General features: G+C 33.8%; 5 protein-coding genes across 8 annotated transcripts; 3 read left to right on the top strand and 2 right to left on the bottom strand.

Annotated features, from left to right (window-relative positions):
- The first annotated feature begins 17,326 nt into the window (after window positions 1-17,326).
- Window positions 17,327-21,434, top strand: LOC140967793 (uncharacterized). 3 transcript variants are annotated; one of them, XM_073428556.1, is made up of 5 exons: window positions 17,327-17,920; window positions 18,264-18,459; window positions 19,477-19,608; window positions 20,650-20,789; window positions 21,197-21,434. In XM_073428556.1, the coding sequence occupies exons 1-4, from the start codon at window positions 17,613-17,615 to the stop codon at window positions 20,770-20,772; spliced, it is 759 nt and encodes a 252-aa protein (XP_073284657.1). In that variant the 5' UTR covers window positions 17,327-17,612; the 3' UTR covers window positions 20,773-20,789; window positions 21,197-21,434. The 3 variants fall into 3 exon arrangements, with proteins under 3 accessions (XP_073284657.1, XP_073284648.1, XP_073284640.1); XM_073428547.1 differs by having other exon boundaries at window positions 21,194-21,433; XM_073428539.1 differs by lacking the exon at window positions 21,197-21,434 and having other exon boundaries at window positions 17,328-17,920; window positions 20,650-21,132.
- Window positions 21,435-38,183: 16,749 nt separating this feature from the next.
- Window positions 38,184-38,750, top strand: LOC140957109 (uncharacterized). The gene has a single exon (XM_073414244.1). The coding sequence runs from the start codon at window positions 38,184-38,186 to the stop codon at window positions 38,748-38,750; it is 567 nt and encodes a 188-aa protein (XP_073270345.1).
- An 8,766-nt stretch (window positions 38,751-47,516) lies between these two features.
- Window positions 47,517-50,465, top strand: LOC140957104 (photosystem I chlorophyll a/b-binding protein 5, chloroplastic-like). Its single transcript, XM_073414235.1, has 5 exons — window positions 47,517-47,579; window positions 48,772-48,884; window positions 48,978-49,082; window positions 50,127-50,215; window positions 50,317-50,465. The coding sequence occupies exons 1-5, from the start codon at window positions 47,517-47,519 to the stop codon at window positions 50,463-50,465; spliced, it is 519 nt and encodes a 172-aa protein (XP_073270336.1).
- Window positions 50,466-58,723: 8,258 nt separating this feature from the next.
- Window positions 58,724-62,197, bottom strand: LOC140967782 (protein WEAK CHLOROPLAST MOVEMENT UNDER BLUE LIGHT 1-like). 2 transcript variants are annotated; one of them, XM_073428518.1, is made up of 3 exons: window positions 61,838-62,197; window positions 60,748-61,221; window positions 58,724-60,640 (listed from the first exon to the last, which is right to left on the bottom strand). In XM_073428518.1, the coding sequence occupies exons 2-3, from the start codon at window positions 61,207-61,209 to the stop codon at window positions 58,775-58,777; spliced, it is 2,328 nt and encodes a 775-aa protein (XP_073284619.1). In that variant the 5' UTR covers window positions 61,210-61,221; window positions 61,838-62,197; the 3' UTR covers window positions 58,724-58,774. The 2 variants fall into 2 exon arrangements, with proteins under 2 accessions (XP_073284619.1, XP_073284628.1); XM_073428527.1 differs by having other exon boundaries at window positions 62,074-62,197.
- Window positions 62,198-69,114: 6,917 nt separating this feature from the next.
- On the bottom strand, window positions 69,115-69,756 carry LOC140957099 (uncharacterized). Its single transcript, XM_073414220.1, has one exon. The coding sequence runs from the start codon at window positions 69,754-69,756 to the stop codon at window positions 69,115-69,117; it is 642 nt and encodes a 213-aa protein (XP_073270321.1).
- Window positions 69,757-72,089: the final 2,333 nt, after the last annotated feature.

Genomic DNA, 72,089 nt, shown 5'->3' with positions numbered 1-72,089 from the left:
TGGCCACGCCGGACACCCTCTGGCGCCCATTCACGAGTTCTTTTCATTGTTTGCAGGTGCTATTGAAGCCATTATCTTCACTCAAATTCCCTAAAAACTATAAATTACTTATTTGACCCGTTGGAGCTCCTTACCCGACTCATCCATTTCAACGAAGTCACATCAACAATCGACCACTCATTTTCTTGAGAAAGAAAATTAGGCCACCACCTTGTCGTCGTGTCACCGCCGTTGTGCCGCCGATGCCATTTACTAAGGTGAATGTCAATGAACACAATTGATAAATTGTGGTTGATAAATTCTTCAAAAAAGAAGAATATATCATCTCAATTGAAGTGAAATATTAATTATAAAATTGACACAAAATATGGGATATACGTCTTAATAAAGTATTGTACTAAATGTACATCGGTATCTCGTTTCACTATCTATGTGATATCATACCTGAAGTACATAAATAGATTTTATTTATATCGATCAAGCACGATATAAAGTTTGTGGAAGCTGTTGATGTTTACTCAAATTATATTTTCATTATATGTTAATATGAATATATTAAAGATCTAAAAGATCATTTAATTGACGATGAAAAAAAGATGATGTGCATGATATAATAAAACAATGATAAACATTGACATATATGGATTTTTGAATCCAATGCCATTATTGATCTAGTATAAATATAATATTACAAATCAATATTTAGAAGATCTAAAATGCTTCAAAAGTATCAATGATATAAATACTTCCAAAGTATGACATAATCGACTTTTTTTTAACCAAAGATCCATAAATTCTTATTTATGGCTTATCAAATTTGATGTCACTATCACTAGCTCAAATTGACAACAATTTCTTATATTATTTGGAATGAATAAATAAAGATAAACTCATGAATCGCAATTTAATGTTTAGAAAAATACTTATTGAACTTTTTTTGAGAATATATAACCAAGACAAGCTTTATTAAAATAAAGGATATGAATTTCAATTTAATGATTATAAATATGTTGGTTTAGTTGATTTATGTTCCTCCAATCAACTATTAAGATCATTGATTTTGAGAATAAATGTGTCATATTTTGGGGATATCTGAAACATATATCGTAAATATTATGCCAATTGATTATGTGTTAAAATTTATTGGTTGTGTGAGAAGTGTGCTTCAATGAATCTCTTGAATGGATTGTAAATATGTTGAAAATACTTTGGACTTTATTATCAAGCATTTAGAATTAACAACAATGAGATATTTATGACGCAATTTCTCATTTATTATTCTTGTAAAAAATATTTCCAATATTGAGGGGAGAAAAATAGAAGCTTAAAAAATATTTTTGAGATCGATCCCCATATATTATAAAATGAACATGAAGTTTAAAGTGTAATTCTCAAAATATATTATTTGATCATGTGTATAAGATTGCTTATACCATTTAGCTTCATTAATGTTCTAATTGAACAGTTTATACAATTCGTCTGAAGCGACGAAAAAACTCTTTAAAAAAAATAAATTAATATCTCAATGTCAATAATAATGGATGCTAATTGTTCTGAAACAAAGAAACATTCTGCATGACCATATCTTATTCTACTTGCAAGTAAATGGAAAAAAAAAGATGCTTCAATTAATTTAATTTGGATGATGTTATTCATTAAAAATAAAAAGCATACTAAAAGATGAGATTTCGCAAATTATTTGAGATCAAAATTATATAAGTATAGATATTATTTTGCTCTCAATTTGTTTTTGCTATTATGCAAAATAATCAGTATTCAGAACTTTAATATGTAGAAATTTCCAATAAAAAGATTGACAAATGACAAGTGGTAATATGAGCCAACTTTAATACATGCGATATATTTGACTTATTACTCATGAAGAGTTTGCCAAAAAGTTTTTTTTATTTGAAATATAAATTTGTGACGAAAGATTTGGAAAAGACAAAATTATCTCTAGAATTATGAATTAAATATTTTCAAGAAGGAATATTTGTTCATAAGTTATAGTACTCCGAAAAAACACTAAAATACTTATATATATAAGTTATATCTATTGCTGGTTGTTTGACAATTTGATGCTCAAATTAATTTTTTTTCCAACTTAAATTGTAACGTCCGAAAAACCAACCTACGTAAACCACATGCATGCAAAATTATTTTAAATTGCTTAATTATTTCATTTAATTGTTTTTAAATGCTTGCATGATATTTATTATATGATTAAATGATAATACGACATGATTTCATGAAATTAAGGATTTTACCCGAATATTCGATAATAGGCATGGAAAAGGAGACCGATGACGACCAAGACAAGAATATTTATTTTTCTTTAAATAATGACAAGGCTTCCTAATATGATTAAAAATGATTTAATTTTCCCAAAAATGTTGGACTTCGAATTATTTTACGAGTCGAGCTTGATTTTTCCCGGGAAACCGGTTTTGAGCAAACAAGAAATTTTAAAAGATAAAAAATATTATTTTTGGGAAACTAAATTTATAAAATTTTATGTTTTAATTAATTTAGTGTTATTGGGCTCAATTTAATTTATTTGAGTAGGCCCAATTACCTTTAAGTTGTAAGCCCAAAACCAAAGCCCATTTAACTTACAAATTAAATTATAAATAGGAATTCTAGGCTTTCATAACCTCACCATTCACTTCAATCAGCCGAAAATTCACTCCCACACACATACAATTTTCAAAATTAAGGGAAAGAGAAAAGGCTAGGAGTTTTCGTCGTCCGGTCATCCAACGTCGCACCCTCGCCGAAGATCGTATATTCGAGCGTTTTAAACGCAAATGCACATTTTCTAAACCCTTTTAAACATAATGCAAATCATATTATGTGTGTTTTTATTTGATTATGCATGAAAAATATATGGGTTCGATTATTTTACGGTACGTTATGTATTTTTAAAGTTTTAATGATTTTACGCTTGTTTTGAAATCGTTTTTGAAACCAAAGGACACGCTGCCAAAACATGATCAAATATGAATGAATTAGGGACAAACATGATAAAATAAAAGAAAAACTAAGCTGGAACCGTGGGCAAAGAAAAACAAAAAGGGCTGGAGTTTTGTTTGGTTCTTCAAGTTGCAAGGGCTCGATTCTTATTCATGGGGGCAGGTGGCTCGACCAGGTCTGGAGGTTGGGTCCTAGAGGTCACGGTTAGGTCCTAGGTAGAGTCCTAGGAGGGCTAGGGCTCGCACTAAGTGGGCTGGAAGAGTCCTTGCGTGAAGGGACTCTTCACGCGCAGGTTTCAAGTTGGCCGAGAAGTTCCAGGGGCCATGGCTCGGTTTGGGGCTGGGCTAGGTGGTCCATCAGGGTCCCAGGGTGATGGGCATGGGTCAAGATATGGGTTGGTGAGGCTGGGTTGCTGGTGGCTCGAAGAGAAAAGATGGAATCGTGAGGGAGGCCATACGTGTGCAGGCTGCTGTGTACTTGCAGTGCCTCGCTGCATGGCTCAGGGGCTCGGGCTGGGGGTGGATCGGGTCTGGGCTGGTCTAGGGTTAGTAAGGGTCATGGGCGGTCTGTTGTTAGAGGGCTGGAGGTGTCCTAGTTGTCTAGGAGTTTTTGTGAAGGGTGGGAGTCTCACGCACAGCACATACAGATTTTGGGTTCAGTTCCAGTAGGATTTGAGCGAGCTAGGGCTAGGTTATTTGAGCTGGGCTTGGTCAACAGGGTGCCTAGGTGGGTTGGCTCGGGTTTGGCTCAAGGTGGCTTGGGCGCGGCTCGAGTAAATTGGGAGATGACTCGGGTGGTTTGATAATGTGTTGATTTCAAAAATTAAAAGGAAAAAATTGAATCCATGGGTCCCCGGGGGTGGCTCATGACTTGGAAGGGTAGAATAAATAATAAAACTGCTATGTTTAAAATTTGGGATCAAAATAACAAGTTTTGGATTTATCCAGGATTTAATCGTGGCACGAAACGCTAATTAAAGAATTAATTGAAAAGCCTAGTTTTAAGCTTTATAAAGTTATGAAAAATTATATTTAAGCTTAAGTAATTAATTAGAATAATCCCATGTTTCCAAAAGTGAGAAAAAGATAAATTTGAGATTTTTTGCGTAAAACGGCAAAACGGTCTTTTTACACTTAGGAAAATACGAAAACGCTTGGCAGTGTCCCGAAGGATCATAACGCATGTTAAATGATATTATATGATTTAAAATGATGATTTTGATGATAATATGTATTTTTATGATTTATGGTAAAGTTGTGCAATTTATACTGTTTAAAATGCTATTTTTGGAAATTTATGTTATTTTATGATTTAAAAAAAAAAGAAAAATGTTTTGAGGGATGTGAATTGACTGTGACAAACAATATGATATATGATATATGATTTTGTGGGGATGTTGTGAGGGGAAAAGGCCCAGAAGGAGCCCATTTACTGGAGAAGGCCCTAGAGGTAGCCCATTTATGGGAAAAGGCCCTAGAGGGAGCCCGTCTATGGGAGAAGGCCCCCGAGGGAGCCCCTACGTTCGTATTTTCCACGGTGGAGCCTAGTACACACCCCCATGGACCATGTGGAGCTAAGACTGCAGTCGACCAAAGGATAAAAGCTAGTCACTTTCAAAGATCAAACTCACCCAAAATGACATATGATTGAAAGCTTATGATAAAAATGATTTTATGATATATGATTTACGATGAGGATTAAAGCTATTTTTAAAAATGATTTTATGATATATGATTTACGATGAGGATTAAAGCTATTTTTAAAATGATTTAATTATGCTTAAAGCTAAAATTAAATGAGTTTTAAAGGATTTATTTATGATTAAAGTTATTTTAAAATAATTTTACGATTTATGATTTAATTATGTTAAAATGATTTTAAATGGTTTATTTATTTTCAAAAGCTATTTTAAATAAAAATATGATTTTAATGCATGTGATTGTATATGTATTATTTGCTATCCATCTTTAGAATGTGCTGAGTCTTTAGACTCACTAGGTTTGTATGATGCAGGATTTGATAATTTATGGGAGACGGTGACAATTGAGGGGATCGAGTACAGCAGTACACACCCGAGGACATTTATGTTTCCGCACTAGTTTGATAGATTTATGATTTAAAGATTTATGTTAATGATTTTTATTAGAGATATTTTTATACTTTATTTTTATTGTTAGTTGATTTTTTTAAAGATCAATTTAGGAATTTTGGTTAGTCGATGCTTTAGGATTCATTTTATGCACTCGAGAGTCCATATGTTAAGTTTATTCATTTGGTATTTTTGGAGTTATGATTTATGCTTTAGTATATAAAAAAAAACCGAGGTCGTTTCATAAATATGAAGAAAAATATTTGATCTTGAAGTATCATATCTAAGGATAATTTATGTATCATTATATATCACAAATTGCACTAGTGATGTATACCTTTTCTCCACTCGAGAAGACAATCATAAATAGTAAAGGACATGCCCAATTTCTTTGCAATCTCAAACAAACTATGGATTTACGTGAAGATATTAGCATCAACTAAAGATAATATGACAAGTCTTTTTGCAAATTCATCACCTGCATCAACTTTTGGCAAATCAGTATTCAAGATCGTAGTACAAAGAGTTAATAATTTCAAGTGATGCTTACAATAGGGGGAACAATCAAAGTTCAGTGTTTCATGAATATTTCTAATGAGACAATCAACAAGTAACGAGTCATACTCTTTTTCTTTCAAAAAGATTTTTTCTCATTAGGTTTTTCATAATAAGGTTTTAATGAGCGAATCTATTGTCACAAGGACATTCAAGGAAGTATTTATTGTTGTTCTTGAAACGTCTGTTTATTCGTTTTCTTAAAAAGTACTAGAATTTTTTAAAAAAAAACTCCCAAATTTCGGTCATTGCCTATACTCGTACATGAAAATACCTTTGCCCCATTTTAAAACAAAACATCCAACTAGTACTTTAAAAATCCCAATGGAGTAGTCAAACATGAAATCGTAAAATGTTTTACCAAACCTAAAAAGCAATAAATATTGAAAAAGTGTAGCTCATACTAAACCTCTCCAAATCTCTCAAAAAGCATAAAATGTCGTAAAAATCTTTAACGTAAAATCATAAACTTAAATGCGGAAAATATAAGCTCTGGTCATCGGGTTATGTGCACTGACAGTCCAGCAAAGTCACCCATCAAGTCCTCCAACATCATAATTATTAATATCACCTGCATCATACACATTTTGTGATTCTAAAGACTCAACACGTCATATCCTTGATAACAAGTAATACGTAATACAGTTCACATACAACAGTGAAAAATACTTGTACTTAAAATATCATTTTCATAATAATTCATAAACTTTAATCATAAACATTTTCTTAAAAATTTTCATATCAACATATTCATATCAACATTTTAACATATTCATATTCATATTCGTATTCGTGTTTGTTGAATTCAGATCGTGATTGTGACTCGTATTCTTAATCGTATTGGGCGATGGATCCATCTACATGTAACCACAGTACTGGGCGGCGGGGACACCAGCGACTCTCTCACGGGTCAACTGTGCCTTGGCCAACTTATTAACATATTCGTATTCGTATTCGTATTCATATCCGTATACAAGGAAACAAGATCGTCGGGCTCCCACTGGGACCACAACCCTCACGATATCTCCAACATGTAATAGTCACAATCCCTTCACGTCCTTCAACATATTATCATTACTTAATAAAAATCATGCATATACGTATCGTTTTCATTTTTTGAAATCAAGCATGCAACATATCTTTTAAATGTCCCATTTATACTTTAAAATTCGTGAACATTTAAAAATCATAACTTAACATATAAAAATTCATAAACATCCATAATCATTGAAAACAATCTTATTAGCTTATAAAATAGCATTTAGGACACTGTCATGACGTTTACTAATTTTCAGCTGTAAAAAAACCGTTTTACCCCTGGACGTATAATTTTACGTTTTTGACGTTTTCTTAATATCTTTGACTCTAACATGTCACAAATAATTATTTAAGCCTAAATTAAAATTCTCATAATTTTATTTAGCTTAATAACTAGGCTTTTTAATTAATTCATAATTAGACGTTTTGAAGGCGTTTTAATCCCGAAAAATCCCAAACTTTAATATAAAATTCTAAATTCTAAACTTAGTCTTTTTATATTATTTTAGCCCTCGTGAACCATGACTCGACCCCCCGTGAGCCCTTTTTCACTTATTTAAGCTTAGAAAACCCTAACTTGACCCTAATTGGTTAGCACCGAGCCATATTTAAATTTTCTCAAGCCGCCCTCAAACCATAGTGAACCAGACCCTGACCAACACCCTTAGACACCTTACTGGACCTTAGGAACCCACGGAAACCTTCCCTAGCCCCATAACCGAACCATATCTTTGTGTAAATGAAGTGGCCGAGAATCCATTATGGACAAGGACTCTTGTTCTAGCTTCCAGAACCCTACCAGTGAGCCCAACCCCTGAACCAACTTGTTTTGCACCTTAAGACCCTAAGGACTCACTCAAACCCAGCCTCCGAACCCCAGGCCAAGCCCCACATCCCCTGTGCCAACGCTGAACCCTGCGCGCACCACTATCAGTTCTCGGGTAGGAGTCCTTGTCAACAAGGACTCCTCCCAGCCCACCTAGCTAGAGTCTTAGCCTGACTAGGACTCTTCCCTTGACTCCTCCACGGCCCTGGCTAGCCCCGGAACCAATCCATAACCAAGCCTAGCTGTGAAGAGCAAAACCGAAGCCCTTGATCTCCTATGACAGCAACTCGTGTTCAGCTTATTCCCATGTTCGTGTGTGGTGTTTAGGTGATGTTATAGGCTTTAAATTCATGTAAAACAATGCTTGATCAAGCCCTAATCATAGTTGCCCCTTTAACACATATAAAACATGATTTTGGAAATAAAAAACACAAGTTTAGAACACATAGGCATATAGTTACGAAAATTTCACTTGTGTGCTATGTTTTTCCTTAAAAATTATGCATAAACAATTACTATGGTGTGATGATGTTTCAAGGAAAGAAATATGCGTGCCTTTGCATATTTAACGCACGAATTATTCGTTGACGATTGGCGAAGAACGGAGCAAGACCTTGGCTTGCATTCTCCTTAAGATTTCTCGATTTTTATTCTTCAAATTGATGAAGGTGTGTGCCGTGTGATGGGGTGAATTTTTTAGAAAAGAGGTGTGTGATTTGTCTTGGTTTAGGGTGGGTTTTGTATAATATATACCAATTAAATCACTAACAAGGTTTTAGGCCTATTAAGCCAACAATTTAGGCCCATTAGTCATAATTAGGATTTAATTAAAATATTAAAATAGTTTTAGTAAAAATAAGTTTGTGAATTTAATAGCCGGGTTGCCAAAAAGTTTGTATTTTTGTTGAAAAACCAACACTGATAAAATTTACGTCCCGGCGTATAAAATCACCTCAAATCCCCTTATTTTCAAAAATAAGAAAAACCATCAACCATATTTTAAACAATTAAAAATAATTATTTAATAAAAATATTTTACGTTTTTTAGCCCTCGGTCTCCGTTCTTCTATCGCAACTTGAATAATCCTTAAAAATAACGTTTTATGCATCATGACAATTAATCCTATTTAACATATAATCATGCATGTCACATAATCAATTAAGCAATTAAATCATCTAATTATTTATTTTTCATATTTCTTAGATTTGCATGCCGTTGGTTTACGTCGTCTTAATTTTGGACCTTACAATTCCTCCCCCCTTGAATAAAATTTCGTCATCGAAATTAGAACTTGCCGAATAGTTCTAGATAGCAATTCTTCAAGTCTCTCTCGGTTTCCCAAGTGGTTTCTTCTTCCGAGTGATTCAGCCACTTAACCTTGACCATTGGAATGACTTTGTTTCGGAGTCTCCTTTCTTGCCTTGCCAGGATTTGGACAGTTCTTTCTTCATATGTCATATTTGGAGTCAATTGTAGAGGTTCATAATTTAGCACATGTGACGGGTTCGACATGTACTTCCGCAGCATCGAAATATGGAACACATTTTGAACGCTTGATAGCATTGGTGGCAACGCCACTGTATAAGCTAGTGTCCCAATCTTCTCTAAAATCTCGAATGGACCAATAAATCTTGGACTAAGCTTACCTTTCTTGCCAAAACGCATAACACCTTTCATAGGTACTATTTTCACAAATACATGGTCTCCCACTGCAAACTCTAAGTCCCGTCGTCTTTTATCAGCATAACTCTTTTGTCGGCTTTGCACCGTCTTCATTCGATCACGAATTTTGGCCACAAGCTCGGTAGTCTCTTCAATCACATCTGGACCAGTCTCTCTTCTTTCACCAACCTTGTCCCAATGAATAGGAGATCTACATTTTCTTCCATAAAATGCCTCAAAAGAAGCCATCCCAATAGATGATTGGAAGCTATTATTGTAGGTAAACTCCACTAGAGGTAATTTCGATTTCCAACTGCCTTGGAAGTCAATATCACAGGCTCGTAGTAGATCTTCTAGAATTTGTATGACTCTCTCAGACTGACCATCGGTTTGAGGAAGAAATGCTGTACTGAATAATAACTTGGTCCCCATCGCTGCATGCAAACTCTTCCTGAAAGATGACGTGAATCTCGGATCTCTGTCAGAAACAATAGATATAGGAATCCCATGCAGACGAACTATCTCTCGAATATATAAGTTAGCGTACTGAACCATGGTAAAAGTTGTCTTAATAGGTAGAAAATGCGCTGATTTCGTTAGACGATCAACTATCACCCATATAGCATTGAATCCTTTAATAGTCTTTGGTAATCTCACAAAAAAGTCCATAGTGATGTTTTCCCATTCCCACTTGGGGATGGGAAGTGGCTTAAGTTTTCCCGCTGGTCTTTGATGCTTTGCTTTAACTTGTTGACATGTCAAACACTAGGATATAAACTTCAGAATGTCTCTCTTCATGCCTGGCCACTAATATAACAACTGCAAATCTTTGTACATTTTCGTGCTACCCGGGTGAATGGAATAAGGTGTGTCATGAGCTTCCTTCATAATAAGATATCTCAAAGAATCGTTACTAGGAACCCATAACCGATCTCGATAATGAACTATACCATCCACCTCTGAATATAATTTCCGACCCTTAGCTTCATCTCTGGCTCTCCAATTTTGCAATTGCTCATCGGTAGACTGTCCATCACGAATTATGTCTCTCAAAGTCGGCTGTACTGATAATGTGGCAAGATTAAGGGCCTCCCCTAGCATAGACTGTAAGCCCAAACCACTGTATCTCGGACTGCAACGGTCTTTGAAGTGATAATTGAGTGATAACTGCTTTTTTTCTACTCTGTGCGTCTGCCACAACATTAGCTTTCCCCGGATGATAGCTAATCTCACAGTCATAGTCCTTTACTAACTCAAGCCATCTGCATTGTCTCATATTCAGTTCCTTTTGGGTGAAGAAGTATTTCAAACTTTTATGATCGGTGAATATTTTGCACTTCTCCCCATAAAGGTAGTGTCTCCAAATCTTCAATGCAAAAACTACTGGTGCAAGCTCAAGATCATGGGTAGAGTAGTTTTTCTCGTGAATTTTCAACTGTCTCGACGTATAAGCTATAACTCTGTCATTTTGCATCAAAACTGCGCCCAAACCAAGTTTAGAAGCGTCGGTATATAGAACGTACTCCTCTTGCCCTGATGGCATTGATAACACTGGCGCTGAAATCAAGGCTTGTTTCAACTTGTCAAAACTGTCTTGACACTCAGATCCCCAAATAAAATTTGCATTCTTCTTAGTCAAGGATGTCAATGGTACTGCAATAGATGAGAATCCTTTGATGAATTTGCGATAATAGCCAGCTAGTCACAAGAAACTGCGAATCTCGGTAACGTTCTTCAGTACTGGCCACTCTTTCACTGCCTCAACTTTGCTTGGATCAACTTCAACGCTATCGCTAGAAATGATATGGCCTAAGAATGTCACTCTATCAAGCCAAAACTCGTACTTGCTGAATTTTGCATACAGTTTCTTGTCTTGTAGTACTTGCAGTGCTGTCCTCAAATGACGACTATGCTCCTCTTCATTCCTCGAATAGATCAATATATCATCAATAAAGACTATAATAAACTAATCCAGATACGGATGAAATACGCGATTCATGAGATCCATGAAGATCGCTGGCGCATTAGTCAGACCAAATGGCATGACCATAAACTCGTAGTGCCCATATCTAGTACGAAATTTCGTCTTGTGAACATCCGACTATTTCACTTTCAACTGATGGTACCCAGATCGAAGATCAATCTTAGAAATATCGATGCCCCTCGCAACTGATCAAATAAATCTTAAATTATTGGCAGTGGATACTTTTTTTTGATAGTGACCCTGTTGAGCTCTCGATAATCGATGCATAGACGCATACTACCATATTTCTTCTTCAAAAATAATACCGGTGCGCCCCATGGAGAATAACTAGGGCAAATGAAACCTTTGTCTAGCAATTCCTGGATTTGATCTTTTAATTCTTTCATTTCAGCAGGTGCTAGACGATAAGGTGCTTTATAGGAACAGTGCCCGATATCAGATCAATAGAGAATTCCACTTCACGATCGGGTGGAATGCCAAAAACGTCTTCGGGAAAGAAGCTAGGAAAATCTCTGACAATATCAACATCTTCTGATTTCTGACTGGTTGGAGCATGTGCGGCAGTGACACACGCTAGAAAAGCTTGGCATCCGTATTTAATAAGATTCCTCGCATGTAAACAAGAGATAACATGCGGCATTTGCTTGTTTCTCGCCGCCTCAAAGACAAAAGATTTACCACTATGCGGCCGAATAAACAGTGATCTTTGATGAAAATCAATCGAAGGTCCATTCGTTTATAACCAATCCATCATAAGTATAATATCAAATTCAGGCATAGGGAGCACAATAAGATCTGCCCGAACCAAATCTTTGAATAAACGAAGCTCCAGATTCTTGACAATTTTAGACGTGAGCATTAGATCACCGGAAGGAATAGAAACTTTGAAACCCAATCCCATATCTTGAGAAGTAATATTCAGTCTTTTGATGAATGTTTCAGATATGAATGAATGTGTAGCTCCCGAATCTAGTAGTGCACAGGTAGCTAGCTACCCTTTGAATAATAATAATTCCTGCGGCGAAAATGTCTTTTAAATTTTTTCATGTTGAAGCTTAAGGATTTACTATCATTAATTTCTCAAAGTTATATGAAGATTGAGTGTTGAACTTAAGCATTTCTTGAAAAGTTGCATTTTATCCCTTCAATTTTTTGAAATTTGCATTCTAGTCCCCAAATTTTTGGATAATTGCAATTTGGCCCTTATATTTTTGAAAATTTTCAATTTAGTCCTTTAAAATTTCGAAAGTTATATTTTGCACCCTTAAAAATTTCGAAATTGTTCCAAACCCCTTAATTATGATTTTTCTTTAACTTTGGCCCTAAAACTTTTTGTTTGGAATTATCTCACCATTCACAAAAATTAAGGCACAAAATACATACCATTTTCTTTGGTTTCTAAAATCATATCTTAAATTCCAACTAAGGTAGAACATGCAACCTAATTTCTACTAGGTTAAATGTTGTTCCCAATTCTATTCTAATAACCAATTTAACATTTCATGCAATAAAGGCAATATAAAAATGTTAAATGCCTAGGTTACCAGTGATAAAAGTAGTGTCTGGTTCCCCTTCGGCTTCTTCTGCATTCATAGCATAAGCTCACTCAACGGTGAGTGCATTCTTCTTCGGACAATCGAAAGCTTTGTGCCCTTCTTCTTTGCATATGAAGCACTTAGTAGTACCCCACACACATGGTCCATAGTGTAGTCGATTGCACTTCTTGCATGGTTGTCCTTCTGCCGTCTTTGGTGCTGCAGGTGGTGGCTTTGACGGTGCTTGCTTCTTGACTTGACCTTGGGGCTTTTGAGGCCCTTGAGGTTTAGGAGAACCCGTATATGGCTTCTTATTAGGTTGATTGTTGTTCTGATGTTGCTGTCTCTTGCGCTGTAACTCAAACTCGATGTCCTTCAGGATTGCTCAGACTGGAATGCATAAGTAACTGCAGTAGCATAATCCGAAGGACGCATCATCATAACATTATTCCGTATGGTAGGTCGTAGACCATGCATGAAGTGTCTAAGCTTTTCTTCGGCATCCCTGGCAATAAAGGGTACAAAGTGACAACCCATATCGAATTTCTTCACAAATTCAGTAACAGTAGCGTCTCCTTGACGGAGAGTCATAAATTCCCTCTTTAATCGGCTTCTAACATCAGCAGTAAAATATTTCTCGTAGAATATAGTTTTGAATTGAGCCCAAGTAAGTGTGGCAAGGTTAACACCCTGCTCGGCTCTTTCCCACAACAAAGAAGCGTCATTCGTAAACAGATAAGTAGTACACCTCACACGGTCAGCATCTCCCATATCCAGATAGCGAAAGTGTACCTCGAGTGAACGAATCCAACCCTTAGCAGAAAAAGGATTGGTAGTTCCAGAAAATTTCTTCGGTCCTAGCCTCCGGAACTGATCGTATATATCATGTTGTGGCCTCTGTGCCTGCTCCATCTGCTGTAACTGCTGCTTCAACTGCTGTTGCTGTAACTGTTGTTGTTGTAACTGTTGCTCAAATAGACGAGACATCCCCTCTAAAGCACGAGTAGCAGCATCCCCTGGAGGAGGTGGTGGTGGTGGTGCATTCCCTTGATGAGTGACGCTGTTCTCGGCTTGATTCTCATTAATAGGGGCACGTCTAGGAGGTATTTTATCTGAATGTTTTCCAAATTCTAACGTAACCAACATGCACTTAAATCTAAGTTTTCTAACCATATGACATATCCTTAATCATTTTAGCAATTTAAGCGAGCAAAGCATAAGTACTCAAAAAGCTAGTAAACATGTAACGTAAACATATTATTCATGTCATTATGCAGGTAACATCATATAAAATCATATAAAATATGTAAAACTTAAAAATTGAGGCTTGATGACTGATCTTTCCGGCGCTGATGGTGGCACAACCCTTTACAGGACCTTTGCTCTGATACCAACTGAAACGTCTGCTTATTCGTTTTTCTTAAAAAGTACTAGAATTTTTTTTTAAAACTCCCAAATTTTAGTCATTGCCTATACTCGTACATGAAAATACCTTTGCCCCATTTTAAAACAAAACATCCAACTAGTACTTTAAAAATCCCAATGGAGTAGTCAAACATGAAATCGTAAAATGTTTTACCAAACCTAAAAAGCAATAACTGTTGAAAAGGAGTAGCTCATACTAAACCTCTCCAAATCTCTCAAAAAGCATAAAATGTCGTAAAAATCTTTAACGTAAAATCATAAACTTAAATGCGGAAAATAGAAGCGCTGGTCATCGGGTTATGTGCACCGACAGTCCAGCAAAGTCACCCATCAAGTACTCCAATATCATAATTATTAATATCACCAGCATCATACACACCTAGTGAGTCTAAAGACTCAACACGTCATATCCTTGATAACAAGTAATACGTAATACAGTTCACATACAACAGTGAAAAATACTTGTACTTAAAATATCATTTTCATAATAATTCATAAACTTTAATCATAAACATTTTCTTAAACATTTTCATATCAACATATTCATATCAACATTTTAACATATTCATATTCATATTCGTATTCGTATTTGTTGAATTCAGATCGTGATTGTGACTCGTATTCTTAATCGTATTGGGCGATGGATCCATCTACATGTAACCACAGTACTGGGTGGCGGGGACACCAGCGACACTCTCACCGGTCAACTGAGTCTTGGCCAACGTATTAACATATTCGTATTCGTATCCGTATCCAAAGAAACACGATCGTCGGGCTCTCACTGGGACCACAACCCTCACGATATCTCCAACATGTAATAGTCACAATCCCTTCACGTCCTTCAACATATTATCATTACTTAATAAAAATCATGCATATACGTATCGTTTTTATTTTTTGAAATCAAGCATGCAACATATCTTTTAAATGTCCCATTTATAACGTAAAAATTCATGAACATTTAAAAATCATAATTTAACATATAAAAATTCATAAACATCCATGATCATTGAAAATAATCATATTAGCATATAAAATAGCATATAGGACACTGCCATGACGTTTACTAATTTTCAGCTGTAAAAAGACCGTTTTACCCCTGGACGTATAATTTTACGTTTTTGACGTTTTTTTAATATATTTGACTCTAAAATGTCTCAAATAATTATTTAAGCCTAAATTAAAATTTTCATAATTTTATTTAGCTTAAAACTAGGCTTTTTAATTAATTCTTAATTAGACGTTTTGAAGGCGTTTAAATCCCAAAAAATCCCAAACTTTAATATAAAATTCCTAAATTCTAAACTTAGTCTTTTTATATTATTTTAGCCCTCGTGAACCATGACTCGACCCTCCGTGAGCCCTTTTTCACTTATTTAAGTTTAGAAAACCTTAACTTGACCCTAATTGGTTAGCACCGAGCCATCTTTCAATTTTCTCGAGCCGCCCTCGAACCATAGTGAACCAGACCCTGACCAACACCCTTATACACCCTACTGGACCTTAGAAACCCACGGAAACCTTCCCTAGCCCCATAACCGGACCATATCTTTGTGTACATGAAGTGGTCGAGAATCCATTATGGACAAGGACTCTTGTTCTAGCTTCCAGGACCCTACCAGTGAGCCCACCCCCTGAACCAACCTGTTGTGCACTCGCTTAAGACCCTAAGGACTCACTCAAACCCAGCCTCTGAACCCCAGGCCGAGCCCCACATCCCCTGCTTTAACGCTGAACCCTGCGCGTACCTCTATCAGTTCTCGGGTAGGAGTCCTTGTCAACAAGGACTCCTACCAGCCCACCTAGCTCGGGTCCTAGCCTGGCTAGGACTCTTCCCTTGACTCCCCCACGGCCCTGGCTAGCCCCGGAACCAATCCATAACCAAGCCTAGCTGTGAAGAGCAAAACCGAAGCCCTTGATCTCCTATGACAGCAACTCGTGTTCAGCTTATTCCCATGTTCGTGTGTGGTGTTTAGGTGATGTTATAGGCTTCTAAATTCATGTAAAACAATGCTTGATCAAGCCCTAATCATGGCAGCCCCTTTAACACATATAAAACATGATTTTGGAAATAAAAAACACAAGTTTAGAACACATAGGCATATAGTTACGAAAATTTCACTTGTGTGCTATGTTTTTCCTTAAAAATTATGCATAAACAATTACTATGGTGTGATGATGTTTGAAGGTAAGAAATATGCGTGCCTTTGCGTATTTAACGCACGAATTATTCGTTGACGATTGGCGAAGAACGGAGCAAGACCTTGGCTTGCATTCTCCTTAAGATTTCTCGATTTTTCTTCTTCAAATTGACGAAGGTGTGTGCCGTGTGATGGGGTGAATTTTTTCAGAAAAGAGGCGTGTGATTTGTCTGGGTTTAGGGTGGGTTTTGTATAATATATACCAATTAAATCACTAACAAGGTTTTAGGCCTATTAAGCGAACAATTTAGGCCCATTAGTCATAATTAGGATTTAATTAAAATATTAAAATAGTTTTAGTAAAAATAAGTTTGTGAATTTAATAGCCGGGTTGCCAAAAAGTTTGTATTTTTGTTGAAAAACCAACATTGATAAAATTTACGTCCCGGCGTATAAAATCACCTCAAAAAATCTCTTATTTTCAAAAATAAGAAAAACCATCAACCATATTTTAAACAATTAAAAATAATTATTTAATAAAAATAATTTACGTTTTTCAGCACTCGGTCTCCGTTCTTCTATCGCAATTTGAATAATCCTTAAAAATAACGTTTTATGCATCATAACAATTAAATCCTATTTAATATATAATCATGCATGTCACATAATCAATTAAGCAATTAAATCATTTAATTACTTATTTTTCATATTTCTTAGATTTGCATGTCGTTGGGTTACGTCGTCTTAATTTTGGACTTTACAATTCTTTTTTCCCTCGATCAGATTTTTTCCACAAGATTTTACTGTCAAGATTTTAACAAAACAATATTTGAGTCCCGGTGATTTTCCAAACATCCATCTTTAAAAATGGAGATTTTTGACGAATCGATTGTTATGCAAATTAATCATTTAAGGGAGAGTTTATAAATATATTAGATGATTATTTTTATTTGATTAAATTTTAAATATTTGTGATCAAGATAAATATGACAACATAATATCAGTAAAGATTTTTATATGTTTGTAATTTTCCCCTGATATGGTGATTGTGATCAATAAATTGACCCAATGAATTATCTCTATTCATTTATCTTCCCTCTTATTATTTACAACCAAATATCTTCTTCTTTTTTTCCGGTGAGACCAAGAATCTAATATTGTTTATGGTGAAATGAGTAATGACAAATGCCCTTTCATTGTCTGAAAATCGTAGCATCCCCTGAATTCAATTGACTCAACTCCATTCAATTTCCATTTCCTCTTGCGTAATCTTCGATAATTTCCCCCCTCTCATCTCATTTCTCCAAAATTGACTCCCAGGTTCGAACTTATAATTCATTTATTGGGGTTCCCAACGCGAAGAAATCTATTCGTTTTTCACCAATGCCTCAATTTAATCCCGTATCGAAGGCGATGGCGCGTTTGTTTTCCCACCGGAATTTGTTTCGGCAGAAGAAAGTTAATTGTGCAAGTTATGATCAGATTCGATGTTTGACTAGCATTGCTGTTACCAATGCATTTTCTTCACCGGATGAAATTGTTGGATATCGTTACAGGAATTATAATCTCCGGGATCATGGGAAAACTTCTAGTGCTAGAATTGTGGTTCAAAAAAGGCGGTTCTTGGGATGTGGTGATGGCGAGGTTGGGAATATGCTCTCCAAAGTACATGAAGAGAGACGTGTTCTAGGGTAAGTTTAGTCCCAATTTTTATTTATTATTTTATCGCATTGGATATCTTTTGTTGTTTAAACAATTGTTGGATATTTATTCTGTGGTTTGAAGATTATAGTTTCAAATTTGGAATGAGTTCTTTAACTGCAATAATTGAACTTCTGTTAATTTTAGAGTTGTATTCGATGTTCATCAGGTGCATTGACAAATAGTTTTAAGGAGACCTCTGAATTTTGAAATGCTTCCGAGGATGTAGAATCCAATATATTGCACCTTTTAATTTCAAGTTTGTGAATGTCTTGCACAATCAGATAGTATTGATCGCTTGCTGTTTGAGCTGATTTGTCTTTTGATTATTAGATATTCACCTGAGCAATTGTTCAATGTGGTTGCTGCTGTTGACATGTATGAAGATTTTCTTCCATGGTGTCAGCGATCACAGATAATTCGCCGTAATCCTGATGGATCCTTTGATGCTGAGCTAGAAATCGGCTTCAAAATTCTCGTCGAAAGTTATGTATCACATGTCGAGCTGAAAAAACCGAATTTTATTAAGGTGAAAATCAGTTAATGTTTGACTCATTTCTTTATCTTTTCCTTATGGAATATAATAACGCTATTGATATTTATTGTTAATGTTTTTGTACCCTACATAATCAGTGCCCTCTTTGGGATTGAGGTTACTAGTTACAGAAAGCCTAAGTTTGAGCATTGATTTTATGAAAATCTCTTTACAATTGAGTCCTGACTGTCAGGTACGAAATATCATGTATGCTAGACCGGGTGGTAATAGTGCATGGACTGGCTGGTCATTCGCTCTTTGTGTTAGGCTTAAAGACAATTACAAGTGTTTGACTTGTATTCATTATTTTTTTGATCCTTTCCTTCTCGAGAAATTTTTGTGCTATTGATATTTACTGCTAATGTTTTGTAACCTACATGAAAATTGGCCTCGTTGGATTGAAGTAACTGGTTGCATATGACCACATTTGAGCATTGTTTTCCTGAAAAGATCGTTACAACTGAGCCCTGAGTGCCAGGTTGGAAATAATATATAGCTATACCGGCTGGTAATAGTGCATGAACTGGCTGATCGTCAGCTCTTCATGTTAAGCTTAAAGACAGTGATGAATAGGCTAATAGTTGTGGAAGTTTCAGCATATAAGCTTAAAAAACATTTTTTCGTGATTAAAGAAGTCTGTAGGCTGTGCCATCCTTCATTTTCTCAGCATATTCAGTGTCACCAATATGAATTAACAATCAGGTTACAAAGTGAAGAGTGTGGGAGAATGATATGGCTCTCCTGGGTGTGGGTTGTGGGCAATATTCATTTTTGTGAAGAAAATCGTGTCGTGGAATTTTGGAATTTCCAATACTGACTTGATTCTTCTGGGGCTTGAAAGTTGAGAATTTATGCTTATTGAGAAATCATAGCGTTAAGTGTAAGTGCCTCAGATTGAGATGATCTATCATACATGATGCATTGGAGGGGTGTTCACGTCAAAATTCTTGATGCTGCACAATAGTTGACCTTGTTGCGTTGATTGATTTTCCGTGCCTTGTGTTTTTGCAGACAACCTCATCCCAGAGTAGTCTTTTTGATCATTTGATAAATGTATGGGAGTTTAATCAGGGAACCGTTCCAGGAACCTGTGACCTTCACTTTTTGGTGGACTTTAAGTTTCAGTCACCATTTTACCGTCAGGTGAGTTTCTTCGGTAGTTGAACTTGAACTTCTTCATATTTGATCATTAAGTTATTGTAATCTTCTGAGCCTGTTGTTATATGAATTTAAGCATACTTTTGCTTTCAATAACATGTAAATTTCTCTTTCTAGTGACATTCCCTATTATTTGATGCTTGATATCTGTTGAGCAACAAAGAAATTTAACCTGCGTTTGCTGTATATAAAAATTATCTGTAAATAGAAGAAAACCTTGCACCATGTTTTGATAATATTATTCAGAGCGGGCCTTATACCATAGAAATGTTTATTTATTTTGGCGTAGTTTAGGTCATAAAATCACGTCTGATTGGTTGCATGGACAAAATCAATTCAAACATATCCACTCAGACATTTCAACTCAAGATTTATTTGGTTTAACGTGATAATTTTATTGTTTCTGTGCGTCGTTGACTTTATGTCATTTGTCATCATTTCACTATCTGCCGTAGTTAAAGCAGACCGCAAGTTCTTCTTTGGCATATGTTACAAACTTACAATTACAGTACCGAGTCATGAATGTGTGAAATCTCCATGAAACTTGCAGTGTGACGATTTTGTCCTTGCTTCTGTAAAAATAGTTAAAATATATGATTGGATAGATGACAAAAGCTCTGATTGCCTTGAGGAAGGTTGGGCAACCATATACAGATATCATATAAACTGACATAACTTGAACATCATTGAATGATTGTCATCAACATGTTTGTTTTATTGTAATTTTAACTCGTCAGCCCGATACCTGTACCTACACGCTAAGGAATTCTAACTAACAAATAAATAAGAAGAAAACAATTTTTTTTCGAGTGAGGAAGAAAACATCTACATAGGTATCAAGTGAAAAAATGTTCTTGATCAATTGATGATGTAAAATGTATCTGTCTCTCGGTCTTTGTGGTTTCATGTTTCAGGTATATTTGCAGTTTGTTTGTTCATAGTAAACATATGCATCTCTGATGCCTATTATTTTAATAAACTCGATTAATTTTCTTTAATGTTGGCGATTCACGGCCTGCCTGACAGATGGCAAATATGTTCTTCAAGGAGGTGGTCTCTCGATTAGTTAATTCATTCAATGACAGATGCCGGTTGATATACGGACCTGGGGTTCCCCTGGTTGAGAATGCTCGTGTGCTGAGAACATGAAGGTATGGATTTGTGTGGTAATGATGCTGTCCAAATACACTTCAATTCATAACATTCTGTAAATGAGAAAAGCTCACCTTTTTTCCCGGGTTGTTTTTCGTGCACCCATTTCCTTTTTTTCTGGTTCGTGGCTTGTACGATTTGAATACCGAAAAAAAGTAATACATGCACAAAGCTATGTTTATTTTGTTCCACCTTTTGAAGAGAATGTGACTTTCTTCCTGTCTGAATCCCATCTCTTCAAGAGCACTTATAGGTCTTTAAAGTTTCGAAAACAGCTGAAAAACTATTGTGTTCACCACTTGAACAGCACAATGACCCAATTGTTGTGATATTTACAACCTCCTTTATTTTTACTTATTCACGTCTTGTGCCACAGTATGTTATATTTTCTAATTCACATTCTACTATGGCTCTGTAGTAGTCAGTGCGAAAAGTTTCCCATTTGCCTTATGCTTGTGCCGACACAGCTATTTCTGGTCGAGTATGAATCATGCGGGGATTGATCATTTCTACCCTGAACTTCGGACCACATTACCAGTGATTAAGCCATTTCAAATTTCTGTCGGGGTTTTCGAGCCTGCGTAGTGATGAGATACATGGTGAATGTAACAATGATCAAGGAGGATTTACAATATAAAGTTTGTACGTGGAATAGGATTGTCATTTCAACAGCCATCAGAGTTTAAAATCTTACATTTCGTATTGAATTTCAACGCCATAATTATATTCCCACAATTCAAAACAGAAATGGGAGGCCAGAAAATGCAAGTTCTAAGCTTCCTTTATAACTTCTCATTAAAAAAATTTAACGATCCTCTTTTCGTCAATTCGACCAAAAAAATTTAAAGAACCCAATTTTGAATATTCGAAAGATAAAATTATTTCTTTATTAAAAATACTTAAAATATCGAGCTCAATAGAATATTTTTAATCTAAAACTTCAATATCAAACTAACGTATATGAACGTCTACATCAATTAAAAAAAGTAGGTATATTATGAAATAAGATAATCGACTCGATCTATATCTATAGTAAAAAATAATATTTTTTCATGGGTTGGGTCAAATAGGAGATCCGTTTCACAAAATTGACATGTAAAACAGTCTCATAAGAGTTTTTACGATTAAAAAATTGAATGTATGTTGCTATCCTGAAGATTATAAATAGTGATAATATTTGGCTGATATTTTTCAACTAACTAGTAGCAAAGCACGTGAGTAATGAACTTGAGTGCACTATGAATATTGGTCGTAAATTTAAAAATCAATGTAGACACATAATTTTTTTCACAATTTATTCAATAACAAATATTATTTTATAGTTTATCTATCATTTCAAACAAACATGATTTATTTTCTCAAATCTTTTTCTTGTTTTGAATCATTTAATATCTTTTTCATCTTTTTTAAAATATTTTTTATTTTTCCTACTTCTTTGTTCGATTAAGTTTAGTAATCCCATCATCATATCTGATTTTCATCTTTCTTTTTCATCATCAGATTTAATGTTGATTACTTGTTGTCACTTTGATTGTTGCAATCCCAAGAGCAGGTTGTCCACAAGTAGTATAATTCGGTGAGTCCGATATCGTATCCACATGGAAGCTAAGGTAATTACAAGTCCACTACAATGTCTTTTTGTTTTGTTTTTGGTTTTGTTTTTTTTTTAATTTTAATTGTTTGAATCTTTAATGAGTAAATTTTAATTGTTCAAATTTTAATTTAAGTAGTTGAGATTAAAGGATCCACTCTTGGTATTTTAATAAAGTTAACATTAACGAACAATATTGAAATCCACTTAATAAAATGGTTCCAATATATTAAATAATCATATTTATATTATGTTATAAATTATTATCTTATAAGTATATAATATATACCAAAACTTATAAATGTGGTCAAGTATTTATTGTGCTATATATATTTGTAAACACTAAATCAAGGTTCCCACTTTAAATGGTTGGTAAAACCAAACAAACATTTAAATGGTACCAATAAATTAATACTATGATATATTCATATATAATAAATCAAGGAATCCAAGTTAAATGGTTGGTAAAACCAAACTAACATTTAAATGGTTCCAAGAATTTAGTGTAACATATAGCAACAATAAATCAAAACTCCCACTTATAAGTAGGGTATAAAAATGCTTAAAGAAATAAATATAACATAAACAATAAATAATGATTAAATAATATAAAACATAGATTCTTACCTTTTAATAACCTTATTATCATGCCAAGAGTTTCACCTTATCATCTCAACTTTAGGAAGTTAGCTATTCATTATTCAAAGTGTAAAACTTTGAATATGAAATTAACATGCTAATTGTATTTAAATGAAGAAATAAAAGAAAAATATAGAGAGAAATATTATGAACTCAAACGTTTGTTCATAGAATGAGGGATATCTCAATACATTACAATGCACCCCTATTTATAGCTAAATTTGGGGAGACAACCACAAATAAAATATTATTTTTTTACACATAAGTCTTCATTGGTATTCCAAGATATTATATTATATTACACATCACTTTTGAAAATCTTCATCTTTGAATTTGCTTCTTCACATAAAAAAAACATGTGGGTAATTGAGTTGTCTAGTTGTGGTATTTTTTTCAAACCATTTGACCAAGTAATTTGAGAGATATGGTCAAAATACTAGAGCATGGTAAAACTGCCACTCCTTTGGTAACTTTATTTGTTGCTTAATTTGATCTCAATTGTGAGAGGATTTTTATCTCATGCTTGTCAACAATATTGTAGATATTATAATCAACCTTCTACAGGTCCAAGAATCACCTTAATCCCATTTGCAACGCCAAGTTTATTCTTGTTTTATCGAACCTGTAAAAAATAGTAAAAACTTGTAATTACACAACAACTTATATTTTATACAATTTATTATAAAACATATAATACTTAAACATTTAATAAAACAAAAACTATATATTTATATTATAAAATATTTAATTAATGTACAATTTTTATGTTTATCACACCTCCAAACCAGCTTATTGCTAGTCCCTAGCAATTTAAGCGTTAATAGCAATACAAAACATATTGATTAATTTAAATAGAAATGTAATCAAAACTATCTAAGTGTTTAAAATAAATTTGAAAACTGTCAAAGTTATATCAAGATCATCATAATTATAATTTATGAAATAATTTGAGATGATCAATTCAAAGCTTATTTCAGGTAGTTAAATGTACACGGCCTTCAGAAATTCCTAGTAAGAGTCTCAACTCCATATCCTCACAGGTTAATAAATGTTTCAATTTATGGCAACGATTTCTCTCATGGAGTTGGAATACAGATAAATGCTCAGAAAAATGGTTTACAGAATGCAGACAGACAAACGAGCCAAACTAATCAAAAGATAGAAAATCAATTGATTCAAAATCTAGTTGTTCCTATTATATATTTTTTCCTGATTTTTTTTCATAATATAATGGAATCAGACTAAGTTTTGCTTCTTGACCACATATTTATTTAATTTGTACAATAAATTTCTCTCTTTCTTTCTTTTTTTTTCTTTTTTTTATGAGAGATATATGGGTCGTAGCATATAACTTAAAAATTACATAGATCTTCAATATCTTTCTTTTTGTATTTTTCTCCTTTTTTTTTCCAGGAAATATCATTTTTTTTTCAAAATAAGAACTCAAGATCTAAACAATAGATAGTCTCTCTCATGATCAATAAAGGCTCGAAAGCTGTTTTCTCAGTCCTCTCCACTCACTCACAAAATATGTGTGAGTTTAAAATTTTAGGCACTCTTATAAGGTATATCTTGGGCCATATACTTTAATACCTGATTTTATCACAATGGTTAATCACTCAAAAAGATTTCATAAATCATATTTTTATATTGATCAGAATATTAAAATTGACTTTTTTTTTCAAATAAAAATTTAAACATTCTTAAATAGATTAATGCATGTTCTAATTTAAATCTTTCAAACATGTAATGTATGACATTTTTGCAAAAATTACTAAGATACAAACAATAAACATGATTTTATTTTAAAAAAATATATATATATTTTTATTTTTATTTTTAATTATTTTTATAAGTTTGTTCTCCCTTAATCAGAATATGACATTATCCCTAATGTCAAAATAACTATTAATAAAGAGTACATAATGAAAGAGATATCACCTGGAATTTTATTGAAGATAACAAACTGAAACAAACGCAAACCAATCCACGACTTTTGAATCAATGATCCAACTTCCTTTTCTTATTGCTTGATTGCGACCAATTGATCTTTGTTATCATCGGATCAGGCTTATGAACAAAAGCTTCCAAATCATCAATTAATTGGTCGGCAGTCGAAGCACAGATGAGCATCCGTCGTGAATTTTCTGAAATGAAATTCTGTTCCACAGCTTTATCAAGAAATGTCAACAAACTGTCATAATAATTATTGATATTCAACAAGCCCACAGGTTTATTATGGATATTAAGTTGTGCCCAAGAAACAGTGTGAAAAATTTCTTCTAATGTACCAAAACCACCTGGTAGTGCGATAAAAGCATCAGAATTTTCAATCATTTTTGTGATTCTTTCATACATAGAAGAAACTTTTAATTCCTCACCAATCGTAACACCTGTAATATTTCCTTCAGCTAAAACTGTAGGAATATTACCCAAAACCTGACTACCTCCAAGATGAGCAGATGTTGAAACAGATCCCATTAACCCAATATTACCTCCCCCATATACCAATTTAATTTTTCTCTCAGCCAATATCTTTCCAAGATTATTCGCTGCTTCTACAAACACTTCAGTTTTTCCAGGACTCGACCCACAAAATACACAAATATTTTTCAATGATTGGGCAGAGGTTCCAGCCATGTTTTTTTTACTTTCTTCTTTTTTTTTTTGCGAAAATAGAGAGAAAGATGAGAGATTTTATAGGGGTAATATGTTATCAGGACAAAACTATGGGTCATAGTTGTAAACAGAATAAACAGTAAAAACAATAATGACATACATGCATGTAAACAGTAGTGTGATTGTGACTCACAATTTTCCTCTGGTTTTACGTCCAAAAACGGCTTCAACGCCTTCTATGAGTCGAGGATATGCTTCCCATCTAATTTTCTTATAAATTGGCAAACAGGGTCTTTCTTAGTCGGATTCCCAAGACTATGACGCTCATTTTTGAATTATTTCCATAAACGGAGAAGTTCAATATGCACATGTCCACTAGAATGCGTCTCAAGAGTCAATAAGATGTTATCTAAAGACTCCTTACTCAGCCCATTCTTAATGAAACCAATTTTATCTTCTCTGTTATTGGAAACACATCCCAAAGATCTGCATCGTTCGTCACAAGTCCATCTTGCACACTTATGACAAACTCCTAAACTTTTGGCCCTTCGTTTTTTCGCATAAGTGCTTTTTCCTAATCCAGGCAAATAACGAATGAGCAATGATTGTGGAACTTCTCCTCCTAATCGGACCTTAGCTTCTATTACAAGACGAATATCTTCTGGAATTCCTTTTTGCATTAGCAATCTCAATCTTTCATACCTTCCTGCATAAATTTTTCTTAGAACATTTTCAGAAACAGAGGGAAAATATTTACAAATTTTTGAGAGAATTTCATCTATTTTGAAAAGAAAAGAAATGATTTTTTTTATTTTTGTATCAGCAATTATGAGAAACTGATTAAACCGACTATGAGAGTCACGGAGTACCGTTATCCGTCATTTAACCGAGAAAATAAAAAGATTAAGGAAACCTGAAATAAAAACAACAAAATTAAATGCAACACAAAAAAAAACTCAAGGATCAGAAAGAAAAATAAACGCTTCTTGAAAGATTTCATAAATCTTTGGTTTTTGATCTCAAAATTTGAAATGAATGGAATAAAATATGTGTGTGTGAACGTGTATGTGTGTGTGCGCGTGATTAGTATAATTAGGAGGTAACTAGTGAGTTAATTGACTAATAAAAAAAATGCCAATAACAATTAAACCTACTACATAAAATACTAATACCTCACTAATTTAAAATAAAGCACCCAAGTGTTCAACTTTAAAAAGTTTTAAAAATCATGACATCACCTAATAATTAAATTAGGATTTAAAGATGCTAAAAATTAAATAAATCTTTTAAAATGCCCCAACCCTAACTTTAAAATAAATTACCACATTTTAAAATCACCAAAATCATCGCCGGCCTCTTTTCCTCGATCCCGCATCGAATAATCGCCTGAAACTTGAAACTCGAGAAACATTTTAAAGTTCATCACCAAACATAAATAATTTAAATAATGAAAAGAAATAAATCATACATTGCTAAAAATCATTTTAAACTTGAATAAATAATTTAACAATTAAATAATGCATGGATTTTACGTGTACTAATTTTGGGCTCTACACGTGCTCTCTATGAAGGTCTGTGGCACTTCTTCCGAGATCTAGTGGTTATCAAGGAAATTAATGGATTGGAAAACATAAGAGCACTGACTTTCGAGGAGATCTCAATATGGGTTCAATGTAATAATTTGCCGATAGCTTTTATGAATCAACCGATCCTGGAACAGATTGGAAATTAGATAGGTATTACTGAAGATATTGAAGCTGGAGATATGGGGACCTTCCTTGGAAGATATGCGAGAGTGAGGTTCGGATCAACATATCCAAGCCCCTGTAGAAGTATGTTCGTGTGAGGATGAAGAAGGTGCCAGAATTTTTCTCAAAATTCATGTTTCTATACATTTAAAAACATGATAAACAATATGTGGAAGCAGATCGAGCTTTACCTCCGGCCATCGAGGAATTTGTAAGTTTTCTGATTTCCTTCCGATTGAAGCCTTCTAAGCACTTCACACTCTCTATAGATGGTGTATTTTGTTCTTATGCAGTGTATGCTTAGGGACCTCAATCACCGCTATGTATAGGCGTTTCTCATACCATCGATTAGTTTATTGGGAGCCCGAGAGTAAAAAGAAGAGGCACATGTGTGCCTCAATTTTCTAAAGTTGAGACGACGTACGCTTATTTTGTCAAAAGTTGTAGGCAATGGCCGTCGTCATTTACTACACGTTTATTCTTCTTCTGATATGAATTGATATGTGCCACTTTTTCTTACATTCTCCCACTTGGCTCATATCTCATTTTCCATAGGAGAAAACAAAACACATGAATCATGGCGATATGTCCTCTAAAAGCGAATATTATCTTCCATGTATTACAATGCATTATGTATAGCAAATCTGTATAACTTAATGAATAAACCTTATGTCTATTCGAGGTCCAACTTCATTGATATTTCTCGAATCAATGAATGTGTGCACAATAAATATGGGAAAATATCACATTATAGTTTCATTAATTTGTTCTTACAACAAAATTACATAAAGGAACCAAGTTCCATTCTTTCTGTATGATCCTTAAATTTCAGTGGTGGCATGCCTTTAGTCAGAGGATCCGCAATCATCAATTCAGTGCTAATGTGCTCGATAATTAACTTCTTATCTTTAACACGTTCTCGTATGGCTAATTACTTAATGTCGATGTGCTTGCTTCGACTACCACTTTTGTTATTTTTAATCATAAAAACATCAGCTGAATTGTCACAATATATTCTTAATGGCCTAGATATAGAATCCATAATTCTAAGCCTCGAAATGAAACTTTTCAACCATACACCATCTGAGGTTGCCTTAGTGTAAGTAGCAATCAATGTTTGCTTTGGACTCCTCCAAGATACAGCTCCACCAGCTAGCATGAAAATATATCCTGAAGTAGATTTTCGTGAATCAATGCATTCAGCGTAGTCTGAATCAGAGTATCCAATTACTTCCAAATTATCAGTTCATTTGAACATAAACATATAATCTTGGGTCCCTTGAAGGTACCTCATCACTTTCTTTGCAGCTTTCCAATGGTCTAAACCTGGATTACTCTGATATCTTCTTCCCAACATCCCAACAAAAAATACAATGTCAGGTCTAGTACAAACCTGAGCATACATCAAGCTCAGCAAAAGCATAAGGAATGTTTTTCATTTGTTCCTGCTCTAGATCATTCTTTGGACATTGGCTTAAATTGAACTTATCTCCTTGAACAATTGGAGCTATACTTGGTGAAAAATCTTTCATCCGATATCTTTCTAAAACATTGTTGATATAGGTTTCTTGAGACAGACCTAGAATACCTCAAATTCTGGTTCTATGTATTTTAATGCCAATGACATAAGATGCATCACCCATATCCATCATATCAAAATTTTTAGAGAGGAATTGTTTCACCTCATATAACAAACCCTTATCATTGGTTGCAAATAATATATCATCCACATATAGAATAAGGAAACAGATCTTACTTCCACTGACATTCTGGTATACACATTGATCCATGATGTTTTCTACCAATACGAATGGAGAGATAACATCATGAAATTTTAAATACCATTGACGGGAAGCTTGTTTTAATCCATACATAGATTTCTTAAGCTTACATACCAAATTCTCACCATTACTAGATAAGAATCCTTCAAGTTGTTTCATATAAACCTTTTCCTCTAATTCTCCGTTCAAAAAAGATGTTTTCATATCCATTTGTTGTAAATCTAAGTCAAAATGTTCAATTAATGCTAGAATGAAAGAGAGAGAATCTTTCTTAGATACAGGAAAAAAAGTCTCCTTATAGTCGATTCCTTCCTGCTGAGTGAATCCTTTAGCTACGAGTCTTGCTTTATATCTTTCAATGTTGCCTAATGAGTCTTTCTTTGTTTTGAAGATCCATTTAAATCCAATGGCTTTTACACTATCAGACAACTGAACAAGATCTCAGACTTTATTAAATGCCATAGAATTCATTTCTTCTTTTATAGCATTAAACCATAATTTTGACTCATTACAACTCATGGCTTGTAAAAACGTTTCAGGATCATTTTCGGCTGTAATGTTAAAATCCGATTCTTATAAATATAAAACATAATCACTAGATATAGATGATCTTCTTATTCTAGTAGATCTCCTCAGGTTGTTTGATTGATCAACAATTTCTAGTTGCTCTTCGTTAACAACTTGATCTACTGAATTTTCATCAGCGATTTATGGAACTTTAGTAACTGGTTGCCTAACACCGGTTTGGACTTGAGGAGTGTGAATAACGGCCAATTTCATTTGAATAAGAGGATTGTGAATTAATGTGATCTTTCTCAAAAACTATGTCATTTGAATGATCACTCCCACTAATCAAGTCATTCTCAAGAAATTTTGCATTTCTTGATTCCAAAATTCTAGTGTTGTGAGATGGACAATAGAATATGTACCCTTTGGATTTTTCGGCATACCCGATGAAATATCCATTTATAGCTATTGGATCAAGTTTCTTTTTCATATGGGTTGTAAACTCTTATTTCTGAAGGACAACCCCAAATGCGTATATGTTGCAAACTCGGCTTCCAACCTTTAAATAATTCAAATTGCATCTTTGGGTCAGCCTTAGATGGAACTCGGTTTAATATATACACATCTGTCTTAAGAGCTTCAGTCCACAATGATTTAGGAAGTTTGGAGCTACTAAACATGTTCCCCACCATGTCCAATAATGTTCGGTTTCTCCTCTCAGCTACGCTATTTTGGTCAGGAGAACCAGTCATAGTATATTCGGCAACAATCCCATGTTCCTGGAGAAACTTCGCAAACGGACCAGGTGCCTATCCATTCTCAGTGTATTTACCGTAATATTCTCCACCTCTATCAGTTCTCACGATCTTAATCTATTTTCCACATTGCTTCTCTACTTCAGCCTTAAAAACCTTAAAGGCTTCGAGTGCTTCGTTTTTGTTATGAAGCATGTAGATATACATGTATCGTGAGTAATCATCAATCAAAAAAATGAAGTATTTCGGACTTCTGATGTCCATATCTGGACAACAAATATCTGAATGTATGATTTCAAATACTTCTGTACTCCTCTTGGAATCTTTTTTAGACTTATTGGTCTGCTTTCTCTTTATTTATTCCACACATGTCTCAAAATCAGTAAAATCTAAAGTACTAAGTACACCATCATTCACTAATCTTTTAATCTTCTCTTTGGAGATGTGTCTCAATCTCATGTGCCACAATATAGAGGAATCTTCATTTATAACACATCTTTTAATACCTCTCTGAACATGCATAGTGGTGTTATTATTTTTTAAGAAATAGATAAAAGACCATCAATCATTGTACCATTTCCAACAATATTTGATTTATAAAATAAATTTATCGATTTATCCAAAAACTGAAATGAATAACCAAGGAGTACAAGATTTGAAACCGAAATTAAATTCCTAGAAAAACTAAGAACATAAAATGTCTTTTTCAATTTTAAAATAAAACCACTATCCAATATAAGGCAGCAAGTCCCAATAGCCTCTACATGCGAAAACATCTTCTGTCTTGAATAGATGTTCCGCTCATTTCCTTGAGGTTTCCTTAGGCTTTGCATACCCTGCAAGGTAGTTGTATCATGGATTGTAGAACCAGAATCAATCCACCATGTGTTATAAATCATATCAACCATATTAGATTTATAACAGACAAATGAAATAGAAATACTTTACTTTTTAAGTCAATCCTTAAATTTAATGCAATCTTTCTTCATGTGCCAATCTTTTTACAGAAGAAACACTTGGATTCTTTCTTGATGTCAGGTTGGGGTGGAATTAATTCCTTTCCCTTTTCCTTGACTTTGGCTTGCTTCTTATACTTTATTTTTGTAGGCATAAAGACATTATCACTTGTTTCCATCAACAACCTTTCTTTCTCTTGAACACACGTGGTTATTAATTCATTGAATGACCATTTATCCTTATGCGTGTTGTAAGAAATTTTGAAGGGTCCATATTGCTGTGGAAGAGTGCATAAGAAAATTTTCAGAAATTTCCACTTCAAGTGTCTTTAGTCGAGTCGCTATGTCCCGCATTTTCATTATGTGCTCTCGCACACCTCTCACACTAGTGACCGTTAATGAAGAGAATTCCATAATTAAGATGTTGTCAAGTGCCTTATTTGAAGACTGAAATTGTTCATCAATAGCCTTCAGTAATTCTTTGACATTATTATGCCGATCGACAGAACCATGCATACTAGCAGAGATTTTGGTTTTTATGAACATTACACAGAGTCCATTAGATCGCTTCAATTTTTCATAAAGATCAACATCATCTGGAATGTTGTTTTTAGTAATAACAAATGGTTCATCTTTTCGTATATCATAATCAATATCTATCCACCCTAATTGAAGAAGAATTCTTTATTTTCATATTTTATAATTATCGCCCTTCAGTTCGGGAATGTCACATTTCATATTTGAAAAACTCGCAGGTTGCATAATGCATAAAAATATAATATGCTTATTATTTTTAAAATTTTGAGGTAATATCATGGTTTACCAATGTAAATCATTAAAAATCTAGTGACATAAAAATTACCTGTGGGCTCAAATTTTAATTCAATAAGATTTTTTTGGAACTTTATGATAAACCTATCAAAATATATTTCCTTTAACTTCTGTGGATAAATTAAAAAAATATAATTTTGATATTTTAACCTAATCAGTTATATAAATATAACAAAAATCCATGTGAGGTAAAATTTATTATGTTTATAAAATTAATTACAATTGATGTCTATTATGTGATCCAAATCCACTTAATGCATAATTTTCCATAATCAAGGATGCCGTGGCTATTCCTCAATTATTTAAAATTATACGGTTCAATGAACAAAATTTTTGCTTTACTTAATGCTTTATATAATAATTATTTAGTAACACAGTCAACATTTTCCAAGAATGCTCCCAGGAAAGATAGGTAGGGCTAAGGCCTTTTAAATACCTAACTCCTAGATAAAGCAACGTTCCTCAGGGAGACCATTGGCTAGTCAAGACAGTTTATGAAGAACTCTCCCAGATCATATTTTTTCATATCACTTTAATTATCCACATTTATGTGAATCTTTATAAGCCAAAACTTTAAATAACTTTATATTCACATTTTACTTAATTTGTTCATATAAAATTATATAAACATAATAATAATTAAATACGAACAATTTGTGAATTATAATGATTTGAAATATCATACTATTGCAGAAAACCATAAGCAATATTTATAATTTTAATTTTAGTGCATTAATTTTATTCCACTCAATATTGTATTTAACAACAAATTGAGTAGGTCTCTTGTGAGACGGTCTCACGAATCTTTAACTGTGAGACGGGTCAACCCTACCGATATTCACAATAAAAAGTAGTATTCTTAGCATAAAAAGTAATACTTTTTCATGGATGACCCAAATAAGATATTCGTCTCACAAAATACGACCCGTGAGACCGTCTCACACAAGTTTTTGCCCAACAAATTATACATACATATAACAAAATAAAAATTTTATGCACAAATTAAATTATTCATAAACTTTAGAACTATTTTAATGTGTACAAATTATTTAACCAAATGCTATATATATACCGAAATATACATTTAACTTAATAACACATTAATTATTATTTATTTATTTATTATTTTTTTAAAAATAATAATAATAAAAAAAAAACAAAACATTACCGACACAATTGGATGACAAATTGAAGTGTGGGCTCACTTTTGAATTCAATACATTGCATGTGTTTGTCTGAATGATTGATTAATACAATCATCTCATTCAATTGCCACAATCCTTCTTCAAGCTTTCTTCTACAACTTATCCGTAAATGTTTTGCTCTCAAAAATTCTTATTTTATTTTTCAAATTCAGAAACTTTATACAACTTTCAAGACTTCAGCCGAGAACTTCAAAGTGCAACCGAGAACAAAATTCTCAGGTAAGTTTCTTAATATTACTATGTCCGACTTCAAGTTTCATTTTTCTTACGCAAATTCCCAGAAGCAAAATTTTCCAAAAATTCATGATATCCGATTTTCAGAAAATAAAAAAATTATTTTCAAGGCAGATGTATCACGGCTCTGATACCAAATGTCAGAATTTTTCTCAAAATTCATGTTTCTATACATTTATAAACACGATAAACAATATACGGAAGCAGATCAATCGTTACCTCCGGCCATCGAGGAATTTTAAAATTTTCTGATTTCCTTCCGGTTGAAGCCTTCTAAGCAATTCACACTCTCTATAGATGGTGTATTTTGTTCTTATGAGGTGTGTGCCTAGGGACCTCAATCACCGCTATTTATAGGCATTTCTCATACTATAGATGAGTTTATCAGGAGCCTGAGAGTCAAAAGAAGAGGCGCACGTGTGCCTCAATTTTCTAAATTTGAGGCAACGTACGCATATTTTGTCAAAATTTGTTGGCAATACTCGTCGCCATTTCCTACACGTTTATCCTTCTTCTGATATGAATTGATATGTGCCAGTTTTTCTTATAGAAGGAACATAAAATTTTATCATCATCCTGGCTTATGAAAAACTACCGAACTTCTGCTTTGCTTGTGGCAAAATTTGGCATAGCTTACATGATTGTGACCAAGATGGAACTGACAAGAAAAAACCTCCCTTCGGACCATGGCTCCGGGAAACAACACAATTAGGAAGAAATAAGGAGAGAACACCATCCCCATCGAAATCAAGCTCGACCACATGAGAGCATGGGAGGGGGAAGAAAGTCATCTTGCATAATTCAGAAAATGCTATACATATGGAATCAAATAACTCTCCTAATAGCGGGGAGAGAAGCACAAAAACCCGACAAAACCAATCATCTACTGCAGATGTGCATGACAACATGATGCAAGCTAATATTAGAACCGAGACCAGCAATGGTGGTGGATTGGAACATACATCACATCTACCTCACATCAACATGCAAATAGTAACAAACAAAAAAAAAAAGCCCAAACCGCCCTCACTAGGTGGAACAAAGATGCTCATAGGGAGAATGGTACAAATACAACACAGTTGGCAAAGAGTCCAATGCAGTGGAAAAGACGAGCTAGAAATGCAAAAAAAGGAAATCTTGAGGACAAGGAAGTGGCCACTCACCGTAGTAGTTTGAAACGGGGCAGAGAAATGGATATGGAAATGGAAGATACTCTCAGTCCAAACAAGAGAAACATGGTTCGAAGACTCTCATCTACTTCCTCTCCTTCATTGTCCACAGCCCCGCTGACAACAATGAGTTGCATCGTGTGGAATGCCCTGGGGCTTTGGAACCCACAGGTGTTCTGAGAATTAAAGAGTACAGGTGCACAAGGTGGAAGAACTATTTTGAGTATTCTGGTTGTTTTGTCGTTAACAGTGAAGGGAATGGAATGGAGATGGATTAATTCTAATGTGGAAGATCCCTTTGAGGTCAGAAGAAAATCTTATTCCAAAGGGTACATCGATTGCGAAGTGTTCGGATCCGAAAAGCATTGGAGGTTCACGGGATTCTATGGCCACCCTGATCCGAATCTCCGGCATATCTCTTGGGAGCTGCTTCATAAGTTAGCGAATATACCTGAATTGGCATGGGTGCCTTGGTTGGTCGGGGGAGATTCAATGAAATTTATTTTGATAGTGAAAAATCGAGGGGGAAACTTGAGATCAATGGCACAAATCCAAGATTTTAGAGACGTCTTGTCCGAGTGCTCTTTACAAGACTTACATTGTCAGGGAGAGATATTTACATGGGTAAATAGATGAGCATCATATTAGATTATCTTTGAGAGGTTGGACAGGTACTGTGGCACCTCTGAATGGCATATGCTATTCCCAAATGCCAAGGTTCATAACATTGAGTTCTACCATTTTGATCACATACCAGTTTTGCTTCAGAAAAACTCGATACAGGATTTACATCAAATATTCCAAAAAACCGTAGCCATATATTTAGATTCGATGCATGTTGGCTAACTGAGGAACAATGTATGGATGTGATAAAAAGGAGCTGGTCGAGTCTGCCTCCTAGAACTTGTATCCATGACAGAATTGCAAATTGCGCAAGTGAGCTACAAACATGGGCTGGGAATCGATTCCGTGCTATTCCGTTGCTAATTAAAGAGAAGAGAAAACTACTCAACAAACTAAAAAATAGCACAATGTGGCAGCAAGAACTAGGTAGGATAAGGTGGTTGGAAGGGGAGTTAGAAAGGCTCAGCTCTAAAGAAGAAATTTCTGGCACCAACATGGCAGAGCGAACTGGCTCCGATTCAGGGATCGAAATTCAAGATTCTTTCATACCAAGGCATCAATGAGAAAGACAACAAATTATATAGATGGTTTAATCTCGAACCATGGTGACTTCTGCAAGGAACCGACAGGTATGACTGAAATTGTTCTTGAATAATTTAACACTTTGTTCATATCAAATTATGCTTCTCCAGAGGATATTTAGCTGGTCACTGATTGCGTTAAGCCTTCGGTTATGGATAATATGAATAATTCATTATGTGCCCCTTTTATGGCGCAAGAAATAAAGAGAGCTCTTTTTGACATGCATCCCGACAAATCCCTGGGTCCTGATGGTATATCAGCCTTATTTTATCAAAGATGTTGGAATATAATTGGTGAATATGTTATCGAGGCAGCACTCAAAATACTGAATGGTCGAGCAGACTTGAAGGTCTTGAACTCTACTGTTGTTTCACTGATATCGAAAGTTCCCCATCCAATGATGATGAAAGATTTTCGACCCATTAGCCTGTGCAATGTGTGCAATAAAATAATAGCCAGAGCACTAACAAACCGTTTGAAACCGATCATGACACAAATAATAAGGGAATCTCAAAGTGCTTTTGTGCTGGGTAGATTAATTTCAGACGACATTATTGTGGGCTTTGAACTGATCCACTGGTTATAGAATAAGCGATTATGGAAAAAAGGATATGATGCTCTCAAACTTGATATGAGCAAAGCATACGATCACGTAGAATGGAATTTCATTGCATTAGTTAAGCGCAAGATGGGTTTTTCAGAGCATTGAATTGGCTTTATAAAGTACTGTATCACATCTGTCTCGTACTCTTTTTAAATACATCAGGACATTGTCGGCAACTTAAAACTGCAACGAGGCATTCGCCAAGGTGACCCACTCTCACCTTTCCTGTTTGTTCTATGTGCACACGGATCCTCATAAATGCTCACCATCTCTCAAGAACGGGGTAATATGATGTAATAAAGGTTTGTTGACGATTCCAGTAGTGCAGGGCCGTGAGGTATATTTGGGGCTTCCGACCTTTTCTATGCGAAGTAAAAAGGTTTAGTTTGAATACCTGACTCAACGGGTAGACAAAAAGATCAAGCAGCGGGAAAATAAATTTTTTTCGGAGGGTGGCAAAGAGGTTTTAATTAAATTGGTATTCCAAGCTATACCGACATATGTGATGGCTTTCTTTCGCATTCCTAAGGCTATTTGTGAGGACATCGAAAAGATGTGTGCTAATTTTTGGTGGGGAGTTGATAAAGGGAGAAACAGAATGCACTGGAAAAATTGGAATATGATGTGTAAACCAAAAAGTCTAGGTGGTATGGGGTTTCACAAGATAAACATCTTCAACAAGGCTCTTCTCGCAAAACAGATCTGGCGGATGATAACTAACCCGAATTCTCTATTTACAAGAGTTTTCAAATCTAGATATTTCAGACATAATGATGTAATGGAAGCCAAGCTGGGACATAACCCTTCATATATATGGAGATCATTGTTATGGAGCCGAGATTTATTAAGGGAAGGACTCATATGGCGAGTTGGTAATGGGAACTCAATATGAATATTTGATGACAAGTGGATACCTAACTTCCAAAATAGCCTGGGACAGATTCTTAAATAGGCAAATGACCAATCCATGGTCCAATCACTCATAACCTATAATCAATGGAACATGAGCCTCGTTAAGAACAAATTTCCAGCCTTTGTTGCTTCGGAGATCATCTCTATTCCCCTTCCACCGAACGATAAAGAGGACTCGAGGTTCTGGTGCTATGACAAAAAAGGGAAATATTCAGTGCGTGTGGGGTACAGGTTGGGAATCGGGTTGCATACACCCCCTGAAAATCAATCAGAAGTTACGATGAAGTCATGGTGGAAATTTATATGGTCTCTCTCTTTACCGCCAAAAGTACGAATTTTTTGGTGGAAAATATATCATGATGCTATTGCTACTTGTTGGAATTTATTATCACATCATGTTTCGGTTACGGGTCGTTGTCCTTTATGTAACTTTTGGATGGATACAACAAGCCACGCCCTCTTCTCATATGCTAAGAGCAAATCTTGCTGGAAAGAAACTGATTTTTACAACCTCATTGATAGTATTATGTGTCATGATTCACGTGACATATGTTTTCAGTTGATGAACGAACTAGGGAGGTATAGAAAGAAAGAACTAGTTTTTTGCACAATGTGGGTGGAAGAACACACAGTAAATCAATTGGGTGGTGCATGGACTTCCTAGGTGAATATAAAAGTGCGAAATGCATGGAAAGGCCGACTTCAGACCCAACCATTGCAGAATCACCGACGAGATGGCTACCTCCTCCTTCGGAATTTCTTCGTCTGGATGTGGATGCTTCTTATAGCACAAATCTGAATACATACGCAATTCGAGGAGCTGTGAGAGACCACCAAGGAAAGCTGATATGTGCTTTTGGAAATAAAATCAAGCAACCCTTATCTGTCACACATGGAGAACTGATAGCATTATACGAAGCGCTAAAGACTCTATATGATAAAAATTGTCAAGGAGTCCACGTCACGTCAGATTTTCTACTGGCGGTGCTAGCAGTCAACAAGCCACATGAGGACTTTGGATACATGGGAACCATTGCGACAGAGATCGGAGAGTTGACGAAGGGCCCTATGGTATCGCATTTATTTCATATCAAACGATCGGCTAACGTGGTAGCACATGCTCTCACAAAATTTTCTATTTCATCTCCTACACCTTTATTTTGGGTGTCGGGGGATTTTCTATTCTGGCTTGACAAACTTGTAACCGATGACCTTTGATTATTGAATAAAGAGTGCAAGTTTTCTCGTTAAAAAAAAAAAAGAAATCCATATTTGTGTAATTCTTTAAAATAATTATAAAATTGGTTATTACTTAATTTAATATTTTGTTGGCATTATTTTTAACTTAATTAATTACATGATCAATGAATCTGATGATCCAACAAGATGGCTCAACTAATCATGAAAATTATGCACAACAGGCTTTCCAGACCTATATATGCACAGACCCAGGGCAAGAGGTTCGTGCCTTTTCGTGAAGGATTCACTAATCCACAATTAATCCAAATAAATTTGATCAAAAGTGAATAAATGGAGTATCACAATTTTGATACAAAACTAATTCATATCTAAATCTCTAGATTACAACTAAGGCTCCTTTAAATAAAATCTAGGAATGAACAATCTCTCGAGTGATCAAAAGTCTAGCAAGCTAATACATGTATCATATAATCACAAGTGCAGTGTTTCATAGAATAATCATATAGAATTTAAATAGTGTTGTTAAGTGTTCTGACGTGAAAATAACAACCACCTCTCACTTTTTAAAAAATAAAAATAAAAATACGATAAAGAGGAAAGAGATAGAGAAGAAGATAATGAAACGATATAATTGGTAGATGAATTTTGTATTGTTTATTTAGTTTTTTAAAACTATAATAAACTTTTTACTCTTAATCTATTATGTTAGTGAATCAATTTTTTTGGTAAAATTTAATGGATAATATATGAATATTGATATTATTATTATTTAAAAAAAAACAATTGACAGATTAGCATGTCGAACCCGTGGTCCAAGATGGGTTGAGGTTTTTCAAACCCTTCAAATTGATGGGTCGGTGAACTATGTCCCATTTGATAGCGACTTGCACGTGGGTCGGTGTTGGCGTTCCATTTTGACAGCTCTAGTTGCAAGTTGTAACACCCCGCTCCTAGAGCGTATCGACATCGGTGATTTTTTAAAAATTAAACATGAAAAACAAAAAGCACTTAGTACAAAAAATATTCAAAACCAATTTTTATCATAAAAAAACTTTTTCTTTACAATGCAAGAGTAAAATCCAAAAGAGAAATAGCGGAAGCTATTACAACTAAAATAAGTTAAACTATCAGAATGAAAATGCACGAATTGGAATCCATCTTCTTTACCATCTCCAAAATATAGTTTTTTTTCTCCTCATCTATCTGATCTTCGTTCTTATCTGAGATGAGACTTAACGGATAAGTTATTGGAAAAACGCTCTGCAAGTGGAGGCATCGAACATAACAAATAAAAAATATATATACATGTATATAAAAGTTCAAAAGTGTCATTTCACTGAGCATGTCGCAACAAAGATCAAGAAACAGAATGTGCTGATTTCAATATAGCTCAAGAACGTATCATAAACAAAAAATAATCATTTTATAGCACTGAAATTTGATCTTATTTTCCATGGTTTATTGATTACTCCTTAATTGTTAATCTTTTAAGGGGTGATGTCATATAACCATTATAATCTCATCATGTAGGAGCCATATCACATTAAAACTTATCATAATTTCAGTGAAAAACCCAAGATTTTGTAATCGTGATAATATTTTTGTAATTTAAGTGTGCTAGGATTATTCAATCTTTGGATACCTATCTCATTATTTTATTTAAGATGTGAGAGTTGTCAATTATTTAAATTTGGGTGGATAATTATATCGTGCACAATATTTTTGGAGCAAGATTTAAGATAATAGTGTGCATATATTTGGAACTTGTGATAATAAATAATTCTATCACAATCCAAGAAATTAAATAAGAAATTTGGATATAAGCAGATAAAGTTGGAGATATAAATTCAAAGTTGTAAAGATTTTTACGAGATAAAGATCTAATATTTGATATACCTGGATAAAGATTAAGCAGAGGATAATATTATCCCTAAATTTCGAAATATCCAAGGGATGGATATTTAGATTTGAAATATTATCCAAGATCACGGATAAAAGAATGATAATTATCCTAGATTTAAAGTTTGATTCAAAAGTTCAAACGCGAGGATAATACACGATCAGGATAGCATCCACCTCTCTATAAATACGAGAAGCTCTCATTCAGAATTTAAACATCATTTACATATCAAATTTTGGAGTTTTCCTCTACAATTTTCGAAGTTCCTCTCCAAAAATTCTGCACGAGTCAGCAAACTTCTGTTCATGTTCAGAAATTCTTTTCTCTCGCATGAGTAGTCAGAATAAGATCTTCACCGTTCAGAATATGATTTCATATGTTTTGAACAACATATCCAAATTTCAGCAACATCCAACGGTTAGTTTTGTTTTTGTAGTATTTGCAAGAAAACTGCTCAGATTCTTTGTGAGAATAGCATACCTACGGTTTTTCATCAATAAAAAGGTTAAAGAGTCTTTCAAACCCGATCTCCACCGTTCATAATTTATTTGACGTACTTATGAACGTACTGTAAAAGTTTAGGCCCAATCCAACGGTTCATTAGGCGCAAGGAATTTTACAAGATGGTTGATATTTCGGTAGATATGCTATTGCGTTTTCGAGTTGTCAGTTGCATGATTCTTCTATGAATTTCGAATTCTTCATATTTTCTTCCAGGTCTAAGATAAGTGGGCTTGTTTTAAATCCATTATTTCGGTTATATGTTTTCTTGTTTTCGAAAAATTCGGTCGAGCATTGTCGTTCTGTCTCTACGTTTTTTTTGTGAAATTTTGGTACGTTTACTTGTTGGCACTGTGAAGATTCACTGAAAATGGGTGGGAATCCCGACATATGGCCCTTCACGGTGGGATAGAACCGTATTATGGCTTCGCCCCCTTAGAGGATTAAAATTTAGGGACTGATATCAGTAAACCATAGAAGGTGGAAGAATCGCAGTGCTGTTATGATATGAATACGATGATAAATTATGAAAAGCACGATATGTTTATGTGTTATTTTCGAAAATGGAGTAAATATTATTTTTTTGTTGTGCTCGAATGGCTCCCGCTTACTGAGTGACGACCATATCACTCACCTCCTTACTCTATCCTTCCTAGATAAATCAGAAGAAGAGATAGAGAAAGAAGAATTGAATACCAGTTTTGGACTGATAGTGGACGCATGAAGAATTTTAATTAAGAATATGTTCTTGTGAGTTTTTTATTCAAGTTATAAATGTTTCCGCATATTTTTATCGTTTTCAGAGTTACTATTGTAAAGACGATTATATTTTTATGGTATTTATGATATAAATTGGTTTTGGTTTATATTGTACTACGAGGCTTGTTGTTTAGCAATTATGTGATTGTTGAATAACGTTGGTGTCGACCAACCCCGGTCTCGGGGCGTGACATTTCGGAATTCCTTTCCCATTTCAAATTTTAATCACAACAGTTTTTAAAATTCAGATATTGAACAAAACTTAATGAGACGAAATGGAATGAAATTATCTAATAATAAACAAAGAAAAGTATGTTTGATCGCTTTAAAATACATATATGTTATTTTAAAACAAAAAACCCACATACATATTCTTGATCAAAACGTGAAGAAAACTAGTTGGTGGCTTCGAATGTGCAAAGGGTCGAAAGCATTATGCTCGTCGGATGGATTTCCTCGTGTGGATATGACCAAAACCCAATTAATATAGCCCATGGAGGACAAGTCCATATGAAAAAAAAAATGTTTCTTGTCCTATTTTGATGCACAACAATAAGCCAAAATAATAAACAAAAGTAAGAGAGTAAATTGAATTTTTGTATTTTCATTCGTCCTCAAATCAGTCAACTTGTAAAAGAGTCTGCGACACTGTCGGATCATGCTGAATTTTTCATCATGTTTATAAAAATGTGGAACGGCGGAGATCGATTTTTAAATACTTTTAAAAAAAATTCTAGACAACGAACGAAAGCTGATATTGTCTCACATATAATATGCACAGGATGCTTGCTAAAATCTTTTATAGAAACTGTTGCAGTGAATTGAAATTTGGAATTTTGGATAGAATGTTCAGAACATCCCGTGGTACATTCGAAATGCTCAAAAATTTCTTCTTATTCTCGAATTTTTTAATAAGTTTTTGGGTGTGATTTTTCCCTTCAGCTGATGTATATTTATATGTGGAGGAAAAGAGCTTGAAGGACCATTCAAATCCTAGCATTATGGTGATTATTTCTTGACATAATGTTGAAATCATGGTGGTTCTTAACTCTTGATTTCTTTAAACTGAAATCAGGTTTTATTCTTGGCATTATAGCTTGTTTGACTATCCACAATGATCAATTTGAATTAAATTTCAAAAAATACCCTTGTTTTGTGGTTCAAAATTCGAAATATCCTTGCTATCTCACCTTCATGGTTGGTCAAGTCTTCACACAAGCGACGTAAACAAATTATAAAAAAACCTTACACAAAAAAGTCACATGTCACCTCGACAACAAGCTATAGTAGCATTGGTACCATGTAAACCTATTGCTATACCATGAAACGTCCGGTTTCTTCTTCATTCTGCCGCGGTTCCTCCAACCAACACCTTTCTTCAATTTTCCACCAGTGTCCATTCTTATTAGAAGCACAAATTTAGAGTACGCACTTAGGAGAAAAAGGAAGAAGATGGAAGAATGGAAGTATTCAGTCATGGCACCTAGAAATTCTTCTCCGTGCAACACTTCACGTCACATGTCATTTAGTATAGGACTTTGCGATTCCACAATAAAAATAAATAAAATTGTGTCTCTGCTGATATTTATGATTTTTGGTCTAGTGGTAAAACTGTCATAAAAAAATTTGTTGGGAAATTATTGAAATCCATTGATTTAAAAAAAATTCTTTTATTTTTTACTTTTTTATTAATTAACTTAATATATCCTCACAAAATGAAGTCGGAAAAAATTTTGCTATCAAATTCAGACTCACCAATCAAATCACACTTGATCAAATTTCATTCATTTCTTATTTTCAAGATTTTCAACACGAAAGCAATAGTGAAATTTCAAAAATATTGTCAACATAACAGCCCATAATCTACATATGATCTCACAAAATATATCATAAATGTAAATTTATTTACCAATTATTTTTAGCATAAAACCCCTTCTGTTTTCCTCAAAAGTTCATATATAATTGGTCTGCATTGCACTTTCATACAAATGATAGTAAACTTAGTTAATCAAATGGACAAGTCTCAACTGCCCCAAGTGCTCTTCATCTCTCTCTTGTTGATTGTTGTCGGTCGGTCCCCTTAAAGATTGCATGAATTTACACATTGCTCATAATCCATCGAGTAAACATCGGAATTCAGATCTGATAACTACGAAATATTTTTTTTATCATTTAATTTATGATTCATAAAATCATATTCAATTACTAACAAGTTTATGTAACAATTTGGACTGGTTTTGCGCCAGCCAACGCAAGATTTTTGGGGCCAAGATCAAAAAATGACCGACAGTATTACAGATATTCCCCATGGAAACCAGTTTGTGTTGGTCGGATTTGCATGTAATTCGTTGAAAGATTGAGAAATGCAATACTCGAAAGATTGCAAAAGAAGTTTGTGTGTGTGATGGATCATAGAAGATATTCAATCATCGCATAAAAAAATATTATTGATTTGAAATCATATGGACATCCCGTAATATTTCATAAAATTCATTACAACACTCTCGAACAAAACATATTGACATTATACATCATTTTATTCGAGATTTGGTTGAGAAGTGTATAATTTGAATGGAATTTGTTGGAACTGAGAACCAACTTGCTGATATTTTTCTCAAAACCTTTGGATTTCGAGAGATTATCTAGCCTTCGAAAGTCTCTCAGCTTTTGTGCATAATGATCACTCACACGTGTTGTCGTTGATATTGCAACACCTGTGACAACACTTAACATGCATGTACTTTTATATGACGCTAGACATATTGCATATATTATTCATCTTGTTTTGTGTAAAGTCTGTATAGTTATGGCTATTTCTTGGCTTGCTCTCGGTTGTTATTCAGACTCCCAATCAAGTACTGCAGTGTGGTTTATGCTCAATCGAAGTCATCAAGTAGTTGATGATGTCCTATATTCCATGATCTCGTCCAAAGTGAAAAGGTGATTTGTAAAAAATTGAGCCAAAAAAAAAAAGAAAAAGACAAAAGGGGAGATGATAGAACAAAAAATATTTTACAAGAAAATAGATGAAGCTACATAGAGGAGTCCAATGAAAATTGTTCTTCTAGTGTGAGAGCTACCACTAGTCAAAATACAGATGGAAAAAGCTACCTAGACGAGTCTAATGAAAATCGTTCTTCTAGTATGGGAGCTACAAATTCTGAATCAAAAGAAAGTTCATGAAATTTGGACTCAAAATCAGGAGTGTTGCCAACAAAAAAATGCAGACTGACCACAGTTTGATCACCACTTGACACTTTCTTATTATATCATACTTGATACATAATTAGGACATGTATTATGATTGTTATGTGATTTATCTTCCTCAGTAGACTATCATAATTTAATCTATAATATTTGAAGAAAACCCTAATCTTCTTGAATTTTAATGGTTAGTGGGTTAAATCAACGTGGAATTTAATCTAAGTGATTTTCTTGAAATAAAGATCGCATCGGTTTAGATTTTTTACCATTGGGTGATAGAGTAATCTTGATTGTTAATGAGCAGAATTTTTAGCAGGAAACATTTGTTAACATTGGAAGAAACATTTGTTAACGTTGGAAGGAATCACATTTAAATTATTGCTTTAATTACTCAATTGTGCTACTGCTAATCAAGTTATCTTCATGCTCGATTTCTCTCTGCCCTTATTGTACTTGAGTTTCTGCGTTACTGTGTTCATCGCAATTTCTCTGTGCATTCAAATTCTTCACGATTTACTTCTTGTGACGATATTACAGAAGGATGGAAGTGGATATGATCATTAGGTTATTCGAAGTGAGGTGGCTGTTGGTGCAGGTGTTGCAACCCCTGAGACAACACCACCCATAGAATCCCCCATTATGAGAACCTCCAAAATTGGTTGTTGTTAAAGATTATCCTATTCCGATTGAAGCCCTTTCCCTTAGAGAACCGGGAAATGCAATTGATGTTGACAACCCACCAGATTATGAGACGTTGCTTTTCATCCTCGTCCACCTCTAAGAAAATCAAAGAGACATGCAGGGTATGACCCTGACTTTGTCCTATCCAAGAAATTTTAAAGGTCTTCCTCATCCATAAATTTTTGGACCCGGATTTCTCTTCTGGTGATGACTCAAATGTTGAAGATTTTGAGTTGGTCGCAAGACCAAATTAGTTGTGACTACAAAAGACAAAACTTCTTCTGCTGCCATTGAAAAATCAGCCTCTGAAGAAGAAATTGCTCCTACCGAAGCAAAAGATCCCCCTACTGAGGATGAAGAGTCCTTGGCCTAGTTTCTTGCATGTATGAAGGATGAAAAAGCTGCAAATAAATCCTCTTCTAATGATGAAGAGCCTGATAAGGAGATGATGCAAGAATTTGATGACAATCATCCTGAATCTGATAGTGCATCTTCTGAATCTGAATCGAGATGTAACTATGAGGAGTATTCAGGTGAGGAAAGTGTCGATGTGGACAATGATGGAGAAAGTGATGAAAAAAAAATGGTGATGATGTTGATGTGTCTGATGTTGAGGCATATGTTGACAAAACTGAAGACAACATTGATTCTGTTGATTATGATATCAACAAGTCCTTCTCCACAAAGTTCTACTCTGAAGCTGCTTTAGTTTGTGACCACTGTACATCAATAAGAAATTTATTGATGAAAAGAATATTGATGTGGATGACTATGGAAAACAGAATCTGACTATTTTCTTTGAAGATCGAGGAATGTTTGCTACTGTGAGCACTGTGACTCCTATGCCAGAAGACCTGTTTTGGAATTTTACTGCAATCTCCTATCTAGTGTTAGAGAAGAAAGATCAGTAATGTTTGGCAAAGTGTTTGTTTGTGACTGGATTTTCAATTTTAATCTTGCAGTGAAAAATGTCTTCTATTAACACCACTACTGGAGATGATGATGATGAAGTCGCACTTGAGTTCAATTTTATTGTTGATATTCTCACTGGAGGACTAATCAATGTGTTTCCGATCATCCCAAAAGGATTTCTTCTACAAATTGGACTTCATTTTATTCTGTTTTGCACAAGACTACAATCAGAAATAGGACTCTCTCTACCAACACTACAATGGTTACTAAACCACAGTCCATAGTTTTCTACATGATTGGTATTGGTAGTACACTTTCAATTTTGGTCAAATGATATTCAAAACAGTTCTGCAGTTTGCAGATAGAGGATTAAAATCCACCAAGCTTCTTTTTCCCTCCTTGATCCATAGGATTTTGGAGTCCCAAGGATTTGTGAAGGATATAGATGAAGAACTTTCTGATGTGAGTGACCAATTGAAGATAACACCTGCAAATTCCAAAGGAAACAAGAAAATAAATCTTCAATGGTATATCTCTCATGCTGCCCTGGATGTTGGCAACATGGGTGCTTCATCATCTGAAACCAAACAAGCTAAAACTAAATATTTTTATAGGGAATAGCCTTCTGAGTATGTTGTTCTCTCTACCTCCCATATTCAAGCCCAAATATATTTTGGGCAGCAACAAATTTAGACCGCAAGAGAGGTTATTGCATTTTATGAAGCTCAAGTGGAAGCTCAAGTGGCTGAGTATGCGTTGTTGTTGGAAGTAGGAATCCTTTCCTTTGCTGAACAAAAAAATGGGAGTAGAAGAGGCAAATGAATAAAATGGATGAGTCTAATGCGGATCTTGATGATGATAATGATGAAGACATTGTTGGAGACGTTATTGTTGGAAACGCTCCGTAGTTTGTTTGGTTTTTTTTTTTTGATTGTTTTGTCTCTGAGTTTTAGTCCTATTTGATTAGTTATCTTGTTCTGTTAATTACAACACCTATTTGACAACACTGCACTAACATGTTTGAATTCAGGGAGAGATAAATATCTAACTCAGTGGGAGTTATTATATAAACGGAGATAATGCATATCAGAAAGATAATATCATTTTTGGATGTTTTGTCTAGAAAGACAAAAAAGGATAGATTGAAAAAAAATATTTTTTTCTTTAATTAATTTTTCTTTGTTAATAATATTTTGATATTAAAATATGGAGTTTTGTCTTCTTAGAGTAATAAGATTTTCTAATTTATTGATATCTAAGATAAAATTTGTGATAAGATCAATAGATATGATATGATTGATTAAAAGAGTTTATTTCCTTATAAAACTTGTTTACATATTTGTGTAGGACTCTATACAAGGAATAAACTGTAGGGCAAAGGAAGTCTACAAATAAGAGTGTATAGATGGTGCACAAGGGGATGAATGAAGAGAGATAGGCACCGCGAGAGAAAAAGACTAAAGAAGATCGAATACTTGATTCTCGGACTATGTTGTGTTGTCATGGAGTATTGAGGACATTATAGCACAACACCTAGTTACTGTGTAGATTAGTGTGTTGTTTATCACAAAAGATTTTGGTTCACAGACTTTGCATCCGTAGTTTGGTTATACAGTTTTGGATGCACTTAACACTTTACTCCCTCACTTGCTAAGAGAATTAGTTTTTATTCAATTAACTAATATTGGTTATGTAAATTGGCAAATTTTTCCAATGAATATTTTGCCCTGAGACACTGTGCTTGTGCGTGATTTATTTTCTTATTTTATTCATCAAAGTTTATTCGTGTATTTAATTAATATTTTCTGATACATGTTGTGAATAGATGCTACAACACCTAATTCTGATACACATAATCTTAATTTTTTGTACTTTTATGTTAAACAACCACGTTACAGAGCTCATGGAATCTTTAGCAATATATTTAATGCACATTGATTCTTAACCTTCCATCAAGGAATTTTGGCTTTTTAATATGCATTTTACCCCCATTTAGTCAAGATTCAGCATGATTGTTCCCCGATAAGACATATTTGTTTCTTGATCTTGAAGTTCTCTTCTGTTTAATTGCTGTTTCTGTAGTTACTGCACGTGACAGGAATCAGCAATTTACAAGTTTGGTATGAAGCTGGTGCCACCAGATTCGATTTTGCCAGCACAAAAACTCTTTTCATTGTTCAGCTACTCTTGATGGGGTAGTGATCCTACCCCCAATTGATCTACGTTTTCTTCAGCTGGAATATTTGAACAGAGTCCATTTCTGTTGTTAAACATTGGTACGCATGCAGGTTTGTTGAAACCAAAACATACATGGATTTCATGCATCCTGGATCTCAAGTCAAAGAGGGATCTTTATTTGGCATCGAAGCTGCAATACAAGGGCTAGAGCCGGGGTAATCTATCTCCCTATAATACTTGTCTGAATATTCTTAGAAGCCTAGAAGGGGCCGATACATGAGTTTTTCGAAGAAACATATACTTTTGTGAAAAGATTTAAAAATTAAGAAACGACTGCTCTCATAATATGCTGCAAGTTGTATATGTTGTTAGCATGGTTTTCTGAAACGGTATCGGAACGGCCGTTTCGGAACGGGAACGAGGCCCAACTTGACGAAGTTCCGGGGTGTGAACGATGACAATTTGGAGCGTCGTTACGTAGATAGAAAACATCGTGTTATCGGTAAAACGACAAGGATCGACGAAACGACACAGAACAAAATGGTAAAAGGAAAAAAAAGAATACGGGAGCAAAGTATTCTGGAATACTTGAATACACAAACAATATAATTTAATTGATTAATATGGTAAACAATAGTTTGACTAGGAACGTTGGAAAGCACATCAATTGATCTAAGATGGTGAATCTCGAGTCTGCTTCCTGCTCCATCCATCAAAGAAAGAACTACACTGAGATTTAGCTATTTATATTGGGAAATTTTCATCAGAATGTGTAATAATAAAATAATTAAATTGATTGTAAAATATTGATTTTAGTTGATGTATTTTGTTGTTGTTAAATAATATGTAACTCTAAAGTAAGCTTTGAAGAAATTTGATTCCAATTTGGGTTAACATATGTACCTCTAATTAAAATTTTTCAAAAGTTTAATTGATTATAACCCAAAACTTTCTTAATAATATATTTCAATTTTGAGAGGGTTGTGAAAATTTCGATATATAACAAAGATATGCTTTGTGATTCAATAAGACGTAAATAAAATTTAAAAAATATATTTACTATATTGTTTTCATCAAGTAATCTATTTAAATGATATTTATTTTTATTTACATATTTTAAAATATTTTTCCAAAATTTTCAATTTATATTAATTTTAAAAAAAATCCATGCCGTGACCGTTCCGCGAAATGTCATGAAAACTAGAACGGTGACCTCCGCGATGGTCTCCACGACTGTGACTGCGAACCATGGTTGTTAGGTATCCTGGTGGTCGATTGTTCAATCCTCTTGGCATTGCTAAAGACATCAAGAATGCTCATGCATGGAAACTTAAAGAGATTAAAAATGGTTCCTTCCTTTTTTTGCTTCTTTACTGATTTTGTTCTCTTTTTCACTGCCATTTAGTTTCCTTCAAATTTCGACTCGCTGTCCATTTTTCTTGTTTGCAGGAAGATTGGCAATGGTGGCTATGCTTGGAATTTTCGTTCAACCTAATGTTACACATGTTGGCCCTATAGACAATCTCATACATCAACTATCTAATATTCCATGGCATGCAACAGTTATTCAAAATCTTGCTGGAATATCTGCTTCTTAATCCTCCAGAAACTAAATTTTTAAAGATGTTTCATGATTTTAATGCTGTTTTTCTTGAACAAGAGTGTATGATGATGTAACTTAGTTCCCTTCTAAGGCTTCTCCAGTCGGGGGCGCAAAGTATTATTAACTTGTAGATATATATAATCGTAATCAAACATTTTTCAAAACTGAACAAATTATTATTTTTCTTTAAAAAAAATTATTCAAGCTAACTAAACATGAAATTAATATATCTATTATCTATTATCTATTATATACATTAATATATATATAAATATGTGACTTTATATGTGAATTTACATTTATCTCTTTATTAATTGCTTATTTTACATTAATTGCTTACTTTAAATGTGTATTTTCTTTCTCCTTATTCATATTTTAAATATGTATGATTATTAGTATTTAATGTTTTACGTCTACCCACATTATAATATGTTATTTTTATCCAATGATATCTTTTCATTATGTAAATTAGTATTTGGTTTTTTTATGAATACCCACATTATAATATGTTATTTTTAATCCAATAATTTAAATTTTTTATTTATCTTTTCATTATGTAAATATGTGAATTTCCATTTATCTCCTTATTGATTGCTTGCTTTACATTAATTGCTTACTTTATATTTCTTTTCTTTCTCCTTATTTATATTTTAAATATGTGTGATTATTAGTATTTAATTTTTTATGTCTACACACATTATAATATGTTATTTTTATCCAATGATATAATTTCATTATGTAAATTAGTATTTGATTTTTTTCTGCCTACCCACATTATAATATGTTATTTTTAATCCAATGATTTAGATTTTTTATTTATATTTTCATTATGTAAATTAAATTTTAGAAATAACTCATTATCGAATTGTGAATTTTCTTTGGTGTCTTATTAATTTTTTTTCATGTCCTCATGTGACAGTTTGTTAGAATTTATGTGTTTAAATTAAAGTTTTTTGCAACCGAAATTTTTTTGCGGTTTATATTTATAAATTATTTAAATAAAACACGGTAAAAGATCGTTGTGATTTGAGCCGTCAATTTAGGTTGGGTCTGTCGGTTTGTCCTGCACCGCCATACAGTTTAAGTGAGTTGGGTTGAAATTTTGTCGACTCATTTAAAGGTGAGCCGAAATGAGCTCGCACGAGTTTATATTAAACATCTATATATCTAATTTTATCAATTTTCAATCATGAATTCTTGATATAAAATGAAAAATATCAGTTTGATTTCAAAATTGTGATGTTACTATCTTGTATAAAAATTGTGGGTTGTTGAAACATTTTGGCAGTCACTCAAAATTGAGTGTCAAAGTTGACATTTGAGTTGTATTTTTGGATTCCTGACAATGTGTTCGTCAACATATTATTTTTAAGTTAGTTTTATCAGTATTGTGAGGAGTAAATATGTTTATTACAATATATAAATACTATCATATCTTTAAATTAATATTCACTTTCATGTTTGACATATTATGGGTCTTGGTAAAATTAAGAATAATAAATTCAAACAAACGAATACACAAAAGTCTGGGGCGAAACCAGAATTATATGGTAGCGAAAATTAATATATAAATTTTTAGTGAATTTATCGATGTTAAGATGTATAACAAATCTTATATCATAATATATAAAATTTCAACCTTATAAATGAAATAAATCAAACATATATGAAATATACAAAATTTTATTACATATACAATCAAGTAATTTATTATAATTTTATTTTATTCTACAAGAATTCTTGTCAAACTCGGTGATTGCGGATTTAACATCTATTAAATAAGCAAACTAAAGAGCGTGTCAATTAAACTAATTGAGTAATTACATATTCTTGAATTTTCTAATTAATTTTTTATCTTGATAATCTGTTTCATTTAATATTTTAAATTATAAGACACCATTATTATAACTAAAGACACGTTTTTTTTTTAAATATTCATAAGGGCTCAATCACTAACTCATATGGAAAAACATTTATCGACATACTATATTGAAAACACTCTAATTAATTTAGCGCATTTGCTGAAAATTTTCTAATTAATTAAGAAAAATTCATTTACAATAATCATATTTAATCTTTTTGGACCAACACCATTTATTTTATAAGATATTCATCGCAATTCTTTATTTGTATGTTAATCTTTAAATCTGAATTATGATGTATATTGTTTTTCTAAAAGTTCTTAAATAATGATTTAATACATTTATTCGACACTTCAATATTAACATTTTAAAATATATTAATTTTATATTGTATGATTGCAACACTTCTAATCATGATTATAAAAATTCATAAAAATTCTAAAAATGAATTAGGTAGAACATAAAAAATTACACAAGGGAAATATAATTTTCATATTAAATTTATTTTTCAAGATATATTCTTCCTTGTTGATATGATATTTAATATTTAATTACGGTTTTGCCTTTCTAGATAATTATGTTAAGATTTTATTGTGATATAATATATTCCTTAAATTTAATTTGCTATTGATAAAATTATGTGGAATATTGAGTTTTACCTTCTTAGATATTATATTTATGATAAAGATCTTCTAGATATAATATTTATGATAATGATTTACATGATATGGTATTATTGATTTTGTTTCTAATAGAATTCTTGTATACCATATCTTATAGATTTCCGTCAAGATAAATCATAGAAGATGAGACATTTATAAATAAGAGATGTAGATGCAAAAGCACAGAGAGAGAAGAAAAATTCAGAGAGTTCATGTGTAAGATTTTTTGTGGAAGAGATTTTCGTGAAAGGAGTTTTTCGTAGAGATAGTTTTTTGTTGAGGTGATTTTCGTGGGAGTTTTTAGTGGGAGATTTTCGTGGTGTTCTCTTCTCTCGATCAAATATACATGCACTTATGCACGTAATAGATTTCAGAGAAATATTTCTTCAAGGGACGTGATGTTGTGAAGAGTGCAGATATCGAGTGTTGCCTTGAATGTTGGAAACATCTCAGACAACATCCGTGACGAAGTTGGCTGAAGATCATTTTTGTTGCTCCAGTTTTTGGCTCATGCTTTTGCTTTCTTGAATACGTTTTTATTCTGGTTATTTGTTTTTAGAAAGCGTTTATTTTCTCAACGTGTTAAGGAAATTGATTTTTGTGAAAATCACTAGAAATAGGTTTTTGTAAACAGTTTGGTTTTCTAGTGATTAATTTTTGCCCTGAGGCACCGTACAAGTATTTATATATGTGCATATTTAATCTTGTCCATTTATTTAGTTAAAATTGATTTGTGTTACAAAATATAATATTATGCTGCATGTTGTCTTAAATGTTGTAACATTTGACACAACACTTAATTCTGATAAAATACAAATTAACAGTCTTACTCTACTACTGATATATTTATTATTCACTAGTATCTGTCGAATAATATAAATCCTAACATACACAATTAATCAAAAGACAGAAAATAAAAACTAAATAATTGTCTATTACATATAAACTACTAATACCGACTTCTAAATATTGAAGTCAGTGAGAGTTGAGGCCACTATGTACTAAAAAAATAAAAAACTGATGCTTGAATGAGTCACACTGCAATGTTAGTGAAGTAAAAACGAAGGACAAAGTGAGTTAATAAAAATATTATAATGAGCTAAGTTGAATGAGACTCATATATATAAATATTTCATTTGGTCTCACCTTATGTTTTGTCACTGTGNAAAAATCTGCACAGGTTCTCGGCCATGTGTTCATGTTTCACGTTTGTAATGTTTTGTTGATTTCAGGGGTTGCTTCGATTCCAGGCTCTCAAGGCTGCTTCTAGGAATGTTTTAGAGTGTGTTAGGGTGTTATTGGTCCATTGGGTTACATCCATACACGCACAAACAAAGATATGACAGCAACATTTTTATGAGCACAGAATTTTGGGGTCACAGTTTCTGTCATTAGATTGTTTACAGGGGTGTTCGAATCTTGGCTGTCCTAGGGACTGTAGCCATCATTAGAGCCCTTCCTTATCATGTCTAGGACGTGACCAAATCATCTTTTCAAAGCTTGTTTCATAGATCCCTCAGATTTTTACAGAAACATGACAAGTGCTCTTCGGTTTTCAAAATCTGATTTTTGGTGTGAGTAACTTTCGGTTTTTTGGAGATGTTGGATGAATTGTGGTTGGCTCCTAGCCCGTAGCCATGGTTTATACAACACTCCATCATGTCTAGACCGAGCCATGGTCGCTCAAATGGCCATTGGAACGATACAAGACAACAAAACAATGCAATACATCACACTATACAGAAAGTGGCTCTCTCGGTTTTGAGCTGTGAGTGTCCTAGGTGTTTGCTTGGTTTGTGGTTGGCTTTTAGCCCTTAGCCATGGTCCAAGCCATGTCTAAGGATGTTGGTAAGAGTCTCTAGTCGATGTTTCAAGCAAATAACCGTTTGTTTCAGAGTTTCACCCTAAATAAGCAACACAGCCGCTGCTGTAATTTATGTTTTTGACAGCAGCCTTGGGTCACGGTTTTGGTGTTTGTTTANCTCATTAAGGTAGTGTCCAGTCCAAGGCCATGGGCTAAAAGCCAACCAAGAACTTAAACAAACACCAAAACCGTGACCCAAGGCTGCTGTCAAAAACATAAATTACAGCAGCGGCTGTGTTGCTTATTTAGGGTGAAACTCTGAAACAAACGGTTATTTGCTTGAAACATCGACTAGAGACTCTTACCAACATCCTTAGACATGGCTTGGACCATGGCTAAGGGCTAAAAGCCAACCACAAACCAAGCAAACACCTAGGACACTCACAGCTCAAAACCGAGAGAGCCACTTTCTGTATAGTGTGATGTATTGCATTGTTTTGTTGTCTTGTATCGTTCCAATGGCCATTTGAGCGACCATGGCTCGGTCTAGACATGATGGAGTGTTGTATAAACCATGGCTACGGGCTAGGAGCCAACCACAATTCATCCAACATCTCCAAAAAACCGAAAGTTACTCACACCAAAAATCAGATTTTGAAAACCGAAGAGCACTTGTCATGTTTCTGTAAAAATCTGAGGGATCTATGAAACAAGCTTTGAAAAGATGATTTGGTCACGTCCTAGACATGATAAGGAAGGGCTCTAATGATGGCTACAGTCCCTAGGACAGCCAAGATTCGAACACCCCTGTAAACAATCTAATGACAGAAACTGTGACCCCAAAATTCTGTGCTCATAAAAATGTTGCTGTCATATCTTTGTTTGTGCGTGTATGGATGTAACCCAATGGACCAATAACACCCTAACACACTCTAAAACATTCCTAGAAGCAGCCTTGAGAGCCTGGAATCGAAGCAACCCCTGAAATCAACAAAACATTACAAACGTGAAACATGAACACATGGCCGAGAACCTGTGCAGATTTTTAGAAATTGTTGCTGTCAAATTTCGATTTTACCTCATGAATCCTGAACATATAATGTTTAAAAATATTTATAGGACTTGATTGAAGAGCAAAGAAACAATATATACATGCCTGAAATTTGTTTTGAACAAAACAAATCATTACGACGAATACGTGCGGCGGAGTCGGTGTTGGATTTCCTTTGCTGTTTTCACGATTTCAACAGTTGGTTCTTTCTGATATTTCGAATGTAAGGGTGGGGGAAGGCTAGGTAGGGAAGGTGAATGATATAAGAGGTGTTAAATAAGTCTTGAATTGCATTTAGTTGAGAGTTACAAGTGAGAATTTGAATGGGAATTGAATTGTTTCTTCACCTTGCTGTAGCTGCTATTATTCTTTTATTCCAGCTACTAACTCACGAATCTAAGCTGCTATTTTCTGATATTTTTCAAGGGTGAGAGTGTGGGTTTGCTAGACAATGAAGGTGAGTGTTAAAAGGTGTCATTATATGCATTAAGGTGGGAATTACAAGTGTAGGCTTTGAATGCAATTTGAAATGATTCTCATTCCTCTTGCTAGCCGATACATTTTCTCCTTCTTGCTGTCTATTCACGTTTATTTGCTAGCAATATGGGCTGAGGAGCTTCAAGGAGAATTATGGTGCATGTATTACCCATAACTATGGAGGTTAAAAGTGAGAAATGATTACACTATGAAAACCATTTAGTGGTAAATTTGAATGAGGTTTACTACAATTTTTGAATTGTCTTAACCAAATATTATTACTACTTCTTGCATGGTATAATAGTANATCTATGTATATCACATATTAATATATCAACCTAAGTCCAGGTAATAAAAAACTACAAAATGAACATATTCATATTCAATGTACACAAATTATATAGTAAATATATATGACAATTAAGACAATGAAGTAGAATATATGTTCACATATAACCAAATATATAGACAAGAAGAACATTAAATAAAAATATTTTTCTAGATATAAATATTTTTTTATAACTTTTTACAGTGAGTTGGAGAAGACAAAAGAGAAAAAAATATTAACTCTTTTGGGTTACACAGAAAAATAGAAATGGAAGAAGTGTTTGTCATACAATGAATTCAGTTGCTAAATTAAATGTATACTATAAAGTTATATTTACTGTTCAAACTTTATAAATGCAATGAATTTTTCTCAAGATATACACAAATGTTCTCGTTAAGATATTTAAACAATTAGAAAAATTAAATATATTATTTCTCTGGAGGTAATACCAATAAAATAAGTGTCATAAGAGTCAGTAAAAAGATGATTTATTGTCAAAAATATTATTATTATAAATTGCAAATAAATGACAACATTTAATAAATATTTTTTAAAAATCAATCTATCAGTACTTTTTATGTGATGATAGATTAATTGTTATAATAATTAGGGGTGAGCATTCGGTCGGTTCTGTTACCGACCGAACCGAATTAGTCATAAACGGACCGAACTAAAATATTTAGCAATAACCGAACCAACCGAATTAATTTTCGTAACCCATGAAAACCGAACCGAATTAAAATGGGTTAATTTGGTTGGTGACCGAATTAACCTATTATTGTTTTAAAAAAATTTGTGATTTAACTTTAATTATATATGTAATTTTTTTGAACACTACAATCTACACAAATACATAAAAACATAAAATCACATACATCGCAAATTTTTCTTTAGAATTAGGGCTGATTTTAAAATTAAAAATTTAAAAATATATTAAAATTGATAAATAATAAAAATTTATTAAATAATAGTATTTATTATATCGGTTAATTTGGTTAGCCGATTTCAAAATTTCAAAAACCGTAACCGAACCGAATTAACCCATATAACCGAATTTTTTTAATTTGAAAACCGAATTTCCGAAATAACTGAACCGAATTTCCGAACTGACTCAGTTCGGTCGGTTAATTCGGTTTAACCGAAATTTTGCTCACCCCTAATATTAATGTGTAGTTTATATGTTATCAAGTATAAGTGTCTAATAAACTAAAGGTGATTAGGAAAGTAAAAACATCCAGTAGAAATTATTGTCAATTTACATGAAAGAAAATAATAATCAAACAACATTGTAAATAAAAAATTGCATATTATTGATTGTCGAAAAAGATTGTAATAATTGAATATTATAATAAAATATATGCATTATTCCAGAGGATATGACAAATAACAAAAGATAACAATATGATAAAAAAGATATGAGAAAAATTTTATTAGTTCAAATCTTTTTTTAAAAATTAAACAAATATGTTTTTTTTCAAATTAGTTACACATGCTAATTAACACGAATTGTCAAAATTTACAATACTATTATCATTATCTTTTATTGAGTTAACTAATTTAATTTGAAATTCTAATTACATCAACATATGTTTCCCACGTGCAACACACGTGCATTATTTCTAGTGTATATATATATATATATATATATCAACAAATTTGATGAAATTAAATAATAAGGAAGATTCAAAAGATTTATTTTTTAGTGAAGCTCGAAGTAAAAGATCAGTTAGAAATGAGTGTTATATTTTGTATAAAATTAAATTGCCCTCTTTGTATGTAAAACCGATGCCGGAATAGAATTTTGACTTGTTTGATGTAGAATACATGGACGAAGAGAGTTTTGATTCGTAGATGATATAAAAATCTTAGTTAATTAACCGATCGATAAAAAAAGATTGAATAGGTAGATTTGACCTCCAATGCAAGAAAATTGACAGTATGTAAAAACGGAAAAGAATCAATTGTATTCAAGAATCGCATGAAGTACAAATAAAATTAAAAAATTGAACTCCCTCCAATTATTCTGTCTTTCAGAGCAAAATTTGCCATTTAGGATTACAGAAAACCATCCCACCATGTACAATCAACACCACGTTTCTTACTGTATAAACTGATGTTTACTATGATTTTGATGAATGTGACTTCTTTCTGGCCAAGAACATAAAGACTCGAGGGAAGAATGATTTCTTCTTTTTCTTGGTAACTCTTATTTCTGGAGATGGATTCGTCTCCGTGTTACTCGTAAATGAACTTTGACTTGTCCTCCAGTGTGTAGAAGAATCGGGTGAGCTTATAGCATTCTTGGATTCTTTTTTCTCCTCAAAGCTTGCTCTCGAACTTTTATCCAAGCTCCCTGCTGCAGAAATGGATTCTCCAGCTTTCCGCCTATGCTCGTGCTCAGACCTCCAAGTTCTTAGCTCTTGTTCGACTCCCAATTTTCCTTCAGTCGCATTCTCGGCCCTCTGCAGAGAAGCTTTTAGAGCATTCTTTCTTTCGGACAATTCAAGATTGACTTCCTCTAGCCTTTTCAAACTCCTTGCCTCAGATTCTTTTGCTACCTCAACTTGAGAAAGAGCAGCTGCTATCCGTAGGTTTGCCTGCTCCTCTGCTTCATGGGCTTTCTTGCTAAGCTCATAGTATTCTTCCAAAGAAAGTGTTACTCCCGTTGGTGAATCCTCACCATCGTTCTTCCCATTAGCAGATTCGCTCTCCTCCAATGCATTAATAGCTGCCAGTGCCAATTTCTCAGAGGCCTTCGCAGCTTCAATTTCTTTTTGAGTAGCACGTAATCTACTTTCCAAGGTACTTGCTACCGCCTTTGCTTGTTCCGCTTCTTCCTTGGCCTTTCGAAGCTCTTCCCGAGCTGTTTCTGCAAGTTCCTTTACTCGTTCCGCCTCTTGAGCCACCTCTTGTACTTGCTTTGGAAGGTCCAACAGCTTCTCTCTTTCCTCTTTCTCTTTCTTTTGACCAAGAGCTATTTCTGACTTTGTCCTTTTCAGCTCAGCTTCCAGAGATCCAACTGCAATTGACGCCATTCCTTCCCTTTGTTTAAGAGCGGCTGCTTCCAATTTTGCTTTTTCCAGTTCCAAATTCAATGATGAAGCAGCCACCTTCAAGATCTTGACTTCATCAGTCGCTTTCTGGATGTTTACCTTCACTTCTTCAAGCTCATTCTTTGTTCCATCAATGGCCACCTCAATATCAGCACGGGTTTTTTTCAGTTCCTCGAGCCCAACTTCTGAAGTTCCTCCTTCACCAGTTTCAATCTTTACTAGTGATTCCATGTAAGCAGCCAATTCATCTTTCAAATCTTGCAGCAATGTCGTCGCAGAATCCAACTTTAATTTGAGATCCTTCACGGATAATATTTTCTGATTCAGTTTCTCAAGCTCCCCCTCAGCCTGTTCCAATTCCTTCTCGCAGATAAGAGTATCCTGTTCTTTTGCCATAACTGCTCTGGCTCTAAGTTCCTCTGCTTCCAGATGTGCCCCTTTAGCAGATTCCAATGATTCCTTGGCTGTAATAAGTTCGATAGTCAGGTCCTCAACTGATTTTTCGATTTCTTTAGACAGAGAGACAGCTTCTTCTGCTTTTTTCACAGCGGCATCTTTCTCGGCAACCAACAACGTGTAGTCTTTTCTTAGTTGTTCCAATTGATCTTTAACAGTCTGAAGCTCTGAAACAGCAGCCGCATGCCTTGCTTTGGCGACCTCGACCTGCGCCTTGGCAGCAAAGCTGACTTCATCAGCAATCCCTTGTTCCAATTCTTCGACTCTGAGCTTTGCAAGTTCAGAATCCTGTTTTGCCTGTTGTTCATTGGTTTGAGCTCGTTCAAGATTAAGCTTTAATTCTTCTATTAGCCTTTTAGTGTCGTCTAGCTCTTTCAGAACTTGTGTTTTTGCCTCTTCAGCGGCTTCAGATTGTTTCTTGCACAATGGTATCTCATCCCGGGCTTTCTCCAATTCTTGATCGATGATTTTACGTCTCTGAATGGACAACCAGAATTATTTAGAGCTAAACAAATCTCATGTCACAAGAAACGTAAAAATACACATAAGATGAAAGGTAACAGACATTAAAAACAAGATTATACCTCCACTGTCTGCACACGGTGAGCTTTCCAGTCGACAATCCCTCCGAACTTCGAAACAGCAGCTTTCACGGATTCAAAAGGGGCTGCTGTGTCGATTTGACCTCTTTCAAACTCTGAACTACTGGGAAGTTTAAACTGTTGTGCAGATTTTGAACTCCCACTAGAAATTGAGGGTACTTTCAGACGGGACCGCCCAATGCTACCATTTCTCCCTCGAGGGGATGAAACGGGAGCAATATAACCATCCTCAGGAGATGGCCTAGCAACTATTTTCGGTCTAATCGTGGTGTTACTATTGTTGGGGCTTTCAGGTGCTTCTGTAGACACATTGGATTCTACATTCCCCCCTTGGATCGTTGGTGCAACACCAACTGATAGACCCTCATCATTTGGAGATGAAAATACAGGAGGAGGCGAAGAATATGGAGGTGCATTAGCTTGAAACTCTTTAGCACCCTCCATTCTAACCAAATGCTGAGAGGAGAGTCAAACAAGAACTCAAGTGAAAAGAGAACAAAACTCTCGCAAAAACAAGAATTCAACAAGACCAAAAAATTAGTATCAATTCAATGCCTACAAAAACTACGAATTGAATAGATTACAAAGGTTAATCACCATGAAAAGGAGAAAGAATGACAATTTGAAATCCCTTTGAAAACACGAAAAGATGAAATACGTCAATTATGTATGTCATCCCAAAGAAAACACCTTCCTAAAGCGAAACTGAATATCCTGACAAAGTTATTCAATTATTTTCTCTATCATATGAAAATAACAATCAATAAAAAGAAAACAACAATAATCTAATTCAACGGTTCGTTTATATTCTCAATAAAATCTTGGTCTCAAACTGCATGCAAGAATCTTCAACGACAAGCAGATAATTACTGATAACATCAGAATCCATTTAGCAACCAACCAAAGATGCGCCAAATCCAATCCCAAATCCAATGCATCTCAAGAATTTAATCAATATTATATTCTTAATAATAACAATAAACAAAAAGGTACAACTAAAATAATTCCGGACCCAATTAAACCGAAAAATTCCCAACCAAGAAAATGCACCATAAAAAGAGAGAAAGCGTACCAAGAGTCACCAGAAACACCAAGAAAAGCCTCAAGTCCAATGGGGAGCTGCGAAGGCCCTCCCAATATTTGCCCACAAAAAGTAAGAGAAAAAATATACAACTTTTGTTTTCTAATAACTTTTTTTCAACACCCCACAAAATCTGGGAAATTCTTGCTCAGCCCAAAAATAGTAAATCACAGGTAAAAAAGTTTAAATCATAAAAAAAGGATTATACGGAGAAGAAATTAATAAACACTGCTGTGTTCCACAGATGCAGATACAAGATTGCATTGTCTGTAGACGCCCGTTGTGTGACAATGAGGTGAGCGTGAAAACACGTGTATGGAGCCTACTTTTGCGGATTGTTGCCTGTTTTCTTGGCCTTCAGGAATTCTATTTGTTTGAAAAAAAAATATTGTTTCATTATTTATTTATTTTATCAAGATTTATTTTTGGTGTCACACGAGAAGAAATCTTGAACGAATAACACACACGAGAAGAAATCTTGAAAAATGTACAACGATTCAAGAGCTTTTTTTTTCCCTTTCATCTATTTATTTAGTTAGTTAGTATCAGCCACGGTCACCTCAATTCTTGATGTGTTTACCCAAGTTTGCAGTGCAGCTATTACTCTTTCTATTTTTTTTTTCAAGAAATGAAACATGCGTTTACATTTGTATAGGCATTATTTTACACTTTAATTTTTGTTAATGTATAACAAATAATTAAATATAAACTAAAATGAAAAAACAACATCGATTCCTTCACAATTAATTGACATAACTAACAACACATACTTCCAGTTTTGAAGATATTAATCAAAATTAATCTGTTAAAGTACAAACGTTAAAGAAATAAAAAATGGGAAATCAAAATTAATCTGCTTAAGTACAAACATTAAAGAAATAAAAAAAATGAATTATCAATGTTAAGTATTGAAAAAAAAGCTAGTAATCTATTAAATTAAAAAACCAAGTAAATGGATTTTGAATGTATGACATGAATGGGTGTAAAATGACAAATTAGGTGTAGAAATTATAAATTTAGCAATTTGTAAACTTCGAAAGTTAATCTTGTTAGAATTGCATATACATATTATAATTTGTAAAAAAACTTATCGATTCTATTTGAAAACTGATTTAGCCAATAAGATCGAATGATATGAGTACTATCGTCTTTTTCTTAAAGCCCTATTTACATTTATTATAATGATTTTTATTTTCTTTCATATTCGTAGCTACATGATTATTGTTTCATGTGGAAATTGTGCTTAAAGAAATAAGAATGACGAGAGTGGAAGAAGTTTGTAAAGGTGGAAATTAATAGCAAGAAAAAAAGATAAGAGATGTGGTAAAAGAGGAAGAAACTTAGCTAGCTGCCTAAAATTGAACATCAAACATATGCTCATATTAAAACCTAATCAGATGACAACTCTATAATCAAGTTATTAGATATTTGAAAACTGAATATCAATATTGAATGCATCGCAACGAGTATGCAGTCTTTATACTTAATAACACTATTGATGTTGATGGATTTATGAACCAGAACTTCATTTTTCAAGATTTCAAAATATTAACTGTAATTTGATTCATTTAACAACGGATAAGATCACTAAAGCCAAATATTAATAAAAGAAATTTGAAAATTTATCAATATGGAAAAGATAACAATGACGAGCTTGGGATGTTTGGCCCGTTGGTAAAGCTCACATTTCCCCTTGTAATAGGTCCCAAGATTGAGACCTTCTCTCCCCCTAGAATAGGAAAACAAAAAAAAAAAAAAAAAAAAAAAAAAAAAAAAACAATGAATATAAGGTTTTTATACTTAAGGATCCAATTGATTGACTCATGACCTTGGTAACTTCGTTTTTTGTCTAGGAATCATTCTTTTTTGTCTTTCATCCAATATTTCAATTTTTTTATGCCAACCAAATTCCCCATTTGGAAATAAATTCCCAATTTAGAAATATAAGAGGATATGGCATGGGATCATAACAAGCAAAGTAGTGTTTAATTATCCGAGTGCAGCTATATAACTTTTTAGATATATATACTTGTATGTGTTGAGTTGTATATTTCTTTCCGTCATTAGATTCTATCTATATTCCGTCAATCTGAAACACATTAGGTTTATTAAGAATGTATTGGTCAATAACAGGGTCAGATTGTAAAATAATTTAATATTCATTTAGATTATGAACGTTATTAAACTCCAAAAGAAATTTGCAAATGGATTTATTGCTAAAATATGAATTAATTTTTCCACAAAAGTTCCCTTAAATTTTAGATTATTAACATTTGATTCAAGATTTCATGTTCATTACCGAAAAATACAGTTGCATATAGGTTTTTCATTATTTAATGGTATCAATTGGTCCATAAAGTGATAAATTTTACCTTGTACACGAAATGTACAAATTCCATCATTTCTTTAGCCAGAGATTTGTTGCAATGTACCCCTATTGATGTTAATGCAAACATGTTATTGTAGCTATTAACTCAATTATTGAATTCTTTAATATCTTCAACATTACCGAGATACAACTGTACAAACTCAAAAGGCATGTATGTAAATAAAAGATTTATTTCTCCTAATGAACAAAAAAATGTCAGCGGTTCTAAGTTAATACATTTTGCATCACAAAATTCACAATTTGGCACATTAGGCAGTAAATTTTCACTGCTTACTATAGATTTTTACGAGTCAACCTCAACATTTTCTGTATCAATTGTGCTTAGGCTTGGCATTTATTTTTGTTTTCTTCGTCAAATATTTTTTTTTTTATCAATCTACGATCTTCTAAACAAGCATATTTTGATCTTTTATGATATTTCAATATCTTATTGACTTCTATGACATTTTATTTTCTTCTTTGTGGCATTATGGCCAATTTGGCTTATTAAACAAGGTAAAATTGTATAACTTAAATGTCTTTAAGTTTAATCATGTTCAAAACTTCAAAATAAAACACATTGTAACACAAAAGTAAGGTTAATAATTGAGTACTTATTAAAATTAAACAGAAAACTAATAGAGGAAACACGTATGATTTGATACTACAATATCCAAGCAGTCCTATGGAGAAAGTGATATAAGCACTCAACAAATAAAAAATCAATGTTTGAATTCTACTAATTAATCTCTTAAAAATTTAAGCTGACGTATTTAAAAGTGTTTGGTATATGGAAATTTTGAAAGCAAAAGTGAGATGCCCTAAACCACGGTAATGTAAAATTTAGATATATAAAAATTTAAGAAGATTTTAAGTAAGAATTACTTGAAATACAAAAGAGGAGATATGTAACATAAAGAGAACGTTGAAATGTAATTCTTGTCAGTTAGATATTAATAAGCCAGCAGTTTGTTAACACGCAGAAATAGGCTCACTGATAACGTTTGAGCACAAAAATAGCCTAAGGTCAGAACAATTAGGCTATCAAATATTGAACAAGAAAAGGCTAATTGAAATATAAATAACGCGAGTTTATTTAAGACTGTTCGTATATTTCAATTACTCATAAGTCACCCTTCTTTCTTGCAGAATGATTTCACTAAAAGACTTTTGACAGTTACAATACTTTGCAACCGTCCACTTTAGCAGTACTTACCACATTACCTAATTGAAACTCTTAGTAACTCACTTAACAAAACTGATCAGTACACTTAATGTCAGATTACAAGTATTCAAGAAATAGAATACTAGTCACAAAAGATTCTTAATGATCTTACTAAAACACTCAAGTGTGTATTAGGAAACTTTTATTAGTTGGACTCTTTAAACCTTGAGGATGCTTGAAATTTTTCAAAAATGCAAGAGAGCTAAACCGACTTATATCTTTCCCTATTTATAAACTTTGATCCAACAGTAAGTAAAATCAAATCTGATATTCGGTACACATAGTGCAGACATTGATCACGTCATTTTCCAACTCTTTGTCATTTCTAACAATAGTACATTGCGAGTAGTGCTCAGGAAATTATGACATTCTAACATAAATCATAGACCGTTAAAATACGAAACACTTTAACCGACAATTCAGTTAGGCTTTCATACTTAACTTGGAGTAAACTTACGAATTCTAGGGAATGTTTGTATGATAAGTTTGGCTGATTGATTTATGATTCCATAGGCCTTATAAATCAGTCATTCTCTTAATTTTAGTTGGTCTCGTAATTCAATTCGGTATGCCTTGAAATATGGTTAAGTAATTTTGTTGAAGGACTTCGGTTGGCTTTCTAAAAAAACCACCAAAACTTAATTGATCTAACAATTTATCTCTTTTTGTTGTTTGAAAAAATCTGCACATATGTCACTTTGTATTAATAAGCTTTGTCACTGTATTCATTCAGTTGTAGTTGTGAATTTGTGATGAGAATCTCTGTGACTGCTAAAGTGCTTGGTTGATGATTCATTTTGTTTCTTCTGATCAGTCGGCTTATGATGATGTTCTATGGTGTCCCATTTCTTCTGACTTCTCAACTGACTTACTTTCACCTTGTTGTCAACACCGAGGGTCTTCAAAACCTCAAGCATGGAGGCCAGTTGAGTAGCAAGAGTATCAATCTTCGAGAAAAATTGATGATATACTTTGTCGATTTTCTTTTAAAGATGATCATTTGAAATAAATAACAGATTGGTAAGGTTCTGTGTAAGGATTCATTGATTCTTCTTCACACTATCTGGCCTAGTAAGAATATTTGATATATTTTTGGACAATGAGGTCACTTGTATCTAGTTCAAATGTCAAGGAAAGGTTTGGAAATACCTTGGAAACAATTTTGAGTGAAAGATTTTGTAAGGTCCAAAATACGATAACGTAATCCAACTGCGTGCAAATCTAGGAAAATTGAAAAATTCTTAATTAAATCATTTTAATTGCATTGATTAAATGTGGTGGGCATGTTTATATGTTTAAAAATATGGTTTTCTATTAGAATGTATAAAATTATGTTTTCAAGGATTATTCGAGACACGATAGAGGAACGGAGACAGGGGACTGTAAAGGAGAAATATTTTTATCAAATGATTATTTTTAATTATTTAATATATGGTATATTTAATAAGTGATTTTCGAAAATCATGTTTTGAGTTGTTTGTTGGAACATTTCAAGTTTGCAATCTTTATTTTGATGTTAACAAAATTTGTCAAGTTTTGTTTACAACGAATTTACCTAAGTGCGCAAAAAACTGAAACTGATCAGACTTCGAACTGATCAGTTACCGAGCCAAAACTGAAACTATCGAGACGCAAAATGTAAGTGCCAACTGATTGACCAAACTGAACCAGTCCAACTGATATATCAAAGTCCAGTTCAACTGCTTGTTCAGCTAATAAGTGGTTCAGCAGAAGATCTTCATAAGTCCGGCCAGCTGATGAAAAAGTTCAACTGATGAAGAGCCCAACTGACCAGTTCAACTGAATCAGTGAAATCGGTTCAGCTGGCGAGCCAAGTGATTTCACCAGACCAGTTCAAGACCAGTTGACAAGTTCAGAGTATCAGTTAGGAGCCGATCAGTTTGCAGAACAAGACAAGCTTATCTAATGGAATCCAGTAAAGCAAAGAAGTACAAGCTACTTCGCAGACGAAGAACAATAATGAACGTTGCAGCAGAACAAGACAAGACGTTCCAGAATGGGCGTCGAAAGGATAAGACAAAAATTTCGAGGAACAGATTTAAATTCCAACGAAAATATTTGATGAGTCTTGATATACGGTTACACTGCCCCTATATATAGGAGATCAAGATCATCAACAAAAAGAGGAATAGAAAAACAAGTGTGTGAAAAATATAGGGCATGCTCAAATCATATCAGCTTACAAGAAGCAACCGGCCCAGATTTGAGGGAAAACTTCAACGTGTTATCAGCTTAGATTAGAAGCACAATTCCCTCAGTATGTGAGAACAATTTAGTATTGTATTCATAGATCACACACGCACACACAATCACTGTGGCGCCCGGTTTAGGAATTCATACTTATTCCCTTACTAAGTGCCACATTTTCTACGATCTTTCTTTATTGAACTTCTAAATTTTATTTTTTTTACCATTATTATTATTAGAAAGATATTGTAGATAAAAATTTAAATATTTTCTATTATAATTTAAAGATTATTTACAAATATTTACATTCTTATTTCAAATATGTTTAATTATTTTACAGCGGAAGTTTAACATTCATATATACAATTATATTAATAGAAGAATGAATAATAGTTTCCTCACCTGATAACTTACAGTTTAGGCTTGATTAATAATCTGAGTTGCTGGAGCAAATCCTAAAAATATATTATGAATGATATTTATATGTTAGAGTTTTAAAGTAACTAGCTGATCATTTTCAGATTATGTTTTGTTCAAAATTTAACCCGGTTGATTTTACTTAAGTTTCCAAAATTCATATTAATTAGAAGGTATATCCAAACATTACGAAAGTTGGCCAAAAAGTCGGGAATATCATCAAGAACGTTCGGCCGCGGGAAAATCGCCGATCCGGCGGCGAGTGAGATACACGCGCCGACTGTTCCGGCGCGTGGCTGGCCGTCCGGCATCAACGCGCGGCCAGAATTTTTTCAGAATGCGTAACTTTTTATGATCTTGAATTCTTCTGTTGAAAGTTTTGTCAAATTCCTAATCGATCAATACCAGATTTAAATATCGTCCTATGGTGAACTAGGGTACTCCGGCATTCTGAAAATGTTAGTTTCGGCAATATTTTTGGATGACGGGTGGTATGTACCTCATCTATGCAACAAGAGGTACAACTTTGTTATTCAAGCCGACCTCTAGTTTGGTGTGTAGCTATAAGAAAAATGAGCGAAAAGTACCTAGCTTGAATACGGGATACCGTTGCCGTTTTGCGGAATGTCTTTGTTTGATTTTCTGGTTTTTGAGAAATCCTTTTGCGTCACCTCCAGTGCTATATTGCTTTATGATATGAGGTGAATAGTTGGTGATTTATCGAGATTTTTCGGAAAGGGGTATAGCTTTTTCTTCTATTTTTCTTCTCTTTTTCCCTTATNTCGGAAAGGGGTATAGCTTTTTCTTCTATTTTTCTTCTCTTTTTCCGTTGCCTCCTCTTTCCCTTTCCGTATTAAGTGTATTGTGATGTATTTTAATGTATTTCTAGATACTTTGGACAAATAAAATTTGTACCGACAAATAATATGATAAAATTTTAAAACTGAAAATAGTAAAATTTATACTAACAAAACTGCATTTATGCACATTTGTTTTTAGGGTGTCACAATACCCCCTCCTTTTTTAAAATCTGGTCCCCAGATTTAGGAGTTATTGGAATAAATGAGGATATTGGCATCTCAAATCTTTCTCTGTTTCCCACGTTGCTTCTTCAATGTTGTGGTTTTTCCATAAGACTTTTATCAACTGAATTGGTCGACCAGGGAGTTCCTTTATTCTTTGGTCCAAAATCTTCACAGGTTGTTCTTCATATGTTAGATTTTCTTCCAGATCTATCTGTTGGTGTTCAATCAATTGAGCTGAGTCTACTTTGCATTTCCTTAATTGTGATACGTGGAATACGTTATGTATATCAGAGATATTTTCGGGTAGAGATAGACGATAAGCCACTGTGCCTACTCGTTCTATCACTTCAAAGGGTCCAACAAATCGAGGATGCAACTTTCCCTTCTTTCCAGTACTCTTGATTCCTTTTCTTGGTGATACTTTTATTAATACGTAATCTCCGACTTCAAATTTCAAATCTTTCCGCCTTTTATCTGCATAACTCTTCTGTCGACTTTGAGCTGTTTGTATTCGTTGCCTGATAAATTGTATTTTGTCGATGTCTTCTTGTATAATGTCAGGCCTGATTGCTCGTTCTTGTCCATTCTTTGTGCCTCTCCATTCATCCATATCCCAGTTAAGAGGAGAGCGACATTTTCTTCCATATAATGCTTTATATTGTGCCATTTTTATTGAGGATTGATAACTATTGTTGTATGAAAATTCAACTAAAGGCAAATGTTTTCCCCAGTTTTCCCCAAAATCCAGCACACATGTGCGAAGCATGTCTTCCAATATTTGAATGGTTCGTTCAGACTGACCATCGGTTTGCGGATGTGCTGCTGTGCTAAAATTTAATTTGGTACTAAGGCATTCCTGAAGTTTTTTCCATAATCTTGACGTAAACTTCAGATCTCTATCAGATACTATGGTAGTGGGAATACCATGTAACCGTATAATTTCCTTCTGATAGAGTTCAGCCAGTTTTTCCACCCCATATTTGTGACTTATGGGTATGAAATGTGCTCACTTGGTCAAGCGATCAACGATTACCCATATGCTATTAAAACCTCCTAGGAGCTGGGGTAATTCGGTCACAAAGTCCATAGTTATTTGATCCCATTTCCATTCTGGTATAGGAAGTGGTTGCAAAAGACCTGCTGGTCTTTGATGTTCAGCCTTTATCATTTGGCAAGATAGGCATTGTGAAATGAAATCTGCAATATCTCGTTTCATTGCTTTCCACCAGAAGTGTTTTTTAATCTCTTGGTACATCTTAGATCCTCCTGTATGAATGCTGATCCGAGACTGATGTGATTTTTCCATTATTTCCTTTTTCATTGAGCTAGGCACACAAATACAGTCATGATAGCATAGTATTCCTTGTGAGTTGGTGACGAAATTGGTATCAGTACGGAGTTTTGAAAGTTCTTGGTCCAATTCTTGATTTTGCTTAATTCTGGTTTGAAATTCAGGTTCGATTCTCAATCCAACCAAGTGCCCACGAGAATGGATGTGTACCCATTCTCTTTCTTCTTTCATTTCCAAACAAGCCATGCTAATCTTTCTACTTAAAGCATCAGCCACTACATTAGCTTTACCTGATTGATAACGAATGAAACAGTTGTAATCTTCCAAAAATTCAATCCATCTTCTTTGCCTCATGTTCAGCTCTTTTTGATTAAATAAATACTTCAGTCTTTTGTGGTCTGTATAAATATCAAAAGTGGAACCGTATAAGTAGTGTCTCCATTTTGCTAATGCAAACACTATTGCTCCTAATTCCAGATCATGAGTGGGATAATTTAACTCGTGATTCTTTAATTTTCTAGATGCATATGCAATAACTTTATCGTTTTGCATTAATACACATCCAAAGCCTTCTTTTGAGGCATCTGTGTACACCACAAATCCTTCTGTCACTTCTGGTAAAGCTAATATAGGTGCACTGGTAAGCATTTCTTTTAATTTGCAAAAACTTTTCTCACACTCATCATTCCATAAGAAAGGGTTGTCTTTGCGAGTTAGCTGTGTCAGGGGGACAGCAATTTTCGCAAAATCTTTAATGAATCTTCGGTAGTATCCTGCTAAACCGAGAAAACTTCTAATTTCTGTGATGTTGATTGGTTGTTTCCAACGAGATATGGGTTCTATTTTTGCAGGATCTACTTCCAGTCCTTTCTTAGAGATAAAGTGGCCAAGAAATGACACTTTTTCTAGCCAAAATTCACACTTACTGAATTTGGCATACAATTGATGCTCTTTCAAAGTTTTGAGAATCAATCGTAAATGTTGAGCATGTTCCTCATGACTTCTTGAAAATATCAAAATGTCATCTATGAATATGACAACGAATTTATCCAATAATGGTTGAAATATTCGATGCATCATATCCATGAAAGCTGCAGGAGCGTTGGTTAATCCGAATGGCATTACCACAAACTCATAATGTCCATAACGGGTATTAAAAGCCGTTTTGGAGATGTCATCCTCCCTAATTCTCAATTGGTAATATCCTTGTCGCAAATCAAGTTTTGAATATACTTGAGACCCTTGTAAAACATCAAACAATTCTTCGATATGCGGGAGAGGATATTTGTTTTTGATGGTAACATTGTTAAGTTCTCGATAATCAATGCACATCCTTAGAGTTCCATCTTTCTTTTTGACAAATAATATAGGAGCACCCCATGGAGATGTACTAGGCCGAACATATTTCTTGTCCATGAGTTCTTGTAATTGAAGTGTTAATTCTTTTAACTCTGAAGGTGCCATTCGGTATGGAGTTTTGGATCTGGGTTGTACTCCAGGTATTAGATCAATGGAAAATTCTACGTCTCTCTGAGGAAGTACAGTATTGATCTCTTCAAGAAAAACCTCTGGAAATTCTTGTACAACTGAGATTTCTGATATCTTGAGTTGATCTTTTGGCTTATTTATCAAATAAGCCAGAAATCCTTGTCCTTTGTCTTTTAGTATAGCCCTAGCTTCTGCTGTTGATACTATTCCCATGGTATGAT

Source organism: Primulina huaijiensis, chromosome 2 (assembly GCF_012295235.1).
Source record: "Primulina huaijiensis isolate GDHJ02 chromosome 2, ASM1229523v2, whole genome shotgun sequence".
NCBI lineage: Eukaryota > Viridiplantae > Streptophyta > Magnoliopsida > Lamiales > Gesneriaceae > Primulina > Primulina huaijiensis.
Note: the sequence above shows the minus strand (reverse complement) of the source record. Positions and strands in the feature narration are given on the sequence as shown.

What these genes read in the sequence shown, in the direction of transcription:
- LOC140967793 (XM_073428556.1), top strand. Translation starts at nt 17,613, where the DNA reads ATGCCTCAATTTAATCCCGTATCGAAGGCGATGGCGCGTTTGTTTTCC. An exon ending in GAAGAGAGACGTGTTCTAGG is followed by an intron (nt 17,921 to 18,263) that starts GTAAGTTTAGTC and finishes TTTGATTATTAG; the next exon opens with ATATTCACCTGAGCAATTGT. An exon ending in AGTCACCATTTTACCGTCAG is followed by an intron (nt 19,609 to 20,649) that starts GTGAGTTTCTTC and finishes CCTGCCTGACAG; the next exon opens with ATGGCAAATATGTTCTTCAA.
- LOC140957109 (XM_073414244.1), top strand. Translation starts at nt 38,184, where the DNA reads ATGGACTTCCTAGGTGAATATAAAAGTGCGAAATGCATGGAAAGGCCG.
- LOC140957104 (XM_073414235.1), top strand. Translation starts at nt 47,517, where the DNA reads ATGGATGAGTCTAATGCGGATCTTGATGATGATAATGATGAAGACATT. An exon ending in ACATTGTTGGAGACGTTATT is followed by an intron (nt 47,580 to 48,771) that starts GTTGGAAACGCT and finishes CTGTTTCTGTAG; the next exon opens with TTACTGCACGTGACAGGAAT. An exon ending in ATACAAGGGCTAGAGCCGGG is followed by an intron (nt 49,083 to 50,126) that starts GTAATCTATCTC and finishes CATGGTTGTTAG; the next exon opens with GTATCCTGGTGGTCGATTGT.
- LOC140967782 (XM_073428518.1), bottom strand. Translation starts at nt 61,209, where the DNA reads ATGGAGGGTGCTAAAGAGTTTCAAGCTAATGCACCTCCATATTCTTCG. An exon ending in ACCGTGTGCAGACAGTGGAG is followed by an intron (nt 60,641 to 60,747) that starts GTATAATCTTGT and finishes TTGTCCATTCAG; the next exon opens with AGACGTAAAATCATCGATCA.
- LOC140957099 (XM_073414220.1), bottom strand. Translation starts at nt 69,756, where the DNA reads ATGGCACAATATAAAGCATTATATGGAAGAAAATGTCGCTCTCCTCTT.